Source organism: Kogia breviceps, chromosome 7 (assembly GCF_026419965.1).
Source record: "Kogia breviceps isolate mKogBre1 chromosome 7, mKogBre1 haplotype 1, whole genome shotgun sequence".
NCBI classification, from domain to species: domain Eukaryota; kingdom Metazoa; phylum Chordata; class Mammalia; order Artiodactyla; family Physeteridae; genus Kogia; species Kogia breviceps.
In genome coordinates this window covers 1327985-1400073 of record NC_081316.1, presented here as the reverse complement: position 1 = coordinate 1400073, position 72089 = coordinate 1327985, and positions in this window count along the sequence as shown.

Sequence of the window (72089 nt, the reverse complement as noted above, 5' to 3'; positions counted from 1 at the left end):
AGGTAGTATTGTCAGGATACTCTACTGTACAGTGACCCTTTTTCTCACCTTTTCATACCATACTCTTTGGAAGGAAATCCACAGGAGCAGCTCACATTTGAGAAGTGAGGATTTATGCTCCATGCCATTGAGGGCAAAGTATCTATGTACATTATTTGGATTTCTTTGGCATAGAAGATTTTTCTATTCTCCCCTACTTGTTTATCCAATCATTTCTTTAGAACTATGGACTCATGGATACTTATTTTACATTTTGTGTTAGAATGCAATACTATCTGCTTATCTTGTTCTTCAATTTTTCCCAGTTTTGGACGCTGGGATTTCTTTCATTGTCTTCTGGGTCCCTTTAGCATATCCCTATCATTGTAAAGCTTTTATTTTTTAACACTTTTCTACTTTCTAGCACTGTAAGATGCTGCAGATTATCTTGTACATTTCATGTCTCAGTCCTAGAATGAGCCGTTTATCTAAGGACTCCTGGACTCTCTTATTGGAGAATAGTATTAGAAACCAATATCTCAATGCTAGGTCATTTTCTACACGGGAAAATGAAAAAATAACACAGGTTCCTACATACCTTTTACAAAGCCTCCCCTAATAGTAACACATTAGAAAACTATAGAATGTTATTATATCCAGAAAATTATACTGTGAGTACTTTTTATTTTAATTAAATAAAAAATTAATTCTACTTGGAGTATTTAATATTCTGTTTAAATTCCCTTGATCTAGTATAAGCTGGAATGTGAACAGGTATAGAACCATCTTCTGGAACCCAGAGCAGATAAAGCTTGGTCACCCAGATGAGTACCCCAGTTGCTAGAATGCTCTGAGGAACTAAGGATGCTATCTGAGCTCCCATTCTCTATGGAGGTTGATAGGAGTTATCCTCTCCACTTTTTTCTTTATATCTGCTTCATTTCTTTCTCTCTCTTCTCTTTTTCTCTCTCTCTCTCTACATAAATACATATGTATTATATATGTATATAAAATAATCTACATAAGTATATGTATTTTTTCCACCTGGATGGTTGATTGAATTAATATATTTCATTATATTTCCTTGTTTTTCACCAAAATTCCTTGATTCTGATGATATTGCTTATCCTCATACTGCTCTCTGATCAATTTTCTTCACTGTGAACATCAAGGAAGAGTTGGAGATTTTAAGGACCTTCCTTTCCAGGATGTCCTTAGGATTCTTTTATTAATTTCCCTACTATTTGCCTAGAAACTTTTGAAATCTTCATATTAACACTTTATAAGAAAAAAAGTAAATAAAAAAATTAAAACCCACAAAACTGTGTCTCTATGTGCCCTGCCTGTGCCTATGCCAGCCCTATATTGTAGCTGTTACTTTACTCAGTTCTAATTTTCTACTTCAGGAACACTCTTCCTCCTCAGGTAAATAGCAAGGTTGTGATGACATCTTTCAGTTCCTTCCTCCATACAGATCCTTGGCTTGATCTTGAGATGATGAGACTAAGTTAATTAAACAGTAATCACCCAGACAATAAAAACTGCACATGAAACTTGATGTACAACCTTTTACAATATCAAAGGGACAGTAACTTTCATCAGCTTTAAAACACTTACTTAAGTGGGTTGCATGCTATTTCCAAACCAATCAAATCCTCCACTCAAAGTATTTAGTGAATAAAATTCAATATTAAAATTACAAAGATGATAATAGCACAATTAATACTGGTGTTTTCACTTTCCAAATTTATTCAAGGCTATGGAATAAAAAATATTATTGTGTACATTTAGATGCATTTTTTTAACATCTTTATTGGAGTATAATTGCTTAACAATGGTGTGTTAGTTTCTGCTTTATAAAAAAGTGAATCAGTTATACATATACATATGTTCCCATATCTCTTCCCTCTTGCATCTCCCTCCCTACCACCCTCCCTATCTCCCACCCTATCTCACCCCTCTAGGTGGTCACAAAGCACAGACCTGATCTCCTGGTGCTATGCGGCTGCTTCCCACTAGCTATCTATTTTACATTTGGTAGTGTATATATGTCCATGCCACTCTCTCACTTTGTCACAGCTTACCATTCCCCCTCCCCATATCCTCAAGTCCATTCTCTAGTAGGTCTGTGGCTTTATTTCCATCTTATGCCTAGGTTCTTCACAACCTTTTTGTTTGTTTGTTTGTTTTTAGTTTCCATATACATGTGTTAGCATATGGTATCTGTTTTTCTCCTTCTGACATACTTCACTCTGTATGACAGACTCTAGGTCCATCCACCTCACTACAAATAACTCAATTTCATTTCTTTTTATGGCTGAGTAATATTCCATTGTATATATGTGCCACATCTTCTGTATCCATTCATCTGCCGATGAACACTTCGGTTGCTTCCATGTCCTGGCGATTGTAAATAGAGCTGCAATGAATATTTTGGTACATGACACTTTTTGAATTATGGTTTTCTCAGGGTATATGCCCAGTAGTGGGATTGCTGGGTCGTATGGTAATTCTATTTTTAGTTTTTTAAGGAATCTCCATACTGTTCTCCATAGTGGCTGTATCAATTTACATTCCCACCAACAGTACAAGAGTGTTCAATTTTCTCCACACCCTCTCCAGCATTTATTGTTTTTTGATGATGGCCATCCTGACCGGTGTGAGGTGTTATCTCATGGTAGTTTTGATTTGCATTTCTCTAATGACTAATGATGTTGAGCATTCTTACATGTGTTTGTTGGCAATCTGTATATCTTCTTTGGAGAAATGTCTATTTAGTTCTTCTGCCCATTTTTGGATTGGGTTGTTTGTTTTTATGACATTGAGCTGCATGAGCTGCTTTTAAGTTTTGGAGATTAATCCTTTGTCAGTTGCTTCATTTGCAAATATTTTCTCCCATTCTGAGGGTTGTCTTTTCATCTTGTTTACAGTCTCCTTTGCTGTGCAAAAGCTTTTAAGTTTCATTAGGTCCCATTTGTTTATTTTTGTTTTTATTTCCATTTCTTTAGGAGGTAGGTCAGAAAGGATCTTGCTGTGATTTATGTCACAGAGTGTTCTGCCTATGTTTTCCTCTAAGAGTTTGATAGTGTCTGGCCTTACATTTATGTCTTTAACCCATTTTGAGTTTATTTTTGTGTATGGTGTTAGGGAGTGTTCTAATTTCATACTTCTACATGTAGCTGTCCAGTTTTCCCAGCACCACTTACTGAAGAGGCTGTCTTTTTTCCACTGTATATTCTTGCCTCCTTTATCAAAGATAAGGTGACAATATGTGTGTGGGTTTATCTCTGGCCTTTCTATCCTGTTCCATTGATCTATATTTCTGTTTTTGTGCCAGTACCAAACTGTCTTGATGACTGTAGCTTTGTAGTATAGTCTGAAGTCAGGGAGCCTGATTCCTCCAGCTCCATTATTCGTTCTCAAGATTGCTTTGGCCATTCGGGGTCTTTTGTGTTTCCATACAAATTGTGATATTTTTGGTTTTAGTTCTGTAAAAAATACCAGTGGTAGTTTGATAGGGATTACATTGAATCTGTAGATTGCTTTGGGTATTAGAGTCATTTTCACAATGTTGATTCTTCCAATCCAAGAACATGGTATATCTCTCCATCTATTTGTATCATCTTTAATTTCTTTCATCAGTGTCTTGTAATTTTCTGCTTACAAGTCTTTTGTCTCCTTAGGTAGGTTTATTCCTAGATATTTTATACTTTTTCTTGCAATGGTGAATGGGAGGGTTTTCTTAATTTCATTTTCAGATTTTTCATCATTACTGTATAGGAATGCCAGAGATTTCTGTGCATTAATTTTGTATCCTGCTACTTTACCAAATTCATTGATTAGCTCTAGTAGTTTTCTGTTAGCATCTTTAGGGCTCTCTATGTATAATATCATGTCATCTGCAAACAGTGACAGCTTTACTTCTTCTTTTCTGATTTGAATTCCTTTTATTTCTTTTTCTTCTCTGATTGCTGTGGCTAAACTACCAAACTATGTTGAATAATAGGTGAGAGAGAGTGGGCAGCCATTTCTTGTTCCTGATCTTAGTGGAAATGGTTTCAGTTTTTCACCATTGAGGACGATGTTGGCTGTGGGTTTGTCATATATGGCCTTTATTATGTTGAGGAAGTTCCCTCTATGCCTACTTTCTTCAGGGTTCTAATCATAAAAGGGTGTTGAATTTTGTCAAAAGCTTTCTCTGCATCTATTGAGATGATCATATGGTTGTTGGTCAAAAAGGGTGTATGCGTTTTTTCCTGAATATATTCATTTTGTTTTTATGGTGTATCACGTTGATTGATTTGCATATATTGAAGAACCCTTGCATTCCTGGAATAAACCCCACTTGATCATGGTGTATGATCCTTTTAATGTGCTGTTGGATTCTGTTTGCTAGTATATTGTCGAGGATTTTTGCATCTATGTTCATCAGTGATATTGGCCTGCAGTTTTCTTTCTTTGTGACGTCTTTGTCTGGTTTTGGTATCAGGGTGATGGTGGCCTCATAGAATGAGTTTGGGAGTGTTCCTCCCTCTGCTATATTTTGGAAGAGTTTGAGAAGGATAGTTGTTAGCTCTTCTCTAAATGTTTGATAGAATTCGCCCGTGAAGCCATCTGGTCCTGGGCTTTTGTTTGTTGGAAGATTTTTAATCACAGTTTCAATTTCAGTGCCTGTGATTGGTCTGTTCATATTTTCTATTTATTCCTGGTTCAGTCTCGGCAGGTTGTGCATTTCTAAGAACTTGTCCATTTCTTCCAGGTTGTCCATTTTATTGGCATACAGTTGCTTGTAGTAATCTCTCATGATCCTTTGTATTTCTGCAGTGTCAGTTGTTACTTCTCCTTTTTCATTTCTAATTCTATTGATTTGAGTCTTCTCCCTTTTTTTCTTGATGAGGCTGGCTAATGGTTTATCAATTTTTTTATCTTCTCAAAGAACCAGCTTTTAGTTTTATTGATCTTTTCTATTGTTTCCTTCACTTCTTTTTCATTTATTTCTGATCTAATCTTTATGATTTCTTTCCTTCTGCTAACTTTGGGGGTTTTTTGTTCTTCTTTCTCTAATAGCTTTAGGTGCAAGGTTAGGTTGTTTATTTGAGATGTTTCCTGTTTCTTAAGGTATGATTGTATTGCTATATACTTCCCTCTTAGAACTGCTTTTGCTGCATCCCATAGGTTTTGGGTCATCATGTTTTCATTGTCATTTGTTTCTAGGTATTTTTTGATTTCCTCTTTGATTTCTTCAGTGATCTCTTGGTTATTAAGTAGTGTACTCTTTAGCCTCCATGTGTTTGTACTTTTGACAGATATTTTCCTGTAATTGATATCTAGTCTCATAGCATTGTGGTTGGAATAGATACTTGATACGATTTCAATTTTCTTAAATTTACCACGGCTTGGTTTGTGACCCAAGATATGATCTATCCTGGAATATGTTCCATGAGTACTTGAAAAGAATGTGTATTCTGTTGTTTTTGCATGGAATGTCCTATAAGTATCAATTAAGTCCATCTTGTTTAATGTATCATTTAAAGCTTGTGTTTCCTTATTTATTTTCATTTTGGATGATCTCTCCATTGGTGAAAGGGGGTGGTGATAAAGTCCCGAACTATGATTGTGTTACTGTTGATTTCCCCTTTTATGGCTGTTAGTATTTGCCTTATGTATTGAGGTGCTCCTATGTTGGGTGCATAATTATTTACAATTGTTATATCTTCTTCTTGGATCGATCCTTTGATCATTACGTAGTGTCCTTCTTTGTCTCTTGTAATTGTGTTTATTTTAAAGTCTATTTTGTCTGATATGAGAATTGCTACTCCAGCTTTCTTCTGATTTCCATTTGCATGGAATATCTTTTTCCGTCCCCTCACTTTCAGTCTGTATGTGTCCCTAGGTCTGAAGTGGGTCTCTTGTAGACAGCATATATATGGGTCTTGTTTTTGTATCCATTCAGCCAGTCTGTGTCTTTTGGTGGGAGCATTTAATCCATTTACATTTAAGGTAATTATCAATATGTATGTTCCTATTACCATTTACTTAATTATTTCGGGTTGCTCTTGTAGGTCTTTTCCTTCTCTTGTGTTTCTTGCCTAGAGAAGTTCCTTTAGCATTTGTTGTAAAGCTGGTTTGGTGGTGCTCAACTCTCTCAGCTTTTGCTTGTCTGTAAAGGTTTTAATTTCTCCATCAAATCTGAATGAGATCCTTGCTGGGTAGAGTAATCTTGGTTGTAAGTTTTTTTCCTTCATCACTTTAAATATGTCCTGCCACTCCCTTCTGGCTTGTAGAGTTTCTGCTAAAAGATCAGATGTTAACCTTATGGGGATTCCCTTGTGTGTTATTTGTTGTTTTTCCCTTGCTGCTTTTAATATGTTTTCTTTGTATTTAATTTTTGACAGTTTGATTATTATGTGTCTTGGCGTGTTTATCCTTGGGTTTATCCTGTATGGGACTCTGTGCTTCCTGGACTTGATTGACTATTTCCTTTCCTATATTAGGGAAGTTTTCAACTATAATCTCTTCAAATATTTTCTCAGTCCCTTTCTTTTTCTCTTCTTCTTCTGGGACCCCTATAATTCGAATGTTGGTGCGTTTAATGTTGTCCCAGAGGTCTCTGAGACTGTCCTCAGTTCTTTTCATTCTTTTTTCTTTATTCTTCTCTGCAGTAGTTATTTCCACTATTTTATCTTCCAGGTCACTTATCCGTCTTTCTGCCTCAGTTATTCTGCTATTGATCCCTTCTAGAGTATTTTTAATTTCAATTATTGTGTTGTTCTTCATTGCTTGTTTCCTGTTTAGTTCTTCTAGGTCTTTGTTAAATGTTTCTTGCATTTTCTCTATTCTATTTCCAAGATTTTGGAACATCTTTACTATCATTATTCTGAATTCTTTTTCAGGTAGACTGCCTATTTCCTCTTCATTTGTTAGGTCTGGTGGGTTTTTACCTTGCTCCTTCATCTGCTGTGTGTTTTTCTATCTTCTCATTTTGCTTACCTTACTGTGTTTGTGGTCTCCTTTTCACAGGCTGCAGGTTTATGTTCCCGTTGTTTTTGGGGTCTGTCCCAGTGGCTAAGGTTGGTTCAGTGGGTTGTGTAGGCTTCCTGGTGGAGGGGACTAGTGCCTGTGTTCTGGTGGATGAGGCTGGATTTTGTCTGTCTGGTGGGCAGGTCCACGTCTGGTGGTGTGTTTTGGGGTGTCTGTGGCCTTATTATGATTTTAGTCAGCCTCTCTGCTAATGGATGGGGTTGTGTTCCTGTCTTGTAATTGTTTGGCATAGGGTGTCCAGCACTGTAGCCTCCTGTCGTTGACTGAAGCTGAGTCTTGGTGTTGAAATGGAGATCTCTGGGAGATTTTCACCATTTGATATTATGTGGAGCTGGGAGGTCTCCTGTGGACCAGTGTCCTGAGGTTGGTTCTCCCACCTCAGAGGCACAGCACTGACTCCTGGCTGGAGCACCAAGAGCCTGTCACACACACGGCACAGAATAAAAGGGAGAGAAAATGAAAGAAAAGAAAAGAAAGAAAGAAAGAAAAGAAAAGAAAGAAAGGAGGGAAGGAGGGAGGGAGGCAGGAAGGGAGGAAAGAAAGAAAGAAAGAAAGAAAGAAAGAAAGAAAGAAAGAAAGAAAGAAAGAAAGAAAGAAAGAAAGAAAGAAAGAAAGAAAGAAAGAAAGAAGATAAATCAAATAAAGTAAGATAAAATTTAAAAATTCATTAAAATAAAAAATAATTATTATGAAAAAATTTTTAAAAGTTAAAAAAAAAAGAAAAAAAAAAGGACAGCCAGCACCCTAGGACAAATGGTGAAAGCAAAGCTATACAGACAAAATCACACAGAGAAGCATACACATACACACTCACAAAAAGAGGAAAAGGTGAAAAAAATAATATATCTTGCTCCCAAAGTCCACCTCCTCAATTTGGGATGATTCGTTGTCTATTCAGCTGTTCCACAGATGCAGGGTACATCAGGTTGATTGTGGAGTTTTAATCCGCTGCTTCTGAGGCTGATGGGAGATATTTCCCTTTCTCTTCTTTGTTTGCTCAGCTCCCGGGGTTCAGCTTCGGATTTGGCCCCGCCTCTGAGTGTAGGTCGCCTGAAGGAGTCTGTTCTTCGCTCAGATGGGACAGGGTTAAAGGAGCAGCTGCTTTGGGGGCTCTGGCTCACTCAGGCCGGGGGGAGGGAAGTGTACGGATGCAGGGCGAGCCGGCGGCGGCAGAGGCCAGCATGACGTTGCACCATCCTGAGGCGCGCCATGCGTTCTCCCGGGGAAGTTGTCCCTGGATTACGTGACCCTGGCGGTGGTGGGCTGCACAGGCTCCCGGTAGGGGAGGTGTGGATACTGACCTGTGCTCGCACACAGGCTTCCTGGTGGTGGCAGCAGCGGCCTTAGTGTCTCATGTCCGTCTCTGGGGTCCACGCTGATAGCCGCAGCTCGTGCCCGTCTCTGGAGCTCCTTTAAGCAGTGATCTTAGTCCCCTCTCCTCACGCACCAGGAAGCAAAGAGGGAAGAAAAAGTGTCTTGCCTTTTTGGCAGCTCCAGACTTCTACCAGACTTCCTCCTGGCTAGCTGTGGTGCACTAGCCCCCTTCAGGCTGTGTTCACGCCACCAACCCCAGTCCTCTCCCTGGGATCCGACCTCCGAAGCCCAAGCCTCAGCTCCCAGGCCCCTCCCGCCCCGGCGGCTGAGCAGTCAAGCCTCTCGGGCTGGTGAGTGCTGGTCGGCACCGATCCTCTGCGGGAATCTCTCCGCTTTTCCCTCCACACCACTCCCTGCTCCGCCACCCGCAGTCTTCGCCCGCGAAGGGACTTCTAGTGTGTGGAAACCCTTCCTCCTTCACGGCTCCCTCCCACTGGTGCAGGTCCCGTCCCTATTCTTTTGTCTTTGTTATTTCTTTTTTCTTTTGCCCTACCCAGGTACGTGGGGAGTTTCTTGCCTTTTGGGAGGTCTGAGGTCTTCTGCCAGCGTTCAGTAGGTGTTCTGTAGGAGCAGTTCCACATGTAGATGTATTTCTGATGTATCTGTGGGGAGGAAGGTGATCTCGGGGTCTTACTCTTCCGCCATCTTCTCCTGGTCCTCTCGTATATTTGTGGTAGACATGGAGATGCAGCACCCAGATACCCCTGCATGGAAGGACTTGCTGTCCAGATGAGGTGCCATCTACTGCTAGCCTTCAGCTTTCAGCTCCTTCAGGGTCTGCCTCTACTAAGAGAGATGCCAGATGCATCTTTCCTTAAGACAGTATGGCACTTCACAGATTTGAAATCAGCTCTTTACCCCTGCTAAAGTAGCTGAGTTAAAAATAGGTAATGATGGAGTTAGAAAAGATAATAGAACTCCCATATTTCCATTTTAATTAGATTTTAACTTAGTCATTCCTTGTCTTCCTTATCCACAACATTTAGAATTTGAAGAGCAGCCCCGCTAAATAAATGAAGAACAGAATCAAATGAGAAAGCCAAAGCCTTATGTTCCCATCCCTGGCTGTGATATGTCATCATGCATTACAGTCATAATTTATGAGTAAATATTAAATTAAATGTAGAGAATGGAATCATGATGGTTTATTAATGATTTACAATATTTATTAGATAGACTCAAAAGCTTCTAAAAAAGGTATTTTACGTTAAAATCTGTTTTTTTTTTTTTTTTGCTAAGAAGACCAAACTGAATCAACTATAGAAGGAAAACACTAATAATTGCATACCCTTTTTATTTGTGATATGATCAGTTCTGCAGGCATACTTAAACAGAGATAAGGAATGATAAATAATGACAAAATAAGCAATCCACTAAAGAGAGAGATTTAACTGTGATCTAAATCTCATGATAAATAAAATGGTGTATCTGAGGATGAATTTGTGATTGAAAAAAAACAAACAAACCCACAGTTACTTGGTTTCTCTTTTTAAAGGTTACTGCAATAGATTTCTACCAGTTAGCTTTATACTTATATCACCTCCAGTCTATCCCTAAAGGTAGGCAAAACAAACAGCATCCATTTCTTAATATCACCCATCTGGTCATCTGAAATAGAGTTACTAAAAAACCTGCAAAGGGTGGGAAATTTTTATGAATCAGTTAAAACAACACCACTGACTAGAGCCCTGACTTTCATACCACAAGAGACCAATTCTCTGTCCTTTGCTTTTGCTCTTGCATTTGTATATGTGAAATTCTATGTTCATCTTCTATGGAATTCTCAGCAGAATGGAAATCGGAAGGCTTAAGTTTTAGCCTCTTAACACTCTGGCATTTTTACTAGGGCAGTCTTTTCTCCTCTTGTTCTTCCTTGTCAAATTACTTTGTCTCTAATTGTCTGATTCTACCTATGTAAAATGTAAACAATTCATCTAGCCATTAATTATAATTTCTCCAAAAGAACAAACAAACACTTCGAAGCACATGGAAGAGCAGGCGGAAGATAATGGGTTATTTTCCCTTCTAGAAAGTGTACATTTCAAAAACTGTTTGGAAGAAGGTTTGGAAATTGTCTGTCTCCAGCCATGACTATGACGTATTAAATTTCAATCAGAAGAATAAGGGTAACAAAGTAAAAGCACAGTAATAGGAAACTTCAAATTCTCCTCCTAAGTGCTACCTTCTGCTTCTCTATTTCTACATTTTATCTCTTCCTATAAAAACAGAAGTTGCTCTTAACATGTAACTTCAGGTTTATCCATTGAAACCAAAAGCATTCCATGTCTCTTCAAAACACTGAATCTGCAATTTAGATAGTGTGCCACCAATTGATAGGACAATCTGCAGTTCCATGGTTGAAACGAGAAAGCACCAATTTGGCCAAATAGCTGAAGAGAATGTTATATAAACCTTAAAATATTTATAATTATAAATTGCCTGTGAATCAAAACACAGGGAATGTTTTTACACTCATTAGAGTAGTTCTCTGACTTTGAGAGGGATTCGGTAGTTCCCCCATTTCCCCAATACCACATGGACTTAATTTTTTCAATTCATGGAGTATGTTCCTCTCTCACGGGGAGGAAGTCACACCATCCTTGTTCACAGGGGCCTGATGTGTGAAGTTCTGTCTGGACAAGCCTGGCAGCCACAATCTCTCCATGTAGGCAAATCTTCATGGAAAGCAGATACTAGAGAAACTATTTCTTAGTCAGAAATATGAATATATTAATGAGAACTAGATGGTCATAGTGGGAGCCCTATCACAAAAAGGATAAACATAAGCCAGTCTTTTAAGTGACATAGAGAAAGGATGATAACCTCTGACTACTCAGAGGTTATAAAAAATAAAACAAAAATTAATCTAGAGCTTTTGAAGTGATCCGAGTCAGGCATATGTCCTACTGTGGCTTCTGTCTTCATAATTGTGATCATTTAAAAATAGTATGAAAGCAAAAGACACAATGAGTTAATTCATGCAAAGCTTGAACAATGTCTGGACTATAGTAAACCCTTAATAAGTGTTATCTATAATTCTATAACTCTCCTTAGGCTAGAGCAACATGTATAGACAATAAACACTACAACAATCTTCAGGTTTCAATTCATGAAAAAGTGAGCTCTTGCCCTCTATAATTTGCACGTATTCAACATTTTATAGAACATGAAAAGAATAACTACAGGTACCCTCTATACAATGCCCCATGATAACTTCGACAGTATCTATGACTTAGGAAGGAAAGCAAGATTAAGCAAAGCTCAGTCAAAATAACATGCAGGGCTTCCCTGGTGGTGCAGTGGTTGCGAGTCCGCCTGCCGATGCAGGGGTCGCGGGTTCGTGCCCCGGTCCGGGAGGATCCCACGTGCCGCGGAGCGGCTGGGCCCGTGAGCCGTGGCCGCTGGGCCTGTGCGTCTGGAGCCTGTGCTCCGCGGTGGGAGAGGCCGCAGCGGTGAGAGGCCCGCGTACCGCAAAAAATAAAATAAAATAAATAACATGCAGTGAAACATTATTGGAAAATACTGATTCCAGCAGCAGAAGTCAGACACTGATAGCTACAGTATTCATTCTGACAGCACAATGTGTTTGCTAAGGAGATGAGCACGTAATAAACCCCTTTCCTTAATGCATACAAATTCCATTCTGAGCTAAATGTGCTCTTATATATCCTGCTTTATTCACAAATATAAAGAGGAGTTCTTGTTTAGTCACTGAATGTCTTTTTTTTTGCTTCTTTATAAAACGATTTCATTCCATATTGTCAATAGAAAAGTTATACACAAATGCCTTCAAAGAAACCTGAGTGACTTTAAAAAACAATTCTTTCCTTTAGGAAAAAAAAAAATATTTAAAGTGAAGTGAACATATATTGAAACTTAGCATGCAACTGATGCGAGACAGAGTGAAGGACCCCTGCTTTGCTCAGGGAAGAGAATAGAGACTCCAGAGATAGTCGTAGAAGCCACAGCAGATGGCCCTGTTAAACCAGAGAAGGCCAACTGAGGTTGTATCTGGAGCACTCGGTTAACCCTGGAAGACAGAGAGAAAAAAGAAAAGTAGGCGGCCCTGCGTTTAGTAGCTGTTCAGATTGCAAAGCCATGAGAAGTGTGTCCCTGGGAATGAGAAGCTTTTCATTTGGACTGTGCCTCTTATTTTATGCATTGTGATCAACAGCCAAGGATTCTTAGCTATGCTGGGTGTTATTTTTAGATTTCAAAGGAGCACAAATGAAGCCTGGTTCCCTGTTGCTGTGTTTTTATTTAGTTCACATTTACTCCCTAGGACACATGTCTTTTTAGCAACCCTAATACTAGGGCTCCTCCAGATCAACTGTACAGGAAAAGAGGCAGAGAAGTCACCAAAGAGTTTTAAGATTCTTCTTAGAGTTGGGTTGAATTGATCTTGGGAAAAAAACACTGTTTCCAAGTATCAACTGCTTCTTTAAGCTACCTAGGTGGCTCTACTTGCTTTCTAAAAGTAATTGTATATGAGGAAAAGGAAAGAATCCAACAGTATATTTGGAAATTACTTTGAGTATGCCCTACATGCAGTTATGGAGAGATGCACAGTCTGATATTATTTTGTGGGAGAGAAGGTACTATTTTGCAGATGTTGCTAAATAGTTGAAGTTAAGGCCCTGCTCAGGTACAATTTCAGAGAAATCAAGACACTTTTTAAACTTCCCTCATCTAATTCTTTGGCAGTAACTAAAATTCTCATACACTTAGTCCCACGACTTAAGGCATTAATGGCCACTACTAAAATTCAAATGTCATTTGAGAAGGATATTTCAAATTGATTAGCTGATCACTCAGAGGGAAGGGGGGGGATGGTATTTATTCACCTTTGTTTATCAGACAGCATGTTAGGTACTTGCAAGTTATCTTTGATTCTAAGGACTTATATATAAAGTAGATAGTATTATTTCCATTTTAATTATGAAGAAACTGAGGCTCAGTGAGTTTAAGTACTGTGCTTAAATCGCACTGCTAGTAGATTAATCTAAACATTAGTCATTGTTAAGTCCAAACACATCTTTTCACTACATTGCCTCCCAGCAGCGTACTTGGGAAAAACAATTGGGGCCACTATGTTTTAATGGTAGTGGGGCTGCAGGTGTCAAGAAACGCTGAAAGGCTATGTTATGGGGAAAGCTTTCAGCAGTCTTTAATTAGTGAGGAAACCTTTAGTAGCCGTCATGGAGGCAGTAGCAGAAGACTGTGCAGTGGAGACATGTTTGTGCATGTGTGGGCTTGGGGTGTGGGGCGGGCTACGATTTCACAAACTTGTTTATCTCCCCAACGTTGATACTCCTGAATCAGTTTGGGGAATAGCAATGTAGTTAAGACTTTACACTCTTCCAACCGAGAGTAATTAACCCGTCAGCCCAAGCTCCTAAGTCTGGCTGGAGGATGTAGCCACAGAAAATTTGTTCTCAATATATGTAAAAAGATCTTGGTTCTCAATTCATAGTTACAGGAAAGAACCCAATCCTTCTAAACAAATTCCCTATAAACCAGATGATCTAGGGCAAATGTCTTTACCTTTTGGCTTGTGTTTCCTCCTCTAACAAAGCAAGTTGATTATGTTTAAAACAGTCCTTGAAAGACTAAAAGCTTAAGATACGTGATCCTTGCCACATAGAAAACACATATATAGTTGAAATTATTTTGATTGGAGAAGGGGTTTAGGTAGAGTGATAGAGCCACTTCCATAAATACCAAGGATTCTATGGACCATATGTGACAAGTCACTGGATATCTAATGTCACTTTCAGTTCTAGAAAATGTACTAAACAAACACAGAATTCCTTACCAAAGTCTAGTAATGCCTCAGTGTTCTCCAAAACAGAAATGAGCTTATTTAGTCCAGCCCAACATGTTCTTTCGTAATTACGATAGTTTATAAGTGATCACATATTCTCTGACTTAAGATTAAAAATTGGTCTGAACACATGAGGGAATAAAGCAAATGAGACACTCTCCAGAGAGTAATCAGCTCTAGCATACTGGTGGTTGACAGTAATGGGGGACTGAGCTTTGTGATTTTTTTCCAGATGTTTCTATGAAGCCTCATTTTTAAATACTGATAACTCACCAATTTTTCAAATTGTATCTGGAGCAAACAAAACCCGTCTGGAACCAAGATGTAATCCTAGAGTTTCCAGTTTGTGGCTGTTACAGGTCAAGCTTGTTTCAAACAATGAAGTATGGTACAAAATAGGAGAAATTAGCATTACTGTTTTCAGTGGTAGTGATACATAATTCCCACTTCAGCACTGGATGGCAGGTAGAACTGACCTTTATCTCATTGCAAATAAGTATGAATTCCATAAAGTATTCAGATGGGGATTGGGGTGGATGTCTTCTTTTGTGATTTAAGTTTTAATGGGGTCCCTAGAGACCTGTACTCCTTTCACCTGGTGATGGATGTTCCATGCTAAGTCACCTGCACACCACAGCAGCTGCTGCTGAAGGAAGTGTCATGGGAAAACATGTTCTCTCTCCTCCTCTGTTTCCTTCCCTCGTTGCTAGTTCTGCAAATCCATTCTGTGCTGTGCCAAGTAAATGCCATCTGCCTCCTACACAAAAGGCAACAGTTTCCAACAGAAGTAAGCAGGTTTACAACTCTGTAGGCATTTGTGGAAGTGAAACTGCAGTTAGAGGGAAAGAACCCACAGCTTACATCTTGACATACCTTTTAAATTGATGCTTTGTTGTATCCTTGCCTTCTTAAAACCATTTCTTTCTAAGCAAATGGGAACTTTAGGATCATCATCTCTCCATGAGAGTGAAAATGAGGTCTTAACATGAAACTGGTCATAAGCACTTATATTGACTCTAAATGACCAGGGCAAGACAAGTGGGCTCCTAAAACAACAATCTTCTTCAAATTTTAGGTTCTTAATTACTTTCTTAGATGTTAAAAAAAAAAAAAAAAAGGGTATTTGTGTAATAGGAGTTAACTTCTTACAGAAACGTGCAAGGAATGATTCCAAACTTCTGCGAGTGATTCGTAAGTGAGCTGAAGCTGTCATGGAGTTTGAAAAACAGATGGTGGCAAAGGTAAAATCTATCAGTTTGTGATCTTTGCAAACTATTTAATCTCAGTGAGCCTCATCTATAAAATGAGTGGTTTTGCCAATGAGATGATACAATTCATATCACAGGGTGGTTCTTTCATAGGGTAGTTTTGCAGATTAGATGATATAACACATGTACAGGTCTAGGTACATAATAAACATTCAATTCTCTATATTTTACCACTTCACCCAAGTGCCATTGATTTGGTTTGTCATCCCAAATTGAACAGTGTATTTTCCATACTTTGCTCATCTATAAAATGATGACTTTGATGATATATACTTTTCTTATGTAATGGGGTACCTTTAAGAAACTAATAAGATCTCAGATGTGAAAGCATTATGAAAGCTGTAAAACAATCTACAAATGTAGGGTGTAATTATTACTTCACAGAGTCAAATAAATGTTTGAGAGTTGGCTAAGTAGAAGATAGTGATGGAGGTGTTAAGCAGAGGCCACATCATGAGGGTTTGATAAAAAATTATAAGGTTGGTGGATAGTATCAATTTCCTGATTGTGATGGCATGCTATAATTATACAGTAAGTTGCTATTGCGGATAACTGAATGTGTTATTTCTTATAACTGTATGTGAATCTATAATGATCTTAAATTTTTTTAAATGGACATAAAAACTATATCCTTTATACTAAGGTAAATGGATAGCCATGGCTGGGTTTTATACAGGTGACTGAAAAGATCAGATTGTTGTTTTAGAAAGATTCTTTTGGAGGCCAAATAAAGGGGAGGAAAAGAAAAACAAAGAATGGGGGGGTTATACAGGAAGAAAACTAGAATTTCCAAGGAGGATTTTCAAGTGTTTTAAGTAAGTTGTTAACATGAAAAGGGGAAATGATAGTGAGAGTGGAGGGAAAAATTGTTGTCTGTTGTTTGAGACACATGTAGGGTGAGGAATACAAAAGAATTTGTAGTTTACTAGACTTGATTATAAGGCGGAGGGAGTGGTCAAGAAAAACATTCACATTTCTACTTTGAACAGTTAGATGATGGTGTTTCCATGTACTCAAGTGGATAACACTGAAGAACAAGAAGGTAGAGAGGAGAAGTAAGGGGTACTGGATTAGGGAGTATTGGGTTTAAATATTTGGGACATAAAAAAAGATGTTCAGTAAGCAGCTGGATATATATTTACAAATTCCAGGAGAGAGGTTTGGGGTAGTTTCATATCACATACATAGTGAACAAAGCCTTGGGAGTAGAGGACTCCCCAAGAAGTGCATGCAGAGTAATAAAGGAAAGAAATCTAGGAAAGAATGATGAATTTGTGCTCCCTTATTTGGGACAAGTGATGAATGAACTTGTCCTAATAGACATTATAATGTCTTGGTCACTACATATACTTAATGATTCCAGAGAGGCCATAGATACCAAAAGAGTGTACTATATACACTTGTACAAAGTCTCCACCAATAAAATAAATTGTTATACGGTGTGGTTGGAACAATTAAATAGGATACACTTAATGTAGCTTAGCGACTTGTGATAACCCCTCCTCTGATATTTTCCATTCACTGATTTTCATTATGGGTTCTTAATGGAAAAATATTTCAAACCAAATGTGAGATGTTAACAGATATAAGTACATTTGGAAGTCTGTGGAAAAGATTACAGGAGGGGAAAGTCCTCTGAGAGGATTAGAAATGAAGGAATCTGGTGTGATGATTCTGATAGAACCTCTACAGCAGTGCGTCTCAATTTTTTTCATCTCAGGACTACTGTAGACTCAAAAATTATTGAAGACACTAAAGACCCTCAGTTTCTGAGGTTTACAGTCAGCAGTATGCTGGAGCCAGCTCGTGCTGAGCACAAAGAGTCATTCATTCTTTGTGTGCCTTTCTTGTCAAATTTGCATTCAGTTATGTTACTTGGTAGCTTGAAATCAGCCATGGTGGAAATATTCACATAATGGAATTGAACTGAAAATGTTAAAAATTGGGACTTTTTTGAGAGCCAGTTTACAAATCTATCACTGGTTGTATTTCTCCATATTTAATATAGAAATTAAACAGAAACATAAAACACACAAAAATATGGTGTACTCATGACAGAAAGAAAACTGTAAGCAATTTCTTAGTATTATTATGGAAACAGTTTTAACCATGTAGACCCTGGGACGGTTTGGAGGACTCCCTGTGGTCCCCAGTTTACACATTTGGAACCACTGTTCAATACCATGGTAGCTGGAATCTGATTCTATCCCAACCATTCCATCTGAAGCCTGTACACAAAGAACAAAAAGTATGTAAATAGAAGTAAAAATATATCATTATTTCTTGAAACTTAATACCCAATAGAGTTAGCCTGTGGGATTTCCTCATTTCAATGTAACAACACAGAGTCATCTCACTCGAATATAACAACACGGAGTCATCTCGCTTCATATTTAATGAAAGATTGCTTCCTTCTTACACCTCAAGTTAGACAACATGCATCATAAATGAGTTTTAATCTTCAGTGATCTTCCTGTTGAAACAGCAAAGACTAATGGTTATAGTAATGGCTTTTCTCAGATCAGTAAAGACCAGCTGAGATGATAGCAGTGGTTAGACTGAAGAATGCTTTAGTGGCAGAAAAAATGATAGAATTTTGGGCAACAGGGATCAGAGAAAAATAACAGCTGGGATTGTTGATACATGGACTATTGAAATAAAATCATGAGGGATGCCAACAAATGCTTAGATGCACATGGTTTTGTAAACTGCTAAAGTTTTTCTATAATAAGTAGATCGGGACTGAACACTAGTGAAATTAACTCAATAGGAGACTTCATTGGTGTTGATGAACATGGTTTGCCTATGGATAGCTAGGTTTTATCTAGTGAAATGCCTTCCGGCTAGTCACAACAGGACTGTGTTAGTTTTTCTATAGTAAGTAGATCGGGACTGAACACTATGGAGAGCTAGGTTTTATCTAGTGAAATGCCTTCCGGCTATTCACAACAGGACTGCGTTAGTTTTTCTATAATAAGTAGATCGGGACTGAACACTATGGATAGCTAGGTTGTATCTAGTGAAATGCCTTCCGGCTATTCACAACAGGACTGCGTTAGTTTTCTATTGCTATGTAGCAAATTACCACAAACTTATCATCTTAAAACACCACACGTCCCTCACCTCACAGCCTAGCCGGGTCCTCTACTCAGGTTCTGATACACTACATTCTCACCCAGAGCATCAACTGAAGAAGAATCTGCTCCCAATATTGTTGGCAGAATTTCCTTCTGCCTGCAGGACTGAAGGCCTGGATTCTTGCTGGTTGTCAGCTGGAAGCCACCCTCAGCTCCTAGACATTTCCTAGAAGACACCTCATCTCTCAGAGACTATTTGCAGTTCCTAGAAGCTACCTGTAGTTACTTGCCTCGTGGGCCTCCTCTACATGACTGCTTATTTCATCAAGCCAGAAATGAAAATCTCTAGAGCAGATCCACTAGCAAGATGGAATCTTATATAACATAAAAATCACAAGAATGGCATTCCATCGCTTTTGCCAGATAATGTAACATAACTACGAAAGTGGTATCCTTTGACATATTCTATTGGTTAGAAGCAACCCCCAGGGCTTTCCTACAAACAAGGGGAGAGGATTTACCAAAAATGTGAATACCAGAAGTGGGGATTATTGGGGGTGGAGAGGTATGTGAATATCTATCTATTCACCACAATAATACTCAGTAAAATTGATAATATTTGTACAGATACCAGAGAAAATGAAAGAAAACGTGGGACTTTTATATGGGATTTGCAAAAAGAATGTTACATCAATTATGACAAGAAAATAATCATGAAGTATTTGGAAATATTAAAAATATTTTTTATAAAACTTGCAAATAAAATATTTAAATAAGAAATTGGGAGCATGCTTCTGTTCACATAAAATTTTTATGTAAGGTTTTATATTTGAAATGTTCACAGGAATTTCCTAATCAAGATTTTTAATGATGATCTCTTTGAAATTCTTGAAAGTTACCATCAAGGAGAAACTCTGCTCAAACAGAAAGGTGATAAAATATTTAACACCCTTTTCATAACCACTGAAAAATTTAGATCGTTAGAAATTACTTTTAAAGACTCTTAACAGCTCTGCCTTTTCTTTCATGACACATATAATGTCGAAAGTTCTTGTGATAATGCAAATTGATTTAAAATTCAGTGGAAATTTTTATATCAAATATATCAAACCAGTTCCAATTTGCAGAACATGTATATTATTAGAAAGCCACCCTGAAGCTGGCTTCCGTTCCATCAAACACAGAATGGAAAGATGTATCTGATGTATGAGAAGACACCCATTTGGGTCATCCTCTGCACTTTACTCACCAGGAGCCTCTGCCTAAGCTCCTTTGGGCTGACTGCCTACACTCTTTGAGTATCTGAAATGGAACTGATCCAATATCTCCACGGATCCCTTTTTCCACCAAGGTGTGTTCTATATTCACCGTTGAAAAACAGCCTATAACAGATTAAACTCTTCCCTAGTTATCTTCAGCTTACAATATTTGAGCTGCATGTGCTGATTTTTCCTTCATGAAAAGACCTCAGGGAATGCCACTAGACCTTATGTTGTTTGGCCTGCACTCTGAGAGTTTCTAATGAAGACCATTAGCCTCATATGACCAGGTTAGTGGCTAAAGCCAGCCTAAGACAAGTTGGCCCCAAAACTGGAAGAATCTGTATCTTGGAGCATAATTCACATTTGTGACCCACCAATGGACAGCTCTAGTCTAGTGTAGTTCCAATGCCATTTAAACAAGCAAACCAACAGTCTAGATCAAAATATAGTATCTTTGGACAAGCAATGCATACACTGGCAAAACTTTGAACAATACAGAAAAGAAATTCAAAAGAAACATCAACTGACATGACCACCACATCTTGGAGATAACCCCTAGAATAGTTTAGTGAATATATCTGTTGGTCCTTCACTCTGTGTATAAGTAGAAATGGGCAGGTATATAGATAAAAATATATGGAGAGAGAGTAAATATTTACATTGATGGAATCACGCCAAACATGCTATTGCAAAGGTGCTTTCCATACACAAGTATGTTGTAGGTAGTTTTTCCATTTCTTCAAATGGGTATTTCAATCCTCAAATCAATAAGATTAGATAATTTATACATGTATGGTACTTTGATTACTAAGCTCTCAACTGAAGGATACTTCTCTATTTTATCTTCTTAGGGTAAAAATCCTCTGAGATTGTGCAGAAATTGAATATGCTATTGTACGTTTTAACAAATACTGTTAGAGTGCTCGCCAGAGGAGTTGTATTTACACTTTTACCAAGAGAGCGTGCAAGTTCCTGTTTTTCCTTACCTTCTCAAATACCAGATTTGGTTAATCATTGTAATCTTTGTTAATCAGGCATGTTTTCTTCTAAGCCCTACTGAAGTATTAATATTATGATCATTACTTTAAATAGTTTATCATTTCTTTCAAAATTATTTATGAGATCATTTATTTTTCCCCATAATTTGAAATATTATTATGGCAGAGATCGGTAAATATTCTCCAAAAGTTATGGTCTTCAGTTCATCCTGGGCACATAACACAGCTGGACTACATTTCCTATTCTCCCTTGCAGTTGGGTGAAATAATGTGACTTAGTTCTAGCCAATGGCATGCAAGCTGAGGTGAAGTATACCATTTCTGGGCTAGAGTTTTTTAATAGCTATATTCACTTGCCAGGGTTGCCATAATCAATTACCACAAACGTGGTGGCTTAAAACAAGAGAAATTTATTCACTCACAGTTCTGGTGGCTAGACATCTGATATCAAGGCATTGGCAGAGGCCATGCTTCCTCTGAAGCCTATAGGGAAGAATCTTTCTGTGCCTCTTCCTAGCTTCTGGAGGCTCACAGCAGTCCTTGGCATTGCGTAGCTTGCAGCTGTGTCACTCCAATCTCTGCCTCGCTTTGCAGAAGGCATTCTTCTCAGTGTGTCCCTTTTGTCCTCTCCTCTCCTTAGAAGAACACCAGTCATTGGATTTAGGGCTCACTCTAAAGCCAGAGCAATTTCATCTTAAAATTCTTAACTAATCTAATTACATCTGCGAAGACCTTTTCCAAATAAGGTCACATTTTGAAGCTCCAGGTGGACATGAATTTGAGGGCACACTATTCAGCCCACCATAAAAGCCACATCCCCTTTCAAAGACAGTGTAGTTGGTAACAACTCCCTGGGCTAAATCTCAAACTTTATCATGCATCAGAATCATCTGGAGAGTTTGCAAAAACAAACAATGCTGACCCCCACCACCCTGCTTCTGATTCAATAAGTTTGAAAGGGGACCCGATATTTGCATTTCTAATAAAGTCCACTGGTGCTGCTGATACTGTTATTGTGGTACCAGATTTGAGAACTAGTGGTCCAAAATAAAAGGAAGTAACAATATCGAAGGGCATGGAGGAAGGCCCTCTGTTGATGAAATATTCTTTTTTGGACTTTTACAATAGAAAGAAATAAACATCTTTCAGCCCATACTATTCTAACCAACATAAACCAGTTTTTTTAATATAATACTAAATTTTTACACATGTTGGGTATATTTCTGAGCTACCAATTCTACTTCATTAAACTGTCTCTTTGTGCATAATTACAACATGATCTAAATTACTGTAGCATCACAAAATGTTTTAATTCTGATAGAGGGAATAATCTCCCATTAGTTTTGTTTCTCTAAGATTTCCTATTATTCTTTTATACTTATGCATACAGATATCATTCGAATGCTTTTATCAGGTCCAAAATGTATAAAAAATATCCATTAGGTTTTCAAATGGGATTGCAATACAATTAAATGGCAATTTGGGGAACATTTATCACTCTACAGTACGGAATTTTCTAGGAATAAACATATATCTACATTTAGTTGGCATTCTCATATATTCATCAGTAGAAATCTAACATTTTCTTTATACTGAATTTCTTAAGTTTGTGCCTGGTGATTTTAAGTATTTGTTTCTTTTGTGAATGGAGCTCTCTTTAGGCATTTTTTTTCTTCTAACTGATTTCGGCTGGTAAAAAATTATTGATATCTGTATGATATTTTCTTTTACAAGCAATCTTCAGATGATTTTTATATCATCTCAGGCTTTCAGTTGATTCTGACATCCAAACATATGACCTTATCAGTAAATAATGATAATTTTGTTTCATTTTTGCCAAAATTTATACCCTTTATTCTTATCCTTTTGCCTAGTACGTTTAGGATGATGTCAAATAATTGTGGTGATTATTGATTAAACTTCCTAGCCTCTGCAAGGTTGAGATGACAGTAAAGCATTAATTTTCCCCTTAGCCATGAATTTTCTAGGGCCATGGAGTCCTAGTATGAAGTCCGATCCTTAATAAATCCAGATCGAACAGTAGCTTTCAAACTGAGGTATATATATCCAAGGGTTCATATGATGATTAATGGATTATAGGAAGAAAACTCATAATTGAATTTTGCTGTATATATTTTATGTTACATTTTAAACTTTTGTTTTGAATGCTTTATAACAACAATAATAGTTAGCACTTATTGGGTCTTCATTATGCAATAAATATGATTCCAGGTGATTTACCTATATTCTCATACCAAGTGTTCAAGCAAGGCATATTTTTATCACCATTTTAAAAGGAAGGACACCCGGGCATAGAAAGTTCATTTAATTTTCCCAAGAGAGAATACAGGTTTTAAACCTCTCTAGAGATTCCACTCTTAACTTCTGCATCATTTGTCTCTTTGTATGAAAACACAGTACACAAAAAGTAAACCCTTATAATAAATACATTTATATATATTGGATGCACACTCAAAATCTGTTTCAGTGTTTGACATTTCTTCCAGATCTCTGACCCCACAGTCATTCACTGGTCACTGTCACATGCATCAGAGCACAGCTGCTCCTATTTCAGGTTACAAGGTGGTAAGGATCATCTTCGACATCACGGGGTTTTGACCCTTTTACTTACTTATCTGTCTGGTAAACTTGTGTTGCCAGTGCCTTCCCTCTCCAGAATCTTAATCTAAAAATGATCCATGTATACTTAAATTTCCCACCTATTACTTACAGTAATAATAACAAAATAGTAATAAAATATTTAACACACCATATGTAAACATCCTCTCTTTTACTATGCCATTGGTGCTATTAACTTCCCATCTCTGATGCTAATCTCATCCTCTTTCCAGTATGTTCTATATGAATTACTTTACACAAATACTACTTTTGAGTATTATATACTTTACAATCATTCTCTACTATTCTAAGGTCCAAATAATCAAAGACCTTTTTGTTTTGTTTTGTTTTTCTTTCCAAACTTCTTCAGTCAAGGCTGGGTTTTTCAATCACATATTGAAGCCCAGTTTAAATACACACACACATACACATACACACACAAACACAACATTAATATCTAGTTCTCAAAGTTATTGCCAGAATTAAAAAGAGAAAGCATTTAATGTACCTACTCTAATCCCTGGAACATAGAATGTATTCAATAAATGTTGGCTCCTATCTATACTAATATAGATCCTCCTTGTTATAAATATTAGGATACTGGCGTAAGGTCCATGTACAATGTTTAGCACAGCCTTTGGTACATATGAAAAAACAATATATCACCTATTATTATCATCATCACCACCATTACATATGCACAGTAGCTGACGCTTAAAGGAAAATATTTAAATACTTCTTTCTTGCTCTCCAACTCCTTTCTTCCTCTAACTTAGAGCCCCACTCACCTCAAGTACATAAGTAACTCATGCACTAATTCTAGATCATTTTGAGACATAGCAGCAAAACCTAAAGCAAATCTCAAAGGAAGCATTTGAGAAGCCTATATTTGAAAGGAGAAAGGAAATAATAACATTATGCTGGGACTCAAAGTTAGTCTTTGTTTTCTCTCTTTGAGTTTCTGGGAATGTGTTTTCCTAATTCAGATGAACTTCCATCTTTCTATAACTTTAGAAAACTACTGAATACCCATTAGATCCCTGCCTTTTATACAACAACACAATATAACACACCTCTCATTGAATATGTGGAAATATTTTATTTTTAACCTGCACACACCAATTTGCTTCCGCAAGCCACTGTGAATCAGCTTTAGGAAACACCAGGTGCCTACTTAGCCACTATTTATTGTCACGGAGCTGCACTGAGCCACCTTGAGAGTGTTCATTGCAAATTATCATAATGAAAGGCATAATGAAAGGCATGTTTAGCAGGGGGCTGATTAAGTGGGTTCTATTACATTTTTGTGACTTACATTTCTCATTCCTTTCTCTTCTGAAAAGTAATCTTTTCTTTAACCATTTGTTTATGATACATAATTTGTATCTACCAGTCTTGTAATACTGGAAGAGAGTAGAGCCAACTTTAGTCACTGCAATTCTTTCACTCTGTTATAGTTTTGATATACACTAGATATAAAATTATTCAAATATGTCACTGGGGAAAGGGAGGTGGTACTGACTCCTTGAAAAAATGGAGTAGTCTTAAAAATTGTGCCCTAATACTCCTGATCAAAATATACTAGAATATATAGAATATACTAGGTCCCAGGAAAGTAAGAAGTAAGTGCTTCATTATGACTTTAAGGAGAGTATCAGTGAGTTACTGCTGCATAACAAGCAAGCCAAAAATAAATAAATAAATAAAACCAAAAAAACACAACTCAGTGCTATAGGATAACAGGCATTTAATTGATTTAGAGTGAGCTCAGCTGGGCAGCTCTAAGTTGGTTGTTTCTGTGTCTACTTCATGTTTTCATCCTCCTTGATAAACAGGCTCCCTGGGGCATGTTCTTCTCATAGTATGGGCAGGGGCAAAAGAGGGCAAGTAAAAAATTGTGTTGCCTATTAGTGCATGGGCATGGAATGCACACTATCACCTTCCACTGGGCAAAGCAGCTCACCTCACTGAGCCCAGACTAAAGGGAGAAAGGATTGCACTCAGCTCCTAAAACGAGGGACAAAAAGTAACATGGTAAAGGGTACGGATACAAGAAAAGGTGAAAAAAGAATAGAATCCAATAATTCAACCCACCTCAGAGAGCAACTGCCAACCACTTAAGGAATCTCTTAGTTTTACCCTGTACTATTTTCTTAAGACTCTGTTCTGCATTCTTAGATGAAGTTCAAATTGTCTGTGTGGCAAATTATGGAGTATAACCAGATGTCTGATCACCTATTTCAGATTTACTTCTTATTATTTGACAAACCAATTGTTGATGTGTTCTTCATCTGTGTACTTAGATTGGTCTGTACTATCCCAATCTAATATTTATATGAATAAAGGTGATAAGAACTAATTATGGGTGGGAGGGAGACACAAGAGGGAGGAGATATGGGGATATATGTATACATATAGCTGATTCACTTTGTTAAAAGGCAGAAACTAACACATCATTGTAAAGCAATTATACTCCAATAAAGATGTTAAAAAAGAAGTAATTATGGATAAAATGCATTGAGATCTTAGTATTTATCAGAAACTTTGCTAAACCTCCTATACCTGATTTCATTTTATTCTTTGAACAAACCTATGAGGTAGGTATTATTAATATCCCCATTTTACACACAAAGAAGCAAAGGTAAAGAGATTAAGGAAGTTTCCCAAACTCCCACAATTAGAAAATGGTAATTTTCTAATTTCTAAAAGCTCAGATTCATTATGATGGTCCATTAGTTTCTCCTTTATCAAAACTCAAGCACCTCAGGAAAAGGGCTCTACAAGCCCAAAAGATGTCCAACATCCTAATCCTCCTATAGAACGTCTGAATATATTAACTTACATGGTATAAAAGATTTACAGATGTGATTAAAGGATCTTGAGATAGAGATTATTATGGATCATCATCTGGGTGGTCCACAATATAATCACAAGGGTCCTTCTAAGAGGGTAAGGGGAAGATAAGAGTTAGGAATAGCAGATGTGAGGATGGAAGCAAGAGATTCCTTCCTCTAAGTGATGTGAGGAAGGGGCCATGAGCCAAGGAATGCAAGCAGTCTCTAGAAACTGAAAAAGGTAAGGAAAAGAACTATCCTCTGAAGTTTCTAGAAGAAATGGAGCCCTGCAACTCTTTGAGTTTAGTCCTCTGACATCTAGTGCCATAAGACAATACATTTGTGTAGTGTAAGGCCACTACATTTGTTGTAATTTGCTACAACAGCAGCAAAAACTAATAGAAACATGATGATAGTGGAGATGCTGTCTATTTTATTCACTGTTGTATTATCAGTGGCACAATCTCTCCAAATCTGTTGAATGAAATGAAAAAATGAAAGATTAGTGATGACCTAGAGAACAGAATCACGAGGTTCCCAGTTAGAAAGGAAACCTAAAATGGTATTTATGAGAATTTAGCATGTGCCAATTTTTTGAGAGGAAATCTCTTCATATTCAAAGTTGTCAGAAATCTTCTATTAAGTTTCATTACGGTTTATAACTCTATTTTAAAAAGATTAATTTTTGCACACACACACACACACACACACACATACACACACACATCTAAAATCTCTATTTCTTACAGAGCTTTGCAATAGTTTTTCAATAAGTGGGTCCAGAATGGGGTAAATTATGTGATAGGAGTTTTAATTTTAACATTTAGATTGCTCAATTTAGAATGAAGGAGAAAACGTGTTTGCATAAAAAAGAAAACAATGCGTTGCTTTGAGGAGTTCTGGCCAAGTAAATCAACACTCAGGTTGCATTAAAAAAACAAAAAAGATTCAGAGAAAGAAAATATGGTATGGGTTCTTGGACCTTTTTTGTTTTTCATCTTTTTGAACTTTTAAAAAATCTTTTACAGGTTAACACTGGAAACAGGTACAAAGAAAATACCTGTCACACTGAGATGACAGGCAAATCAGTGATTGCAAATAAATCTTAGAAAAAGCAAAATCTCACTCACTATTAACTTTGTTATTTATGTTAAAAATCTACTTATGTTCACGTTCTAGGTTATATCTTTTTTTACACACTCTTCCAAAAGTTGTTTCTATGTTACTCACAATAGATACAAAATTCTGTGCCAAATCCAAGACTTTATGTGAATAATTTAATCTCCTCTCCTCCCATCCCTTCCCCTCTTCTCTTTCTGTCTCTGTCTTTGTCTCTCCCTCTCTCTTTCACACACACACACACACACACGCACGCACGCACGCACGCACGCACTAAGGAACTGAGGTTGAGACAGTTACATAACTTGTTCAAGGATATGCAATAATATAAATGGTAACTATGCCTTTATATTTTGACTTTGTGTCATTTCCTTGAAGAACAAATGACTGGAGTTAGCACTGTTCCCGTCTCTATTTTGTACAAATTGGAAAGATAGCATTAAGAATCATCTATGTAACTAAAAAACAACAAAAAAAATCATACCATTATTATTTCAATTTGCATGAAATAATCTTTTAAAGGACTATCAGTTGGTCTCTAAAGGTCATGTATAGAGAGTTCACCACAGATTCAGTCATGATATAAATATAACAAACCCTGTTTTCCAATCTGGCATATAAAAAAGCAAAATGGAATGAAATTTAAATTTGAGAAACTCCTGTATTTCACTTATTGTCAGCCAAATTAGATTTTAAACCCCATGACCATAAAGATTATGTCACATCTGTTTTTATCTCCCTCCCACATTTTGAAATAAACAATCATGCAACTTCAATGCTACATTCTGCTTTGTACTTATATTACAAGCTTTCAAAACTATTAATGTCTTCATTACCATCTTTAATGATCATGTAATCTATTACATAATTGTACCATATTAAACTCTTCCCTTATTATAAGACCACAGAATATTTTCCAACTCATTACTAATAATAAACATTGCATATATTCAGATCATTTTTATTTGTAGTTGATTGTTCTGTCTTGTATTATTTGGAGATAGAGGACTGCCCGCTAAATTTGCTATCCAGGGCCAAAGGATACGAAATTTTGATGGCCCCTTACTATATTGCCAAATGGCTTTCTCTTTTAATTGTTCTAATTGATACAGTCATTAGCAATAAATTAATATTGAATTTTTCAGCACATTTTACAGCTGGGGTATTAATCTTTGATAGATGAAAAACAGTGCCTCCTATTGCATATATGTGCCACATCTTCTTTATCCATTCATCTGTTGATGGACACTTAGGTTGCTTCCATGTCCTGGCCATTGTAAATAGAGCTGCAATGAACATTGTGGTACATGACTCTTTTTGAATTATGGTTTTCTCAGGGTATATGCCCAGGATGGGAATAAAGACGCAGACCTACTAGAGAATGGACTTGAGGACACGGAGATGGGGAAGGGTAAGCTGGGACAAAGTGAGAGAGTGGCATGGACATATATACACTACCAAATGTAAAACTGATAGCTAGTGGGAAGCAGCCACATAGCACAGGGAGATCAGCTAGGTGCTTTGTGACCACATAGAGGGCTGGGATAGGGTGGGAGGGAGGGAGTAACAAGAGGGAAAAGATATGGAGACATATGTATATGTGTAGCTGATTCACTTTGTTATAAAGCAGAAACTAACACACCATTGTAAAGTAATTATACTCCAATAAAGATGTTAAAAAAAAAAACCAAAAACCAGTGCCTCCTAATTTATTTGATTGTTGTAAGGATGACTGTTTTCTTAAGTAATATTTATAGTCCATTTTTTATGATAAATTCAATACACATTGATGAGATAAAAACTTGAAGATATAGAGAATTATAGCAAAGATAATTAAATCTCCCATAATTCTATTACTCAAGAGTTACTGCTGTTAATATTTTGGAACATATCTTTCCATTTAACTCACCAAATATTATGTATACCTATACCTATATCTATAGCTGTATTTACACCTATCTATATCTATTTAAATGTAGAATTTTAAAATACCTTGGAATTGCAGTTTACATATTTACATAAATATTGGAAACTACTCATGTAGTTTCTCTAAAACTTTTCTCCTATGAAATGCATACAGCCACTTGGAATTTCTGTGAGAGTGTGCAGAGTATTTTAACAGACTTTCTTTCCTGAATAACACATCTGTGAGGGCTAGGTAACTGTAAACGGTTTAACAATACTGTTAGAATATTCACCATAGATGCACACTCTCTCTCTCAAACACAGATATAGATATAAACAGCTATTAGAAAGACAAGAATATACTCTAAGTTGCAGGGTTTTAATTTTTACATTATTCAAGTATTCTCTGAATGGGTAAAATATAATATAATATGATATGAAGATGGCATAGCATAACATATATGTTTATGCCTTGAGTATTTCTGGAAGGACAGTTAATAGTGGAATATCTCTAGGAAATGGGGCTAGGCAGGGAAGATAAGGAAAACAACGTTTACATATTATTTTCATAGCACTCAGTGGAATGCCTGCTATATTACTTTTCCTTTGAGCCTCAAATTGGTTTTATCATACTACTTGGTCCATCACACTATTATAATTGGCTCATAATCGCCTACATTATTTATCCATTTGTTTTAAAACATAGTGAATACAGAGCCCCTGACACTTAGTAAAAGAACAGACTGTCACTCAACGACGACATCTAATTATGTGCTTTTCCCTAACTGAATACCATTTCCAACCTCAACATGCTGAACCCAGGCCACCATTCTTTCGAATTTTATATTCTATATTCCATTGATTTTATAATAGTAAAATTGCTTGTGTTTGCTTGTTTCTGAATTCTTTGAATTGATAGAAGGGGTATCATACTAAGAGTAGTTTTAAAATTTTTTTCACAGTATTATGTTACATAAGATTTAACCATGCTGTTGCATATTTTCATCGCACTATAATATTCTGTGTTTTGCTAAAATACTCTTTATTTGCCCATCCTTCTAACGAGCATTTTAATGACTTTGATTTTGGTTCTTGCAAATGATGCTGCTATGAATATTCACAGCTATGTCTCCTGAGAAACATGGCCAAGAGTTTCTCTCTGGTGTATGCTGAAAATGTAATCACTACTTGCACAAATGTACATGCCCAGTATCAATGTGTAAGAGATACTGTTAATCCATATTTGAGCCAACACTTGGTAATGTAAAAATCCTTAATCTGTGCCAACTATATCAATGTTAAATAGAATCTTTTGATCGCTCTGAATTATCCTGACTTTGAAGAAGCATGAATAAGCATGGACAGATACTATTTAAACAACAACAAAATAAGCACATGAAAAACATAAGATAAAAAACTAATAAATGTGGGCTTCCCTGGTGGCGCAGTGTGAGAGTCCGCCTGCCGATGCAGGGGACACGGGTTCGTGCCCCGGTCTGGGAAGATCCCACATGCTCATGCTATAGAGCGGCTGGGCCCATGAGCCGTGGCCGCTGAGCCTGCGCGTCCGGAGCCTGTGCTCCGCAACGGGAGAGGCCACAACAGTGAGAGGCCCGCGTACTGCAACAAAACAAAACAAAAACTAATAAAGTTGACCACAGCAAAACTTAGGTTTAATTTAAGGCTTAGGTTGATGAAAAAAAATGCTACCATATAAAAGTGAGAACACAAATCATAAATGGATAAAATACCTGTGAAACCTAATAAAAACCAACTTAATGTAAGTCTTAGGAATCAATTACAAAAAGATAAACAACCTAATAGAAAACATGAACATAATATATGAGTAGACACTTTACAAAAGAAACACAAATGTCCAATAAACTATGAAGATAAGAAATTTATTTTAGAATGATCAAAAATTATAAATATCAATTCACATGCAAAAAAGACAATAAAAATGGGAAGAAAAAGATATAAAATATAGGCAGCTTTAAGGAGGATGGTCTCAAGCTTCCAGTCACTGCTCCAAAAAGATTCTGCCTTAAAAAATGGACATATACTGAGGAAGGATAAATGTGCAGTTCCTAAGCCCAACACTTCTCCCAGACTAACTCTCTTCCCTCCTCATGTTTCTTATCCTCCTCCATTTGAATTTTTGAAATATGCAGGTCATTCCTAACAACTTAGGACCTATTAATCGAAATAAATACACCTAATTGGCTTGATTTCAATGAGCAAAGTTTGCTAAGCTTTGCATCTAAGACTCCTGGCATCTGGCATTGGTGAAAGGAGAAGAAAGACTGAATTACCATTTTTTCCAGAGCTCTATGGATAAGCAGCCCTGCACTCTGAGTAAGCAAGAGCTTATGAACATGTTATTTTGAGGCAGGTGAAGAGGCCACAATCAGGAGAAAACCAAAGGACAAAGAAAGAACTGGATACTGGCCTTGCTCTTTTTTTTTTTTTTTTTTTTTTTTTTTTTTTTTTTTTTTGTGATATGCGGACCTCTCACTGTTGTGGCCTCTCCCGTTGCGGAGCACAGGCTCCGGACGCGCAGGCTCAGCGGCCATGGCTCACGGGCTTAGTTGCTCCGCGGCATGTGGGATCTTCCCGGACCGGGGCACGAACCCGTGTCCCCTGCATCGGCAGGCGGATTCTCAACCACTGCGCCACCAGGGAAGCCCTGGCCTTGCTCTTTGATCATTAATGTTACTGCCCTTTTTCTCCCTTTTAAATAATGGTTTTTTTAAAAATAGTATTTGACAGTGTACCATATCCCTTGAGACTGTATTTATATCATTTTGTCACCGACACTTTCTGTTCTGCTTAAGAAAGGTAAATGTTACCCAGGGGAGAATTCTTTTAAATGGAGGTTTTTCTATTTGAGGAAGAATCCTATTATTGAAGTTCTAAAAGCCAGAAGGATACCATTTAACTGGTGAATTTCAGAGTAATTCACTTCTTTTATTTTTTGCACTGCAGTTTCCCCCAGTATGAATAACTTCAGGTGAAATTTACTTACTAACTTTAAAGTGATATTTTTCTGAAACACTGAAGGAACCACGTGTCATTTATTAAATATAATGAAATATATATGTCAAATATCTACTTACCTTAATTAAATGTTTTCTATAGTTTTTTTTCATCTTTGTGTGTATTTATTTGTATGATATGTATGTGCATGTGTATGTATATAGCTGTGTGGACGGATGGGTATATGTGTATTTATGTATTTGTATACACACACAAACATACATAATGAGCTGTCCTGCTTGCAAGGGCAGACTTCCGTCTCCCTGAGAACCATGGACTTCACTGAATGATCAGAAATCTATATTTCCTTTGAACATTTCTCAGAACTGTATAAAACTGCATGACTATAACATAATACTCCAGAAAATGCTTTCTTTTGTGGTGAGAACTTTCCTCATGTTTTGTGAAGGTTATTCTACCCTGATTTTTAGGATTAGATAGCCTTAGTCAAAGTGCATTAAGCAAAAAGTTAGCAAATTTAAAAGTTATTTATAATTGCAACCCTACCTCAGAATCTAGTCCCCTTACTCTGCTCTGTTTTTTCCAGGGCAATTATCACTTTCTAATTATAGAATATATATAGAGAAATATATACAGTATATAATTTACTTAATTACCTATACACACTATTTATTTTTAATTTCCATTCACTGGAGATTGTAGGCTCATAAAAAGGCAGGGTTTTTCTTTGCCTTGTTTGTTTACTGATTATCTCAAATCCTAGTTCAGGGCTCAATAAATATTGGTTGAATTCCTGACATCATCCTTCTCTCTGTTTGAAGAAGTAGATGGACAGAAGACTCCAGACTGGGTTTAAAACTGCCTGTTACATTCCATGTACGTGATTTGGGGCAAATTATATAATCTCTCTGACATTTAGTTTCTGCATGTATAAAATAACGATAATATTGCCTACCCAGAATATCTGACCCATAGAAAGCACTCAGTAAGTGATGGTTATTAACAGTCCTTAGCTGACAATCATGTTCATCTGGTAGTTAACTAAGGCTGAGGTATTAACTCAAATCAAGAACATCTGCTCTTTCCCCTTCTTGGAACCCTCTTGCCCCATGTGTCTGTAAGGTCAAGTTACTTATCTCATCAGTTTTCCAATGAGCACCCATATGTAAAACAAAACATTCTCTCTCCTCACACATCCTAACTTCTTTCTCTACTTCATTTTCTTTTTAGCACTTCCTATCATATAACAAAAATCATGTCACTCTTTTTATGTGTAATATGTACTCACCCCATCCCCTACTAGAATGTGTATTCTTTGAGACTAAAAAGTTTTATGGAGTTTACTGCCATATCCTCAGCTCCAGGAAACTAGCTGATGCTCAACAAAATTGCAACAAATAAGCCATGACTATTTTTACAGACAAGGAAATGTAGGCACAGGAAGTTAAATAATTTCCTCAGTAGCACACACAGCTAACAAGTGGACGATAACAGGATTCAAATAAAGCGGTTTGTTTCTTGTCTCTGTTAATCTGGGCTTCTTATAGCTATAGAATCCCTCTTCTAACCTGAGGGACCCAGCACATTTTCTTTTTTTTTCCCTAACCTCATATCAGCGTTATAGAGAACACAGTTTAGGAAACACTATCCTATATCACACTGATTATTTTTCATGTATATTTGTCTTGAGAATTGGTTGCTGCAAACTATCATTGATATAAAGAATTGTACCCTATTCTTCTGTGGCTGAGGCTGTTAACTTCAAAATATTTACCTCCTATCATAATTAGAACTTGGCAGATTTTAGCTGGGAAATAAGAACACAGAATAAAGACTGTATTTCCCAGCCTCTAGTGAAACTACGTGTGCATGTTTAACCAAGCTTTGGTCAATGAGATATAATTGAAAACAGTCTGTGGAGCAGCTTCTATTGTGTCTTACAAAGGAGGTGACTTGCGCCTTGCCTTCCTGATGGTTGCAATTCAGACACAATGGTTGCAGCTGGGTATAACTTGTGAGTAGGGTCCATGCACCACAGAGCAAAGCTAGAAGAAACCTTAGGTCTTAAAACATGATACTCAATAACAGTCCTAGACCACTTATCTGGACTTTTCTGTGAGAGAAACATGTCTCTTGTTTAAGGCATTTATATTTAAGGTTTTCAGTACTTTGTAGCCTAAATGACTCCCAACTAATATAATTTCTAATAGATATGTTTGAATACTGATAGCTAGAAAAATACCTCTTTCCACAGTAACTATGTGTGTAAAGAATGGAATGCTTTAATAACAGCTGTTTGCTGGAAGCAATCATTGCTAATAATCTTTTAAACTCAGAGTCTGACAGTCAAATATCTGTGTCAAGGAAGTAAACTACAAATTCAGTAAGTTATCTTTATTTTCCTCCCCATAGAGTTCTTAAACTGAAAAATCAACACTACTATCCTTACATTTTTGGTTATTTGAGATCTTCATACAATTTTCTTTTAACATGTAAGCTACCCATGAAGGATGTTAGGATTATAGAAGTGACATAGACTATGTCTTCATGAAACCAAGGAAACTAATTGTGAATATCAGAAAGGCCCCATTTTTCAAATATTATATATGAGATTTTGTTTCAAAATTTTGATGTTGGATTCAATAATTATTTAAACTTATAACACATTAATGCACTTAATCATTATTGTTTTGAGCTTTGCATACACACACACACACACACACACACACACACACAAGTATTTATTTCCATCCCATGAAGTGGAGTATTGCTTTGGGTATGCCCTCTTACATTTCTTTAAAATGGCTATGCATTTCCACCTATGTTGATATCATGTTGCTGCAAGGCACTTTTTACTGAGCTTATCATCAAAGAAAAAATTGTATTCATATATCTACTCAGAAAATTAGGATCACTTACTAATTCCCATGTAAATTTAGTTATGTTGTACCTTAGAAAATTTCTATAATCCTAAGGAATGTGTTTTATAGGGGCAGCTTAATAAAGTGAAGTATGCCTTCTATTACTTATTTATTTGTTTGTTTATTGCCTTCTCACACTGACTCATCACACTTATCAACACTATGATGAATAAAAGAGGTTAGAGAAGACATCCTTGCTTTGTTCCAGATCTTAAGGAAAAAGCATTCAATCTTCACTGTTAGGCAAATGTTAGTTGTAGATTTTTTAGACTTCTTTACCAAGTTGGGGAAGTTTCTTTTCTATTTTTATTTATTTCTATTTTTCGGAGAGTTTTTTAACATAAATGGATGTTGAATTTTGTCAAATGGTTATTCTGTATCAATTGATATGAACATATGATTTTTCTTCTTTAGCCTGTTAATACAGTGAATAAATTTAATTGATTTTCAAACCTTGCATTCTTGAAAAAAACCCCACTTGGTTATGGTATATAGTTCATTTTATCTATTGCTAAATTCTATTTTTTTATTACTTTGTTAAGAATTTTTTCTATATTCATGAGAAGCACTGCTCTGTAGATTCTGTTTTGTTTTGTACTGTCTTTCTTTGTATTATCCTATTTCAGAGTAATATTAGCATGATAAAATGGATCGGAAAGCGTTTCTTGAAATTGTCTGGAAAGATTGTGAAGAATTGGTGTTAATTCTTCTTTAAATATTTGGTAGACTTCTCCAGCAAAACCATTTAGACTTGAAGTTTTCTTTCATGGGAGTTTTTAAATTATGAATTCAAGTTCCTTAACAGTCATAGGGCCATTCAAATTATCTATTTCACACAAGGTAAGATGTGGTACCTTGTGTTTTTCAAGTAATTGATCCATTTCATCTAGGTTATCAAATCCATATGTGTATAGAGTTGTTTGTAGTATTCCATTATTGTCCTTTTGATATCTGAAGGATCTATAGTGATTCCTTGCAATTCATTCCTGATATTTATTTATTATTTAAATTTATTTCCTTAGTTACTTATTTATTGATTTTATTGAAGTATAGCTGATTTACAATGTTGTATTAATTTCTGCTGTACAGCAAAGTGATTCAGTTATACATATATATTCTTTGTCATATTATTTTCCATTATGGTTTATTACAGGATATTGAATATAGTTCCCTGTGCTATACAGTAGGATCTTGTTGTTTACATTCCTGAGATTTATAATTTATTTCATTTCTCTCTTTTTTTGTCAGTCTTGCAAGAAGTTTGTATATTTTATTCATCTTTACAAAGCACAAAGATCTTTATTTACCAGTATGTTTATTCTTTCAGGACTTGCTATTTCATATTGCCTGCTATTCAAACAGTGAAAACAGTTTTCTCCTATATTTACTCCAGGTTTATAACTGTTTATGACTAAAAAGATAGTCCTGTTTCACTCATTACATTATGGCCAGATGCACAGTCCTGAGCAAAAGATTTTCACACTGAAAAATTTCAACTTCATAACATTTTTTCTTCTTTTTAAAAATTTTAGTATTCTATATATAAATAATTTGTTCACTCCAAGATTGGGGAGTTATTATCCTTTGTTTTCTTCTAGATATTTGATATTTAGAAATTTTATTTTCAAATGAATACTTGTATATGCTGTAAGATAAGCTTTAAGATTTATTCATTTTTTTCCCAAATATTTACCTAGTTATACCCGTGCCATTTGTTAAAAGACTTCAGTTTTCCCATTGAATATCCTTGACACTTTTACTGAAGTTTAATGGGCTCTCACACTTATGGTCAACTGATTTTTGCTAAGGTTTCCAAGACAATTCAATGGGGAATAAATAGTCTTTCAACAAATGGTTTTCGGACAACTGGATATGCACATGCAATAGAATGAAGTTAGGACCCTATTTCACATCATGTATAAAATTTAACTCAAAATGGGCCAAAGCCATAAATATAAGAGCTAAAACTATAAAACTTGCAGAAAAAAATATAGATGTATATCTTCACTTCCTTGGCTTAGGCAAGTGTTTCTTAGATATGACAACAAAAGTACAAGTAACAAAAGAAAAATTAGATAAACGAAGCATCATCAAAATTAAAAACTTGTGTTTCAAAGGACATCATCAAGAAAGTGAAAAGATAACCTACAGAATAAGAGGAAATATTTTCAAATCATACACTTGATAAGGGGCTTATAATATGTAAAACAGTATTACCACTCAATAATGAAAAGACAAATACAATTCAAAATAGAAAAAGAATAAGAATAGACAGTTTCTGCCAAAAAATATTTACAAATGGCCAATAAGAACATGAAAAGATTCTGCTCAATGTATTTAGCCATCAGGGAAATGCACATGAAAACCGCATTACCATTTCATAACTACTAGAACAGCTATAATAAAAAACACAGAAAATAAGAAATGTTGGTGAAGATGTGTAGAAATTGAAAGCCTCATACACTACTATTGGGAAAGTGAAATAGTGCAGCCACTTTGGAAAACAATCTGCAGTTTCTCAAATAATGAAACATAGAGTACCATAGTACATAGTAATTCCATTACTAAGTATATACTCAAGAGAAATGAAAGCATATTGCCACAAAATGATTTATACACAAATGTCCATAGCTGCATTATTACAACAGCCAAAAATTGGAATCCCCCAAATGTCCATTAACTGATGAGTGGATAAATATAGCATGACATATCCACTCAATGGAATATCAGTCAACAATCAAAAGAAATGAAGTATTGTTCCACGCCACACTATGTATGAACCTTGAAAGCACTATTCTAAGTGAAAGAAGCCAGTCACAAAGGATCACATACTGTATGACTCCATCTATATGACATGTACAGAACAGACAAACCTATAGAGACAGGAAGTAAATTAGTCATTGTTTAAGGTGGGAGGTTTTAAAGACTGGGGGTGATAGCTAAAGTGAGTAAAACTTCTTTTGGGGATAATGAAAATGTTCTAAAACTAACTGTGGTAATGAACGCAGAGCTGTGCGAATATACTAAAAGTTTTTCGACTGTACAATTTAAATGGGTGAATTGTACACTGCATTATTTTACTAGGGTGCTGTAAGAAATACAGGGGCTTAAAACCTGACTTTATTCTCTTACAGCCATGGAGGCCAAAGATCTAAAATGAATTTCACTTGGCTAATTTAAAAGGGTAGACAAGATTTGTTTTTTCTGGTGGCTCTAGGACAATCCATTCCTTACGTTTTAAAGGCTACCTGTATCTTTCAGCTTGAGGAGTCTCTCTCCTTCAGAGTCCTTCACTCCAATCTCTGCCTTCCCTCCTCATGTGAGCTTCTCTCTGACTCGACTCTACTGCCTCCCTCTTTGAGGGACCCTTGTGATTGCACTGCGCTCACTCAGATAACCCATCTCAAAATCCTTTAATTAGCTTAGAGGCATTTCTTTTGCCATAGAAAGTAGCGTATCTACAGGTTCTGGGGATTAGGATGCGAACATCTTTGGGGTCTGTTTTTCAGCCTAGCACATATTATATGTGAATTATATCTCAATAAAACTGTTATTTTTTAAAACAAGAAAACTTAATTGACTGTACCTATGAGCGTCTCTTTCTTGACTGTTGTGCTCCACTAATATAATTGTCTTTCCTTGACCCAAATACCATACTATCTAGATTATTGCACTCTGTATATAGAACACACTTAGTCATAACATATTTTCCTTTTCTACATATTTCTAGAGTTGACTGACTAAAATTTTGTCATAGATTTTTATATTTTTGTTCATAAGAGATATTTCTTGAATCACATTTGTTAGGTTTGAATATTAGGATTTTATTGATCACATAAAATGGTTTGGAAATAGTCCTCTCCCCCTTTATTTTCTAAAAGTTTACATAAATTTAGTATTATCTCTGATTCAAAATAATTGCATGCTTTCATATTTCATCCATAAGCAAAATTATAAACACTGAAACAGCATCTCACATGAGAGGAATACGGATTTAAATAAGCAACCAAGCATGATCCCCCACACACAAAAAAATACATACACACACACACACACATACACACACTCAAGTTTAATCATCCTATAGCAAAGACGTGTTCTTGAAGAAGACTAAAACAGAGCACTCCACACTCTGACCATACTGGCTGCAGGAAAAATAAAATTTTTAATATCATGAATCTGGAGGATTTTGAAAGACCCCTTTCTTAAAATGCTGACAATTTCTTTTAATTGAACAACATATCAAATAATATAAAAACATTTGCTGAACTGCAAGTGAAAACACTTCATATAAGCAAAAAAGGCTGAATGTTCACCCAAAGCAGGTCTTGCCATACCAGTGCTTAATACCTCCATGATGGAAAGTCAGGACCCATGAAATCCCATACAGATTAGTGAATGGCTGTAATTTTTATGAAGTTTTTATATTAAGCTAAACTTTATCTCTTATAACAGTGCTTTTTATCATGGTATTTACTTATGTTGCATTGGTATTTTTTACCCTCTTGAACATCCTAAGCTCACTTGTTTCCCAAAGCCTTTGCACACATTATTTTCTTTTCCTGAAACTTCTGTCTCTCTAGTCTCATCTTAACTCCTAAGTATTTAAGTCCTAGGTCAGTGAATTTTCCTGATTTTTGTGGGCCAATTCCCTTTCCATATACTCTAATAGTAAAATATAACTTGTCTTTATTGTCCATATTAAGGTGAAAATTTCATATTTTTATTAAATTTTTTCTATTTGACCTATTAAAAATATAAGCCTCATTAGATAAATAGATACATTTTAAAAAGAAACATGTCTGCAACTGTGCCTGCTTTTTCTCTCCAGTGTGTACTCATTTCTATCAGGCACTTAATATGTAATTAGCCGTTCAATAAATATTTGTTCAATGAATATATGAAATAAATAAAATGAGCTTAATCTTTATTCAGAATGTTAGGTCTTAAACATTTTCATATGACCTTTGTGTTTTCTCAAACTTCTCTTTGCCAGTGAAACAGTACTAGTTCCTTCAAACCTTACTTATACAGTATGTTTTCAAGTCTCGACCTTATTCTAGCATTTATTGAAGGATATGATATGAAGCCCAGTTATTTTAATGTAGCATTTTGACTACACTTCTCAATTTGATATATTCCACCCATGTGATTACCAGGCCCTTAATGTCTTCCCACAAATCATTGAAAAGTGAATTGAGGTCATGCCATACTGCCATTAGGCATATAACAATTTAATCTGTATTTATTTTATGAGAAGTCTTTTAACTGATTACATATATACAGCTAACTATATGTGATACACATGACATCTATCAAACACTTTGTTGCAACTCTATAGCTTTTTCCCAGTGGACCAGTTTGATGACACTACAAGACAGGAAAAAAAAAAACTATTGGAATCAGTTTTAACTGACTTGTCTAGTGAACTCATTCAGAGTTCTAGAGATATGTTTCACTTTTTATTTAACAAGTTGATCTTTAAAAATTGCTTTGTTAACCAGATTCATCAAACCATGGTCAGAAAAACCCACGATTTCTATCTCTTAAGGAGTCAGGAGATCTTAACATATATACTATTCTATTCTTATTCTATCACCTGATGATTTAAAAATTATTAAATGACTAAACTCAGCCTTAAGTCTCTTTCATGGTTCATTATGAGTAACACAGCACTCTTGATGCTAAATTACGTTATTTATAACCAACCTTTTTATATAACATTGTCTTAAAATTCTTTCTTTCAGTATCTGTCTACCTTTCAAAGTTGGAAAGTAATTCTCTTTAAAGATAATCTGGAAGCATAATAAAAAAAAAAAAGAGAGGAATTCTGCTCCAAGATAAATGACAACTACACCTTGGTTCATACCTGTTTTAGATTACTTAGATGATGAAATTTGGAACTGATGAGCTGAAGAGACTTAGATATTCGGGGCTTAAGTTGATGCAATGATTCATTGAGAGTTTTGGGGGGTCTTGGAACAAGGTAAATGTATTTTGCAAGTGGGATGGATATGAATCCTTGGGGCCCAAATGTTGGAATGTTAGGCACAGTAATAACCACCCTCCCCAAAGACGTCCACACCCTAATTCCTGGAGCATGTAAATAGGTATATGGCAGAGGGAAATTCAGATTGCAAATCAGTTGACCTTGGAATGGGATACTGTCTCAGATTATCCAAGTGGGCTCAATGCAATCACAAGGGTCCTTACAAATAGAAGAGGGAGGCAAAAGATAGAGAACAGAGAGACTGCAGTGTGAGAAAGATTTGGCCAGATGTTGTTGGCTTTGAAAGTGGAGGGGTTGGACCTTAAATCAAGGAATGGAAGCAGTCTCTAGAAGCTGGAAAAGGCAAGGAACAGATTCTCCCCTACAGCCTTCAGAAGGAACTCAGCACTGACAACATGACGACTTCAGTCCAGTGACACCAATTTTGAGCTTCTGATCCCCAGAAGTGTACAATAATAAATCTGTGTGGTTTTAGAACATCAAGTCTCTGGTAATTTTTAATAGCAGCAACAGAAACTAATATATCCATTATTTTCCAATATTTAATATCTATTCTTTATTAACTTTTTCCCTTTAAATTCACCCTTGATTTCTTTTCCTTCTGATACTTAGGGGCTTAGAAGCCTGTTAATACTATTTTATACAGATGCCATAGTATTAGAAAATTTTTAATTTCCCAGCCCTTCCTGTTGTCTTAGAACAGGTAATAAGAAATAACAAGATGAAAAAGAAGAACAATATGTAGAAGAGTTGAAGGAGAAATGAGAAAAGCATAATTTATTTTTTTTAGGTTCAAAGTTTCTTTTCTATCAAGCATCTGTTTAAAGATGTGTATATATAATAAGTCTCATTTATAATAAGTGGATGGGCTATTCCACATAAGTGAGAACTATTATATTTTAAATTGTAATAAATTGTATCTGATGCAACATATTAATATCAGGGAAAATATACAGGGGGAGGGGGAACTCATATTTTCTACTCAATTTTTCTGCAAAACCTAAAACAGCACTAAAAATAAAATTAATTTAAAATAAAGACGCAAAAATTTTACTCATACAGTAGTTTTCCATGAATCTAGTTTTCATCTATCACCCTCGAGCACATGTGTCTTACCAAGGCCTCCTATATACCAGCCACCTCCCTCCCCCATCCAAGTAGCATGATGTCATCAGCGTAATGAACCAGTATGATATTCTGTAGAATGCCCGGCTGTTCCAGGTGTCTTTAAATAAATAATATTATATCTGGGCAAGAATATTAATAGAGACCTGGGATTAGATGGTAAACTTATATTTTATCTTTTCCAATTAAGTACAGTTTTGAATCTTTTTTTCTGATAGGGATAGATAAGAATACATTTATCAGATTAACAGCTACATACCATTTACCTGAGGCTATATTAATCTGGCCTATCAAAAATACCACAACTGGCAGACAGCTGCAATTGGAACTACTCCTTGGTTAGGTTTGTATTGTCCTCTGATATCCTTCAGTATCTGTCTTGGTTGCAAAGCCCCAGGCTGGTGAACGAAGTGGAAATAAAATGTGGACCGACACGCATGCATCCTTTAGTTCTTTACGGATGGTACTAATTTTTGTCACTTTTCCCAGGGAAGAGAGCAGTTTCATAGTTTTCCTTTGGCCTTTTCCACTATGACAGCTCTTACCCCTTAGGCTAAAAAACCAGTGTAAGGGTTCTGTCAACTACGAAGTACGTCTACTCCAATTCTATATTCAGAGAATATGGAAACTGCCATTTAAGACATTGTGAACTGTCCCTAGACCAGAAATCCCTCTTATTTTACTTCTAACAGGGGACATATAATGATTCTTCAGGCCCCTGATTACCAATGTCTACTCAGACTCAATACCAATAGTCCCCAAAATGTTTGACTATTCCCCTTTCCATGGTATACACATAATCATCGACCTCTTCAGGGTTTCGAAAGTATCTTAAGATTGAAAACTGAGCAAGGGATTGTGATATTTTGTTGGGACAGCTCTCAAGCTCCTGACCATACATATTCGTTAACTTTGATTGTATTAACTGAGCAGTACTCTTGATGCCTGCCTCTCTTGTGTTTTGCCCCCAGGAATCTTGTTTTATAAGCCATCTCCATAACTCTCTCAAGGTTGGCCCACTCCACCTTAGATGGAATTCTGACCTTGGCACTCATTCAAAAACTACATCCATTTGGTTTCTAAGAGCTAAACGCCAAGAAGCCACAGGCTTACATTCTTTCAGAGTCCTATCATATCCATATTGGGAGCATTAAAGCAGATGCCTCCACCCTGTATGTGTTGCATTCTTGCTTCCAATTAAACTCCTAAGTAGCCTAAGCTACCTCATTCTCTCTTACCCAGACTGTTCTCTCTTCTTAAAAGGTCTTGCATTCTACCAATCACTCTAGTCTCTTCCATTTTATTTGGCACATTATATCTAGGATGGTCTTCTAGAAACCCAAATCAATGTTGCTTCTCTGTTTAAAATCTTCAAAGCCTTTTCAATGTTCTTAAGATAAAGAAGAAACACTTAATATGACCTCAGAAGTCTGTGTGGTTGGGTCATATATCCTTCGAGCCTCATCTCTTACCACTTGTCACTTTCCTCTCTGGCCTTCAGCAAAACTAGCTTATTTTTATTCCTTCTCAGTTCCTCCAGTTTCCACATTTTTGAAAATGCTGCTTCCACTGCATATAATATTCTCTATCCTTTATCTGCTCTCATAGTCAAATTCTACCCATCTGTCAGATCTCATTTCAAATATCCACAATCCAATTATTCCCTGAGATCTCATACTATGACAAACCCTCTTGTTGCATATTCTCAAAGAATTCTTATTTTATCTGCCCAATTTTTTGGAGTGGCGGGGGCAATTATATTGTTAAATGTGTCTACCTTATTATACTTTAAGATCCAGGATGGTAAACACTATATCAGTCACCTTAAACACACTTACTCAGAGTAAGTAACACAGTAAATAGTTGATAAAACATCTGTTGATTGAAAGGTATTCTTCTGGTTATTAAACAACTGTCTCTCTGTCTCTTCTACCACCATCCTCCCCATCCCATCCCTCCCAGTGGTGTGTGTGTGTATATAGGGGGAGAGAGAGACAGAAATGGAGAAACAGAGAGAGAAAGAAGGGGGAGAGGTGATTAGAAAGTGATTTTCATCATATTCAAGACTCATTTATTCTAAAGTTCTGAGTCCGTCATTTGATTATCAATGATTTCATTTGACATTTTCCATATTTCAGTTAACACATTATAAGAAAAATTATTAATATCTTTTCCTTGTTTGGGCAATCCCAGAATACTTAATTACTTTCACATATTTGGACTTTACTCTCAGAGTGAAATCTTGTGAAATCAGAAGTTATAAATAGTGCCCCCCCTTCAAACTGGCCTTTATCTAGCGCCCCAATACACTCTTCTCAACACTGAAGATCTATCTTGCAGTTATTGAAAATATCTCTAAAAAATATCACTGTGATAAAACAATTCAGTGCTACAAAGATACATTATACCATGAATAGCAGCTCCCTAATTTGTATTAATGAGGTTCTGAAATAATTCCTTTGTTGAAGATAATGTATCAGCAAATTACAAGATCACTTGTTATTTATTTTTTTAGGCATGGGATTTCTCATTAGATGTGGCAATCTGCAGATACCCAAAGTTAAAACTGATTTTGATAGACTCTCCAAGTTTTTAACCCTAGTAAGGCTGTTCTTCTTGTAAATGAACTATGTCAAGCTAGGTTTCTAGACAGCTCAAATTACAACCAAATTTGAGGGGTGGGGCACAACAGGAGAAAAAGAAGTGAAATTATGGGGCCACTTGCAGTACATGCACAACTTGTAGAATAGGAGGGGCCTTCAGTTAGTCTCTAGCCAGAACTTCGTACCTGCTGGTCTGTTCACAGGTAAAACACACTCTCAGGTTAACTGCTTATAGCTTGGTTACTCCCTTCTTTCCCATTTACTCTTACGGGAGAGTTTAAGACAGATAATACAAGAAATGTTCAAATTTAGAATATAGTTTGGGTTAGGAAGCATAGGTCTAATTTAACTCTCAGTCTCCATTAAAAATTACATTAATTGGGCTTCCCTGGTGGCGCAGTGGTTGAGAATCCGCCTGCCGATGCAGGAGACACGGGTTCGTGCCCTGGTCCGGGAAGATCCCACATGCCGCGGAGCGGCTGGGCCCGTGAGCCATGGCCGCTGAGCCTGCGCGTCCGGAGCCTGTGCTCCGCAACGGGAGAGGCCACAGCAGTGAGAGGCCCGCGTATCGAAAAAAAAAAAAAAAAAAAAAAAAAAAATTACATTAATTTACTCCTTCAACTTTCCTTGTATAGAAGTTTCCGAGTTCTTGGCATCACAAGCCAAAGCTTTACATGTGTTTCCTGAACAGTTGTTTTATCAAAATATATTTTTAAAAAATATGCCCTCTGAGTATGTAGCTAATTGGTAAAAACAGTCTAACGTACTTTCCTTCCCTGATATATACACATATGAAAATAAGTGTTTCTGCTATTGCATCTGCTACTGTGTCTCTATTATTACCACTTTTATCACTACTATTACTTTTTATTACCACAACTGTTATTGCTGCTACTACTGTGTGCCTCCACCTTCTGATTATTTTATAATGAATAATTATGTTATTCCTATCTCTAAAACAATCCCTTAAGAAACATTAATTTTAGGTATTACTGATGAGAATATTGAAGTTCAGAGTTACTAAGTTTGTTGACCAAAGTTACTCAACTAACAAGTGCTAGAGTGGGGATTAGAACTCATTATTCAAATCCCTAAACCTGAATTATCTTAAATATTATTCTATACTGTTTGCATGACTTTGATATGCACATAGTATCCAGCATAGATTTAAGTTCATTTAGAAACAAAAATGAGACAATCACTCCATAGCACTATTTTATTCTTAATGGAGACAGACAAGTTGTTTCCTTCAACTCCTGTGATTTAAATTGTTCCATTCCAAGACTGGTATTATGAAATTGTGGGTAAGAAAAAGGGCCTTTATTTCATTTCTCTGCTACATTCTCAGAGAGGCAACTCTATACGTGCTTGACCTTTTCAAGGTTCTGCAGTTTGATTGGATGGCTGTCTCTGTTATCACCTTTTACAACCTCTGCTTCATGTGAGAAATCAGAGTGGATTCGGGAGTCAATCAAATATGGAATATTGAAAAGGTTACAGCAGTGCTGCCGACTACAAGGTATCCTGGACCACAGCGGTTATTAACATCCCAGTGACTCATTCCAATGACAAAGATTGTAATGAGAACAGATGAGGCCCAGGAGTGAATTTTATCCTTCTGACGATGATCAGATGGGAAATGGTTGAAGCTGGAGGTCTGCCTCAGCCATTCTTCGTTACTGCACTGCCTGTTTACAGTCCTGTGAATCGACCTCAGTGTCATGAATGGGGGTCATGTTGACATAAATTGGGGCCAGGGGTGCATCTTCCTGCGCATTGCTCTGGGCCCCTCTTTACTATTGTAATTGCCTTTCGCTGTGCTTTTTCTCCCTTGTCCTATTTCTACATGGCATTTAAAAATGAAATTGGCTTTTGAAATATTGGCTCCTTTATTTTTCATTAGGACACAGACTCCCTAAAAGAGTCAACCAGAAATGCCATGAAGTGGTTGGTAGAAGACTGTCTTAAAGTTTTATTAAATACATAATCAACTTAACTATTGAAAGTAATATATGGTATTAAATTCAAATGGCAGGGCTAGTGCCTAAACTGCTATAGGAAGTCTAACTTTATTACAGATAAATTTATTTATTTATTTTGGACAAAGCCTATCACTAAGGTTATTTTTATATTATATATATATATATTTGTGTGTGTGTGTGTGTGTGTGTGTGTGTGTGCAGTACGCAGGCCTCTCACTGTTGTGGCCTCTCCCGTTGCGGAGCACAGGCTCCGGACACACAGGCTCAGCCGCTCCGCGGCACGTGGGATCTTCCCAGACCGGGGCACGAACCTGTGTCCCCTGCACTGGCAGGTGAACTCTCAACCACTGCGCCACCAGGGAAGCCCTATATATTTTCTAATAAACTTTGTTAAAGGAGTTTTCTGTTTGTTTTTATTTTTTAGAGGCTTTTGTATTTTCAAATACTTTGGAAAACGCCAGGGGACCAGCCTTTCGTGAACAATTTGAATCATATTAGCATTGTTATATCTTTGTTAAATGGAGGTGGGAAAACATATTCTTTTTAGACATAACTAAAACTTGAACGCAATATATTAGAGCCCCCTTGATGTGGATATTTAGATGCCTGATTACAAGGAGAAGAACCAAAGACTTCACAATGTTCAGGAAAACAACAGGACTTAGAAATAAGCAACTGTGCACAGGAGTGTTTTTCCTCCATGTAATAAAACAACTTACTGCATCCCTAGGAAAGAAAATTTGTTTTTCTGATTAAATTCTTGGTGCAATAAATCTTGCATCTGTCATCTATTCACAGCAGCTTTGGAAAAAAAAAACAAAACCCAAAAAAAAACAAGGTACTTTCTCTGCTTCCCTTACAGCTTTAATTAAAGGTCAGTTCAGATTTTCACAAGCAACTCGTTGTGATAGTTTCTAATCTTGGTGGATATATGAATGCCCCACTGCTGTGCCATAAAACCTGCTGTGTGGGGCCTGGATCTGCAGTGTTGTCATCTCCTCCACATTGTTGGTAACCTCCTTTTCAATCCAGGGCATCCCAGTGCATGGAAGGTACACAGAATTGTGCAAGACAGAGGAAGAGTTAAGCCATCTGCCTGTTAGAGCTGCTTCCATAAAACAAGAAAGAAAAATAACTGACCATTAAATAGGAATATCTTACATTAGAAGTCCTAATAAGAAAAGAAAAAAAGTTTTATGCTTATCTCTACTAATACTATTAATCCCAGTTAACTCACTCAACTCTTTACAACAAATTCAGTCATAGGATTGACTCAATCATCCCTCCTTCAGCTGGGTTGTGTTGTGTTTCCCCCTGAAACACGTCCCTCTCTACTCTGGACATTTTAATTTAATTCGACCCTACAGAAGTTTATCCACCATATTTAGCAGGCCTACTGAATCATATATACGCACAGCAAGCGTCTTGAGCAGTCTGACACAGCTACGTAAACTACCACACCCAGTCCTGGAACACAAAGAGGCCACCCCATACAATGAACAGTCAGGGTTATTCACAAAATGTCCAAAAGTTCAGAATCACTGGCCCTGGTGTGGTGTTAATAATTCTCCTGCTCACCAGCTTTTCTACTTTCGTTTCTACCCATTGAGGCAAAACGTTTTCCTGACTTGACCTGTTTTTCCTATTCTCTGTGATTCGGATAATCCATCATTACTATATTCACAGTTTGATTTGCTTTTAAGTGACTGAAAACAGCTCAAATTGAAGAAGAAAAGGAGAATGGTGTTATTAGCTTCTTTATTGAGCTCTGAAAAATGTCACCAGGGCTTCCCTGGTGGCGCAGCGGTTGAGAATCTGCCTGCGGATGCAGGGGACACGGGTTCGTGCCCCGGTCCGGGAAGATCCCACGTGCCGCGGAGCGGCTGGGCCCGTGAGCCGTGGCCGCTGAGCCTGCGCGTCCGGAGCCTGTGCTCCGCAACGGGAGAGGCCGCAACAGTGAGAGGCCCGCGTACCGCAAAAAAAAAAAAAAGTCACCAGAATTTTTTTCCCTGTCTCCATCTGTCATCAGTTTTTCTGTTTTCATTTTATTCTCCAGTAAGAGCCTTCTTCTCCCCTTACTGGGGAAAATATGGCTATCAGCTACTCAAGAATCATATCTCGCAATCTTAGTAAACCCAGGAGAAAGAGTATCTTTTAAAAATCATTCTGACCAAAGGAACAAGAAGTTATCATACTTGCTTTTAGCTTGGGTCACAGACCCACTCCAGAAGTTATTACTGGGGTCAGCATGGTGGATATCTGTAACTTCTCGGTCCGCGTTATAGATTTTATCCAGAGATGGGGGTACAACAACACCCTAACTGGGAAAGGAAGATGTGGTAAGCCGAATAATGTCCTCGCCCTCTACAGAGATGACCTTGTTCTCATCTCCAGAATCTGTGAATGTTACCCTACACGAGAAAGAGGAATCTGGAGATGTGATTAAATTAAGGGGCTTGTAAGGGAAAGATTATCCAGATCATCTGGATGGGTCCAATGCAATCAAAGGATCTCTATAAAAGGGAAGCAGGAAAGTCAGATTCATAGACGGAAACAGGATAATGGAAGCAGTAGTCAGAGTGACACCGTTGCTGGAAGGGGTCTGCAAGCCAAGGAAGGTATCGGGCCTCTAGAACTGAAAAGGCAAGGAATGAATTTTCCCCTAGAGCCTTAGAATGAACTCAGTCCAGTCAAGACTTTGATTTTAGCCCATTGAGACTTATTTTGAACTTCTAGTCTTTCGCACTGCAAGGTAGCATTTGTTTTAAGCTATTAGATGTGTTGTAATTGGTTACAACAGCAATAAAAACCTAAATACATTGGGCAGAAATAAACATACGTTCACTAAATCGGGGGAGCATCTCTTAATGCTTTCACAGTCTGAGGAAGTGATTCTAACTTTAAATTGCCCTTAATTCTAGATAAATTATAAACCCTTTAAGAGTTGAAGCTATATCTTGATTACGTTTGCATCTCTCACAGCAACTCAGCCCATGGTCACACATATACAAATGCTCACTAAATATATATTGAATTGAATTTATTTGACATCAGGTAATCACATCTACAGTGAAAATGACAGTAATACTTCTTGGGTTGGTTTTCAGCATTATGGTGAATAGGAGTCAAACACAGAGCTTGAAAGGTATGTCTGAAAAAGAGAGAAACAGGCAGGGAGTGAGGCAAACAAAGGATAGGTATTAGAAAAGACTATGCCCTGAAAGAACAGCAGGGCAGAGTTCAAGACAGAGTCTGGTACTAGGGCCATGTAAGCATTCTTGGGTGGGACTCTTCAAAGATAAGAATGAGACATTGAATTAAATTTAGATAGACAGCAAAGGAAGTGCACACAAGTTGGCAGTAGAATGCAAGGAAGGCAGTATGACGGTGGTTCTCAGTTTCGGTGCTTATTTCAGAGCACATATTCAGATCATAGAGAATCACCTACAGACATTATGCTCTAGAAGGGCCTCCAGAAACTGCATTTTAACAAGTATCTCAGCAGCTTATAATCCAGGTGGTCACCGGATGATTTTTAAGGAACAGCGCCATGAGGCAGTGGCAGAGGCAGGGAGAGGAAGTCCAGGCAAGGGGGTATATGCTCCCGACGCAGAAACAGCGAAGAGGCAGTGATCCAGATAAGAACTCCAAGCTAACGGGGCAACTGCAGATGTAAAAACTAGGCTATGACGATGAGGCCTTGACCTTCTGCCCAGCCCCCAAATTTGAGATTCTCTTTCCACCAGAATAGGACCCACCTACAGAACATAAGCTTCTAATCAAGAATTCATGACATTAAAAACTTCATGACAGTATAGTCCATGGATCAGTTGCATACGTATCATTTGGAAGTTTATTAGAAATGCAGAACCTCAGGCCACAGCACAGTTATCCTAAAGATAATTTATATTTTAACCAGCTCTCCAAGTGATCCATATACACATAAAGATTTAAGAAACACTGATTAGCAGGGTCACAAGCTAACTTCATTATTCAGGCAGCATAGTTTATCAACCAGTTTCCTGACTCTGGAAGGGTGGGTGAATGAGATCTATAACAAAAAAGGTAATTGACAACGCATGCTAACTATTTATTAGGATTGTGAATACTGAATATTAAGCAGAACGGAATACACAATTCAGGAAAGCAGACTAGTTTCAGAATCCTGCTCCCTATGCCTCAGTCATTTTTAGAATGTATCAGAATGAACGGGTTGGAGGTCAAAACATCTACAAAGAGCCTTTTCCTTTCATTAATGCCATAGCATGGCTAATTGCTTTAGGACAACCAGCTCTTCTCCCTAACTTCCTTGCAAATAGTAATCTTGTACTTCTCAGAGGAACTCATATTCCCCTCTTGTCTGTAAAAGTTTGATTAACTTAAAATTTCCAAAAACTAGATTTTGCCTTCACCCACCAAATGGGAAATGTTAAAAAGACCTCCAGGGATGTCATTTGGCCTGGAAGTCATAAAGAATATATGGACTCTAGAAAGCTAGATATCAAAACTCCTGCTGTACACTGGAAAGAAAAGATTTCTGTGATCTATCTGTGTTTCTATGCGCCTGGGTCAAACCACAGTCCTTTGAAAGAATCTGAGATATCGCCTTGCTCCATCTGACTATCATGCCTTCAAAAGGACAATAAAAATTCATTAGCTACCGTGAACTGACTTTATTTCTGCCTTTTCTGGGTATGTTTGGACCCATGGGAAGGAACAGCTACCATGATGAAACACCCCAAACCATAACAACTTCTTAGTTTAACTATTTTTATAAAACCTCTAAGTGATTCATAGCTTCCAGTTAAGTTATGGAAAATGTCCTTAAAAGTCTTGATAATGGGATAAAGGTAAATGTTAACTGAAATATTGCTACAACAAAGATGTTTCCTTTTGACTCATACAGTGAGCACTGGGATGGGAAAACTGAGAAGGGGATCAACATATGAAGATAAAGAAAATACAGTTCTTGGCCTCAAGATAATAACAATGTAGAACAGAAAAAAAAAACCACCTAAATATTTAAAAACAACAGAAGGCAGAATCAGAATGAACTTAATACTAAAGGGAATATACTTCTAAAGAATTACTCTGGTAAAATAATGAAGGCAAAGATTAGTTTCTAAAGGATAGCATATAAGGCTTCACGAACATAGATCTTATAAACCAATTTAATTTTTAACAGGTAGAAAATGGGGAGACAAACGACATGAATGTCCCTGACTATTTGGAAAATGTATGGAGAAGCTGTGTATATAGGAGCTAAGTATAATGAGAGGCTAAATGGAGAATTATATGATGTATTATTAGTAATGAGATGTCATCATTATATTTATTCACTGAAATTAATGTCTGGATTAAAACAAATAAAATACTTAAGAAGAAAAGATTTATAAATTTGAAAAGATAGCAATTGAAATAATTCAAAATGAAAGAGTGAGAAAAAAAATGAAAAAAATAGAGCATCAGTGAAGTGGGAGACAATTCATGCATCTATGCACCCAAATATATGGGCCACTGGAGTCCTCAAAGTGGGCTGGGAATAAAAAATACATATATTTGAAGTAACACTGGCCAAAAGTGTTCCAAGAAGTTCCAATAAACCTCAAAAACATTAAACATGAAGAAAAATACAAGGTACATCAAAATAAAATGGCTATAACTGAATAATAAAGAAAAACATCTTAAAAGGGATCAAAGAAAAGTGATTCGTTATATACAGATATAGCAAACATTAGAATATTAGCAGATTTCTCATTGGAAACATGCAAGTGAGAAGGCAGGAGCAAACTCTTTAGAGTACTTAATGAAAACAGAATATCAATTTAAAATATCAATTTATATCAATTTGTCCAATAAGTATATATTTCAAAAAAGAAGGTGCAATAAAAACCTTTTGGACATAGAAGAGTTGAAAGAATTCATCATCAGCACTTACGTGACAAGAAATGTTAGCAGAAGTCCTTCAGTCAGAAGGTAAATGTTACCAGATGGAAACCAGGATCTAAGCAAAGAAATGAAGACCAACAGAAATGGTTACTTATTGGATAAATGTGCAAGCAAACCTTTAAAAAGATCATTGACTAAATAAAAATTATAAAATGTAGTGCAGGATTTATAACACATGTGAAAGTTAAGTGTATTGACAATGATAGCACAAAGGACATAGGGAAGATATAAAAGTGTAAACTTTATGATTCTTATTTTATATACAAACTGGCTTAATAACACTTGATGTTAAAGATGTATACTATAAATCTTAAAGAAATCAGTAACATAAAGAAAAAACTAAAAATTTATAGTTAAAGCCAACAAGAGAGATAATACAAAATGATTAAAAAAATAATTTTAAAGAGGCAGAAAAATATGACTAGGAACAAACTGATGGGAAAAAGAGAAGACAAAAGGAAGACAAAATGCATTTTTATTCTTATCAATAATATTAATAAAAAATATAAATGATCAAAATACCTAATTAAAAGACAGAGATTGTTAGATTAGATAAAAAGAAGGACCCAACTCTATGAGGCCTTCAAGAAATTCACTTGACTTTGAAGATGAAAGTAGGTTAAAGCTAGAAGGATGCATAAACAAATAATCTCTGCTAAAACTAATCAAAATAAACTGAGAAGCTGAGTGGCAATATTAATATCAGACAAAGAAGATTTCAGGATAAGCAATATTACCAGAGAGAAAGATCAATTAGTATTCATGAATCAATAAAAAATCAGAAAAACAATCTAAAAAATCCTGAAATTTTTGAAAACTAAGTAAAACACTCCTATAGAACCTGTAAGCCAATGCAATAATTGAAAGGATATGAGAAAATATTTTTGAACTTAGTGAAAATAAAAATGCAGCATATGAAAATGTGTTGGATGTAGCAAGACAATTGTTTAGAGGGAAAATTATAGCAATAAATGCCTATAGTAGGTAAGTAAATGTCTCAAGCCAATGATTTTCTCTTTCAGTTTTAGAATCTCAAAAGAAAAAACAGAAATGAAAAGAATTGACTTATTATAAAGGCAGTGTGGTATTGGCAAAAGAACAGGCAAACAGATTATTGAAATGACAGAGAGCCCAGGAACAGACCCCACATAAATACAGTCAGCTTATCTTTGACAAAGGAGCAAAGTCAACACAATGAAAAAAGAAGTATTTTCAACAAATAGTGTTGGAACAATGGGACACCTACATGCAAAAAAAAAAAAAAAAAAGATCTAGACACAGACTTTTCACCTAAAAATTAACTCAAAATGGACCATAGACCTAAATGTAAAATATAAAACTATAGAACACTTAGAAGATAACATAGGACCAAATCTAAATGACCTTGGGTATTGTGAAGACTTTTTTAGATACAACACCAGAGGCACAATCCATGAAAGAAAGAATTGATAAGATGGCCTTCGATAAGTTTAAATTTTCTTTGTGAAAGATACTATCGAGAGAATGAGAAGACAAGCCATAGACTGGGTGCACACATTTACGAAAGACACATCTGATAAAGGACTATCATCCAAAATATACAAAGAACTCTCAAAACTCAACAATTAGAAAACAAAAATCCAATTAAAAAATGGGCCAAAGCCTTTGACAGATACCTTGCCCAAGGAGATATAAAGATGGCAAATAATCATGCAAAAAGATGTTCAACACGGTATGTCACTAGGGAACTGCAAATTCCAAAAACTACAATAACAACAAACAGGTACCACTACACACCTATTAGAATGGCCACAATCGGAGAACACTGACAACATCAAAGGCTGGCAAGGATAGGGATACAAAGGGCATCCTAATTAGAAAGGAAGAAGTCAAACACTTTATTTACAGATAACATTTTCATTTCTGTAAAAAATTCAATGTAGTCTACAAAAAATCTACTAGAGCTTATAAGTTATGAGTTTTCAGGATACAAATCAGCATACAAAAATTAATACAATTTACAATAATATCAAATAATATGAAATGTTAGGTATAAATCTGACAAAGATTTGCAAACCCTGTTCTCTGAATACTATAAAAATTGCTAAGCAAACTTGAAGTAGTGCTAAATTATTGGGAAGATACACCTTGTCCATGGTCCAAAGACTCAGTATTGTTAAAATATCAATCCTCTTCAAATTGATCAGTAAATTCAATAAATTTCCAGTCAAAATCCCAGGAGGATTTTTTTTGTAGCTATTAGTCAATCAATTCTCAAACTCTTATTGGATGCAAATGACCTAGAATAGACAAAACATTTTTGAAAGAATAAGAACAAAGCTGGAAGACTTATACTACCTGTCTTCAAGGTTTATTATGAAATTGCAATAACTAAGACAAGGTGGTTTTGCTTTCATAAGAGACCAACAGATCAATGAAATAAAATGCAGAGTTCAGAAATACACATGTACATACATGGTCCGTTAATTTTTGACAAGGTCTGAAGTCAATTCAGTGGAAAAAGCACAATGGTTCAGCTAAATAATGCTGTAACAACTGGGTATCAATATGCAAAATAAAGTGCCACAAACAAAAATTAGCTCAAAATATAAATTAAAAAAATCAAAACTATAGAACTTCTAGAAAAAGAGATAGGCGAAAATCTATGTGACCTTGAATTCAGCAAAGAAGTTCTACCCACAACTCCAAAAGCACAAATTATAAAAGGGAAAAAATGATAAGTTGGACTTTATCAAAACTAAGATCTTCAGCAATTAGAAAGACATCATAAGAGAAAGAAATGACAAGTCACAGAGAGAACATATTTGATCATTTATCTCATAAAAGTCATATCCAGAATATGAACCCTCACAACTCAAAAATAAGAAAACATACAACCCAATTTAAAAGGCGGCAAACAATTTGAACACACCCTTTCTAAAAAAGATACATGGATGACAAATAACAGAAAATGTATCTCAACTTTATTACTCATTAGGGAAATACAAATTAAAATGACAATGAGACTGTCTAAAATTAAGAATTTTAAAAATGGTTAATAACAACAAATGTTGTATAGCAACAGGAACTCTCACACAGTGCTAGTGGGACTGTACAAGTATTTTGGAAACCTGTATGGGTATTTCTTAAAGTTAAATGTTCACCTACCACAGGACCCTGGCATTATAGTTCCAGATATCTACCCAAGAGAAATAAAAGCATATGTACATAGGAAGACTTATATGTGAATGTTCACAGGCAGAAAGTAGAGAGAAACATCTTAGAGGCTGAACTGTGTCCCTCAAATATTCATATGTAGAAGTCCTAACCTCCGAAATGTGACTCTTCTGTCAATAGGGTTCTCAAAGACACAAAATCTAAGTGAGGACACTGGGGTAGGTCTTGATCCGGTATTACTGGTGCCCTTATAAGAAGAGGAGATTTGAACACAGACTGGCACAGAGGAGAGACCATGTGAAGACACATAGAAAATGGCCATACGCAAAAGCCCAGGAGAGAAACCTGGAAAGAAATCAAACCCGGTGATAACTGGCTCTCTGACTTCTAGCCACAAGATCTGTGAGAAAATAAATTTCCATTGTTTAACACACCCAGTCTGTGGTACTTTGTTTATGGCTACCCTAACAAACTAGTACAAACGCATTAACAGGTAAATGGATAAACACATTTTGACACGTCTATGCATTGGAACACTACTCATCAATAAAATGGAATAAGCCGTTGATACATGTAACACCATAGATAGATGCATCTATAAATAATTTTCTTGAGGGAAAGAAGCCAAAAACCTCTCCAAAAAGAAAAAAAATTACTTGCTTATTATTCTATTTATATAAAATTCTAGAAAATACAAACTGGCTCACAGTGACAATAAACTGATACCATGGGAATCGGGAAGGCAAAGAGAGACACGGTGAAGGAATAACAAAGAAGCACAAGTTTTATAGATGTATGTATATGTCAAAGCATCAAAACTGCACATTTTTAACATTTGTAGTATTATTACATACAGTTCTTTTAAATAAAAATAACAATGTTGCATGGTAAGTGGTACATTCAATATATTTTTTAAAGTCACTTGTTTTCAGAGTGTTACATTAAAAGCAACAGCATTGTTCCATGCACTGTTTATAAAGAGAGAGGTTATTTCCAATCTCAGAGATCATTTTGCTATAATTGATCCAGTATTTCTATCTACCTACATGTTGGTATTTCTTTTCCACAGATATGTCCAACTTGATCTTTGGGGAAAAACAAAACCAAAAACACTATTATCAGCTTGCACATGTTTAACTAGAAAACCCTTGTCTGTTTTAAGATCAAGTAGAAAAGTCTGTTAAGTTTGAGAAAGATAGGTGACCTCATTTTCTGCTCCTGTTCATTTTTTTCCACCAAGCCCTAAATGGTATAAGAGGCAATGCATTTTAATACGGTGAGAAGATGGTTACAGAATAGGAGAAAATGGAGAGAACTATTCCTGAATTGTCAGAACTAGTTAGACAGAAAAATTTTTTTTTAAATGAAAGTTAGAAAAATGAATCCAGCTTTATCCCTCCAGAGAGCTCATTTTCCTTTGCAATAATTATATGAACGCCTTGAAATTAGCTGATTTAGATGAATCTTTTTCTAGAAGTATATTACAAAGAGCTGTACCACCCTGCTCACCAGCTTTCTTATCCATATATACTGAGTTTCCACCTTGTGTTTCAAAGGTGGAAGTGGATTTTGATATGGCCACACGAGTCAAAAGAAAGTACCAAATTGAGATGCAAACAACTATATAAATGATATTTTAAGTGTAGAGTAAAATTCATACATTTAAACTACTTGGAAAACCTGCAATTTATGTTTGACCAAATCAGAAGATCCTTATTTTTAGATAATCCAGATTGTTGGACTATGTCCATTTAATAAAATCTTTGTATTATAAAATCTTTGTGCTCTGGGTGAAATTCTGGTTAGTTACCAGAATGGTTATATGAAGGAATTGAGATTAAAAGAAAAAAGTCTTTCAATATCTGTCCCTATCTAACTTTCCACTGTTATTTCTCTGTTTCCACTTTCTACACACAGCATCAGAGGTCCTAAAAAAGTCATGTTTTGTTATCTCAGAAAATGCTCTTCTGTCTCTCCAGCATGCCCCTCTCATTAATCCTTTTCTAGTTAATATTGTCTCATCTTTCAAATTAAACTTTAAATATTACCTTTTTGAGGGAATCCTAAATCTCTCACACCATCCTACCTGGACAGGATTAATCACTCATCCATATATACTCCCATGAATGTATTAAGGAATTTAAATCCAATACATATCATTTAATGAGAGGCTATTTTATATCAGGAATGTTATTGTTTTCTCTATACATATATATTTTCTTTACAAGCTTTCAGTCTTGTGTATGTGTGTGTATATATATATATACCTATATACACACACAAGACTGAAAGCTTGTAAAGACTGAGGAGCGTACCATTCTTTTCTGCACTCAGGACACTTAACACAGGGCCTGGGATTTAGTATCAAGAAATGCTTACTGAATTAATCCATTTATATGACCTTTGAAATACTGCCATTCTGGAGTATGTACATCATTCTACACAGACAGCTTATAAGTCTAATCACCAGGCTTCCCTGTAACATTCCTCAGTTACAATAATTAGTTTTCTTTGTAACAGGTTATCACATGCAATTTCTAAAAGAATGAATATTCTTCAAGGGGAGAAAAGATGAATAACTTACATTTCCTGTACAGCATAACAAATTTGACATCTACTTATGGATAGTTTCACAAGTCTTCCATTACCTTTTAGGAAGCACTCAGCTTACAAAGTATCTTTACAGCATACTGGCTTAGAATACAAAGTTGGAGTCAGAGAAAGATGTACTCCAATTCTAGTTCCATGGCTTTGTGTTATGTCTTTGTTGTGGAAACATTTTTGTGAGTTATTTAGCTGTCTCAACGTTAAGTTCACTTGTTAGGAAAAAAAAGATATTACATTGTTTATTAATATAAGCATTACATTGTGTATATGAAATACTAGTAGGGAAGCTGCATGTAGTAAGTACTCAAATACCTTAAAAGAAGAGATGTATTCACCACCACCCCCTGCCCAGCACAAATAGTATTCATGAGATCTAATAAAATAAAAAAAATCCATGCATGTTATTTTTCTCAAGAAATTTATCATCTAGCTAAAGAACTAAAACTTGCCCATAGGAAACCATTAAATAAAAATATGGCACAGGATTTAATTATAAAATACATTGCCTGATTCAGAACACAGTATTATAGTAGTTCAGAGAAAGGGAAGAAAATTGTGAATTATAGAAATCCTCTTGTCTTTCTATGGGAGGCAGTGAAAAGGAATGTTAGGTGAGCGTTGACATACTCCATAGATGTGGTACGGAGATGGAAACATAGGTTGGATCTATTGAAATACAATCTCAAAATAAAATAACTGGGCTTCCCTGGTGGCGCAGTGGTTGAGAGTCCGCCTGCCGATGCAGGGGACACGGGTTCGTGCCCCGGTCCGGGAAGATCCCACGTGCCGCGGAGCGGCTGGGCCCGTGAGCCGTGGCCGCTGAGCCTGCGCGTCCGGAGCCTGTGCCCCGCAACGGGAGAGGCCACAGCAGTGAGAGGCCCACGTACCGCAAATAAATAAAATTAAATAACTAATAATATCCCTTCCTTTTTTTTCTTTGAGATATTGTGATTTTAAGCATATTAGACTAACCACATTTGGGTAGTGCCTTTGGTGTGCTGGCTGAAGTCCTAGCAATCGATGTAGGTAAATATCACTGCAACCAACTTCAAAAGTATTTACTAGCTAGAGTCTCAGAGAGTCATTTATTATGTTTTGATTTTGGGTCACTGATTTTGTTCTGATAGTCTTCCTAAAGGAAACTCAAAACGCTATTTACTATAAAAGAAGAGGAATAGATCACAATTATTTTCATACTTCCTCAAACTGTGATTCATTGATCCAAAAGGAATTGAGGTTCATGACGCACAAAGAGTGCCGGCCTGTTTATTCTTAGATATTCAGTAAAATACTCAAAGTACACGGAATTTTCTGCAGGTATGTCTAATAGCTATGGAGCTCACGGCTGTGCCAAAGAAGATCATACTGGGATGAAGGAAAGAGCGCTGATGCAACTTACCACTGACATTACATATGAATTTAATTTTACTGATATCCACCAAATATCAAGAAAAACACTGACATGTAGAGGAGCAGAGAACAGAACGATAAAATATTATTCCAGGACAATGCCCTCTAGATGGGACCCGACCTTGGCCAGGAGGGCTGGAGGATGAAGATAGGGGCAACAAGCCCTGGGTCCTGGGATTCCCGGGCTCACCGCGCCCCACAAGTGGTAAAGAAGCAGTTAATCCAGTGGACCCGAGGACAAATGTGAATTGGGGCAATAAAAGGGCCTCTCCAAGGACTCAAAGCTATTTATTTACTTCCAGGGTGTTGGAGCCCCAAGAATGGCTGAAGTGGAATCCTCCCAAGTCTGCGAGTATGAAGACTCAAAGTCAGAATTACCTGATAAAAGCTGTAAGTAGATATACTTTTGTGACCCACGCTTCACAGTGCCACGCGCGGACCGCCACCCTGGGTGGTCAGGACGCACCCTCACAATTAAGGGTTTTAGCATCTTTCAAGTTTCCTTACGGAAATGCCTAAGGACACTGAAGTTCTGTCGTTCTACTTGGAAAACCGAAAAAGAATTAGTGCCTACCTGCCACCTCCAGAGTTAACTTCTAAATTTCTCTTCAGAGAAATCAAAAGGGACTTCTCCACTGCATATGAGATAAATTAAGTCTGATGGTAGGCTATAGGACTTCGGCATTTTTTCAAGGATAAACAGTGAACCCTGCAGTTAAGGAACATATACACTTGATCCTTGAACAAATCAGGGGTTAGGGGTAGTGACCCTCTGAGCAGTCAAAAATCTGAGTATAACTTAGAGCCAGCACCCTGAATCCACAGTTCCTCCCAATCCACAGATTCAACCAACCGCAGATCATATAGTTCTGTAATATCTACTACTGAAAAAAATCCACGTACAAGTGGAGCCATGCAGTTCAAACCCATGTTGCTCAAGACTCAACTGTAGTTTGAAAGTAACAAATGCCAATGTGGGGTCGGGGGGAATGTGTGTGAGGCAGTTGTAAACATTTCCTGAGAACGTCTGTGTGCCAGGAACTGTGTAGTAGATTATTCTGTCAAATTAATCTCTACAACTATCCCAATCCCTGTCAGGAATGCTCTTCTCCTAGTTACTGGCACATCTTGCTGTAGTACTTTTTTCATGTAATTACAGAAATGTCACCTTTCAGTGAAGTCTTCCCGTGTTACCTTATCTAAAATTGGAACTTCCCAGTTCTTCTTACACTACTTCTGCAGTTAATTTTTCTCCTTATCACTACCTAACATACTCTGTATTTCATCCATCTTGTTAACTAAATATTTTATGCTTCTGGATGCAGGGATTTTGACTCTCTGTGTACCCCTGTATCCTCAAGCTTACAGCCATGCCTCATACATGATAAAAGCTACATAAGTGTTTGCTGGAAAAATGGATTAATATCTGAATGACTCACTGAAGGAATGACAGCTAATTATCCTCTTTTTTCCAGATGAGGAAATCACGGCTAATAAAAATTCAGTAATTTACCCAAAGTCACAGAGTAAACTGAAATTTGAATATAGATTCATCTGGCTCCAGTGTTCCTGCTCTTCTCACTATGATACTCTTTTATTTATTTAAAGTCATTTGATCATGCACTTATATAGAAAGCCAGAGGTTAAAAAATAGGAGATAAACAGGTGACTAAGACACTACTTCCTACACTCAGCTTGCACTCTAGTGAACGAGACAGGATAATGACAAGGAAACATCAATAAAGAGACAAGCATATTCTGGGGCTTCCCTGGTGGCGCAGTGGTTGAGAATCCGCCTGCCGATGCAGGAGACACGGGTTCGTGCCCTGGTCCGGGAAGATCCCACATGCCGCGGAGCAACTAAGCCCGTGAGCCGTGGCCGCTGGGCCTGTGCGTCCGGAGCCTGTGCTCCGCAACGGGAGAGGCCACAACAGTGAGAGGCCCGCATACCGCAAAAAAAAAAAAATAAAAATAAAAATAAAAAAAAAAAAAAAAAAAAAAAAAAAAAAAAAAAAGAGACAAGCATATTCTGGCCTGTTAAATGCTTACTGAAGTAAGTGGAGAAACTCTTCCTCTAGATTTAGGTGGTTACGGAAAGCTCCTTACAATAAGTGATGTTTAAACTGACAAATGAAGAATAGGTAAGAGAAAGGAAAAACCAGAAATGTTAAAGAGAAAATAAAGAAGATGAAGAACAGGAATAAGATTGACTGATGAGGTTCATAGACTCTTCCATGACCATAACCCCATTAGTAGTTCAGTGGAGCGCAGAGACAGAGTTTGGTTTAAAGGGGTAGAAGAAGAAAAAACAATGTCTACTAATTAGGCTATGAGATAAGCAGAAGCCAGGTTATGAACATTTTGCTAGAAGGAACTCATCTAATAGGACGAATGTTTAAGAAGAAATGTTGCCAAATCCTTTGCTTTACCGTTGCCTCAGTAATTATTCAAACCTCCCACATTTCGAGAAGTTGACCCACCCAAATATGTTTAACTCTCAACCCCCTTCATGCTTAATTATCCAGCTTGAGACTCAGTTATTCCATTTCAGAGAATGGACTCCTTGTCAGTGATCTCTGTTAAGGAATCTACATCCTACACAAATTAATGATTTGCTGAGGTGTATTAGTTATATGTTGCTGCATCACAAAATTGCCACAAAACTTGTAGCTTAAAACAGCACACATTTATTACCTCCTAGGGGTTTGGTGTCCAGAAATGATTTATCTGAGCCCTCAACTTAGGGTCTACAGTCAAGCTGCCGGCCATGACTGTGATTTCATCTGAGCCTCCACTTGGGAAGAATCTGCTTATAACTCACTTGGTTGTGGGCAGAATTCATTTCCTTACAGGTTGCTGTATGGAGGGTTTCAGTTTCTGACTGTCTCTAGGCCGACCTAACCCCTCAGCTCCTGGTCATGTGGTCGTTTCCACAGAGCAGCCCACAACATGGAAGCTTGTTTTTTCAAAGCCGGCAAGGGAGAGGAGGTTTCCTTGTAGGAAGACCATGACAACTGTATGTACTGTAATCACACACATGCAGTCATGTGTATCCCACCACATTTGCTGTATGCTGTTGCTTAGAAGCAGGTCACGGGTCTCACACACACTCAACGAGAGGAAAATGCAGGAGGTATGACTACAAGGAGATGGGAGTCCTGGGGCCACCAAAGAGTTCGTCTGCCAGATGAGGTTGCCCCATCAAACATCCATGTGGGGATTGCTAACTATTCCCCTTCACTGAAACGGGCACAGGAAAGGCTCTATCTGCCTTAATCGGCTTCGGCTGCTATAACAAATTACCACAGACTGTGTGCCTTAAGCAACCTCTATTTCTCACAGCTCTGGAGGCTAGAAAGTCTAAGATCAAGGCACTGGCTGGCAGATCCGGTGTCTAGTGAGGGCACTCTTCCTGGTTTGCAGATGGCCATCTTCTCATTGCACCCTTACATCCTGGAGAGAAGAGAGATGAGGCAAGCTCTCTCACATCTCTTCTTATAAGGGCACTAATCCCATTCGTTGGGGCTCCACTCACATGACCTAATTATCTCCCAAAGGCCCCATTTAATATCATCACATTGGGGTTTAGGATTTCAATACGACAGTTTGGGGCAGGGGGAACACAAGCATGCAGTCCATACGCCATCATATAGCATTCGTGCTGTTTCAGAAATTCAGTAGTAAATTTCTGGGCAAAACTTCTTCACAACGTCTTATCCCCACATACAGCTGAGCCTAATAGGTTTGAACAATCTCTAGAGATGAGGTTAGTCCCCTTTCACAGTTGATTAGGATCACCCATGCTCAGCAGGTGCTGTCATTGCAACACTGGTTAATAAATGGGACCAGCCCTCATGCTTTTTACGGCTCCTCCATTTGAAGCTTTTCTTCCTTGATAATTATAATTTCTTTAGCTGGAAGAGAGCTTGGCAGATCTGGAGACCAACTGTTCTGTGTAGCTATATAAAAAACTGCCCAGGAGAGGAGGTCAGAGGGAGAGCAGGCAGCCAGATTTCCCCAATTTATGTGAAAACTTTAATCCACGCAGACCTCATAGGCAATTGTTTTGTAAAATGACATCCAAACAGTTGTAACTGCCAACAGCTATTTTAGTTTTGACATCAATTTCTGAAAACGTCACCTGTGAAAAGTTCAACATTTAGCATTTCCTATTGTTTTCTTTTCTACTTTGAGTATAGATCTAGTTCATGTGAAAAGTGCCATTTGGGTAAGAGAACAAATACTAATGACCCCCAGATGAGATAAAGGGACACAGAGGATCTAGGGGGCAAGAAAGTAGACACTGGAGTCAGAAGGCCTGTGCACTGCTTCAGGCAAACTGTGATTCCCAGAAAGGCAATTAACCTCTCTAGACCACTATTTCTGATGTGTAACATGAGAGAAATAGATGCTCCTACCTAGTTCTTTGACAGTTTATGAGGAGAAATAAGGCAGTAATTAAAAGTAAAAGAACAGATTTTTACTACATTCCCTAGATCTAATTATTTATTATTGTCTTGGAGGAAAAAAAGAGACTACAAAAAAAACCAGAAAGAAAATAAAAGGATTAAATGTTTCCAGAATTGATTCTAATCCTAAAGCTTGACATTATGTGCTCATTTCTTCAATTGGATATAGTAAGAAATTTGGAAGTACATTGGTTTAATTCAGCAAATCTCAAACTACTTGTATTGTCCATAAGAACCACCTGGCTATTTGCTTAGAAGGAGGGTACGAGATTCCATTTCCAGAGTTCTCAATTAGGAACTCATGAGTGGGTCTCAGGAATCTTCATTTTTAGCTAACTGAAGACTGACCCAGCTTTTCCCTAGACCTAATTTTGCAATAATACCCTTATCTAAAATTACAATAATTCTGGTCATTACCTCCTTGATTTCTTCCCCAGCCAAGGTACTCTCCAAAAGGGCCTTTACACAGGCTCTTCAATCTACCTTGAACACTCTCCCGACTCTCCCCTCTTTCTCTTGGCTCCCTTAGATCATCTTCCAGTTTTCACTTTAATGTCACTTCCTCCAATGAAGTCATTCCTACTGCCACAGACTAGTTTAATTAGGTCCCTCTGATGCATTTTGTAACACTATGCACTTCTCCTTCATAGCAATTACCATAATTATAGTTCATTAAATCTGAATAATTATTTATGTACTGTCTCTTCACCAGGGTATAAGATTCCTGAGGCTATAGATTGTGCCCGTTTGAGAAATGGCTTGAACATAGTAGGTGCATCATAAATATTTGTTGAAGGAAGGAAGGAAGGGAGGAAGGGAGGGAGGGACGGAGTCGGGGGGAGACAGCATAACCAGCCAACCAATCCTCTCTTTAGGAGTTTGAATAGGAGAAGCCCAGAGAGAAACAAAAAGGCCAAGCTATTTAACCTAATATGCTGGGATCAAGCCTACACAAATATATCACAGAACAAACCTTGATTGCAAAGACTGAAAACACATTCACTGCCCTCAAAGTTTCAGCTCAAACCATTTTTGCAAACTGAATAGATTCTATCATGATTCTTCCATGTAATTACTTAGGCTTTATCATATTGCAAGGACAAAACTACATTCAGACTTAAATTGTTTTATCATTAATAATAATGATAGTTATTATTATTTAGGGGTCACAAAGCACAGAAAAAAGTCTGAGTCGTGGCATAATTTCTTTGGGAACCATTACTTCATAAATTGGAATGGCAAACAAGTCCCAGAGAAAAACGGATAAAATGCTCAGGATTGATCCAGTTAAAATCCATTTCCAGTGACTGGACATTTGCAGCTATGTACAGTAGAAGATTTCTCACCTAACGAGATTAGAACCAAGAGTTGGTAAGTTAGAAAAATCAGTTGAAGCCAAGAATCATAAAACATGATATATATGTACCTTAATCTTTTTTAGCCTAAGACATAAAAAGATGTATATTCAGTATGGAATCTGTTGATGTAGAGCCAAGGCTGCTTCCTTGAATGAATGTGCCAGTGATTTGTACAGCCTTTATCGCCAAAACCCTTACACCATTAATGTATTGTATACAATTTCCAGTACGGGTCCCCTTAACGTGAAGTTCATGTTTTAAAACACGTGTAAACAAATCCCAGTACAAAATGTTTCTAGACATTTATGACTTTTGTTCCTCAATCTTTCATACTCTCTTCTTCCACATCTATTCCGACAGTCATTTTGTTTTAGTGGCTTACTTTCATGAAGTCAAATCTTTTAACTTAGTTTGCATAGAAACCACAGCTCTTTTTCTTTCTGTATTCATATTTCATCAGAATAAGTACTATATTGATTACAATAATGAGAGCAACACATTTGGCGACAGACACAAGGGACTTTTACTACACAAACAACTCAAATGATGAACCCAAAATGGTCCAGCTCGATTTAAAGGAGGACTTCTACACTCTGACTCCACTGGGAAAGGAAAAATGTTTATTGATCTGGTGAATTAAATAGAGGTCAGCTAAGAAAGTGTCTATTTTGTGTAACATAAACTTCTACTACAGTGACTGCTAGAATGTTAGTGATGAGAATACTCCTAAATGAAAGATACTTTTTTCATCTTTGCCAAGCCACAGTGTCTTTAAATAAAAATCCAGACTCTATGTCGTATCACAGATTTTTGTTTGGATCAAAACCCAGTAACCTAATATTTATCAATTCAAAAGTAACAGTATTGAGACAAATAGAGGCACCCTTGAGAGACATGGTCATTTTTGGTAGTTAGGTAGTGGGGTTTTGAATTAGACACAGATTTATAGCTCTGATCTGCCACTTACTAAGAAAATTAACATATATATTTAAACAGATGATATTCATACTACAATGAACAAAAGCTAGCCAACCTAAAGTAGCATGCTTGTTAGGGAAACTTGGGTAGTTTTCTTAATTCTTTTAAGCCTCACTCGGTGCATTCATAATTGAAACGAATGACAGAATTATATGTAAAGAGTTTTGTAATGGCTGGTTGATTGTTAAGGGAATAAGTTAACCTTATTCTCATGTAAGTCCTTCATTTGAACTAAGAAACAAAGATTTGCGTTGAAAAATGTGATTACATTTTGGCCTTTAAGCCAAACAGACAAATAAAGACAATCCAGTCAGTGTATAAGTCAAAATGATACGAATGTTCTGGAATCAGAAAGTGGTGATGGTTGCACAACACAGTTAATCACTAAACACTTTGAAACAGCTAAAATGGTAAGTTTTACGGTATATTTGTAGGAGGAGTTCATCCAGAGGACATGACAGCTGCTTGACCTGAGAGCTGGACCCAGGCAATCAGAGGTCCCTCACCCCCTCCCCTGTCCTTGGAATGTGCATTCCAGTAGCCTCCCCCACACTAGAAGCTGCTCAAGGACACAGCCTTGAGATAGTACTGTGTTGTTTAGACCACCTGGATGGTATATGGGACTGAGCCCATTTAAGGCCTCCATATAAACTTTTAAAGTCCTGGCAGGCAAATTTGGGTCTACTTGTCTTGCAGCCGTCCAAAACAAGCCTCATATATGTTAGTTCCCTTGCCTCTGAAAACTGCCACCTACCAATCTGGAGCATCTGCCTCTTTCTTCGGTCTCTGCTTGCCCTCCATGTACAACTGACCAGTTTGTGAAGCAACAGTATTTACCACACAAATATGATATGAGAAGATGATAATGATATGGGGGGAATATTTACTGTGTTTATATAATGAGCTTAAGTCTAAAATGATTATAATTGAGCTGTCTGGTAGAAAGAGAGCTCAATGTCAAATATAAATTTTAGAAAAATAAAGGCAATTATAGTTTTGGGTATCTAAGTATGGGAATCTGTGAAAATACTAAATAAGCTATATATATCAGAATTAAATAACACGATGTGTGTGAAGCGTGTCCAGTAATTTCAACGTAAGCTTCTTTGTCATTAACATCTTTGCTGTACAACAAATTGCTGTAAGGCAATTTTGGTGTAAAAGATAAAGTTACTGGTTGACCATTTGGTTTCATCTAGTTGACATGTGGCTTTATGAAGCTGACAGATGACCATCTGCCCAAGAGTTGTTTTCTTATTTTGAAACACACTACAATGGAGGAGAAAGATGCTAAGGGCCTCAAAGGTAGAGTTAATCTCACAGTTCCCACAGAATTCAGGAATGTCTATCAAAGTGCATGTGATAACATGCCAATAACAAACAACTGTGTAGACGCTTTCACAATGCAATACAAAGCTCAGTTACAAATGTATGCCTCCTAGTATTTAGACACTGATACCTCTCTTAATGAAGGAAAACATTTTACCAAAAATAAATAAATAAATAAAGGTGTGAGACCAAAGAAGATGAATCAACAAGCCAAAAAGTGTATAACAGGACTTCCCTGGTGGCCCAGTGGTTGAGAGTCTGCCTGCCGATGCAGGGGACGTGGGTTTGTGCCCCAGTCTGGGAAGATCCCACATGCCGTGGAGCAGCTAGGCCCATGAGCCATGGTCACTGAGCCTGTGCTCCGCAACAGGAGAGGCCATAAAAGTGAGAGGCCCGTGTACTGCAAAAAAAAAAAAGAAAGTGTATAATATTATAAATGAAGAAGTTCAAATAAGAGTCCTTAGGTATAACTCACAAAATAAAATCAGTTATTTGTACAGTATTGCCATGATTCTACACACATTTTAAATGTATTCGAATATTTTATATTTTGGAATAAAGTTTTTTAATTTTGTTATTAATTTTTCATATTTCATTATGTACTTTTTACTGTCCCTCTTTTACTTTTTGTTATTTTATCTTTTTTTTTTTTGCGGTACACGGGCCTCTCACTGTTGTGGCTTCTCCCGTCTCAGAGCACAGGCTCCGGATGTGCAGGCTCAGTGGCCATGGCTCACGGGCCCAGACGCTCTGCGGCATGTGGGATCTTCCTGGACTGGAGCATGAACCCGTGTCCCCTGCATCGGCAGGCGGATTCTCAACCACTGCACCACCAGGGAAGCCCTATCTTCCTTCTTTTTTTTTTCCTCCATTTTATGCTGAACCGTGAGGATGACAGGCTCTTGGTGCTCCAGCCAGGCGTCAGGACTGTGCCTCTGAGGTGGGAAAGCCAAGTTCAGGACACTGGTCCACAAGAGACCTCCCAGCTCCACATAATATCAAATGGTGAAAATCTCCCAGAGATCTCCATTTCAACACCAAGACCCAGCTCCACTCAACGACCAGCAAGCTACAGTGCAGGACACCCTATGGCAAACAATTAGCAAGACAGGAACACAACCCCATCCATTAGCAGAGAGGCTGACTAAAATCATAATAAGGCCACAGACACCCCAAAACACACCAACAGACGTGGACCTGCCCACCAGAAAGACAAAATCCAGCCTCATCCACCAGAACACAGGCACTAGTCCCCTCCACCAGGAAGCCTACACAACCCACTGAACCAACCTTAGCCACTGGGGACTGATAGCAAAAAAAACCGGGAACTACGAACCTGCAGACTGCAAAAAGGAGAACTCAAACACAGTGTTAATCAAAATGACAGGACAGAGAAACTCACAGCAGATGAAGGAGCAAGGCAAAAAACCACCAGACTTAACCAATGAAGAGGAAATAGGCAGTCTACCTGAAAAACAATTCAGAATAATGATAGTAAAGATGATCCAAAATCTTGAAAATATAATGGAGAAACTACAAGAAATGTTTCACAAGGATGTAGAATAACTAAAGAGCAAACAGTGATGAACAACACAGTAAATGAAACTAAAATTCTCTAGAACGAATCAATAGTAGAATAACTGTGGCAGAAGAACGGATAAGTGACCTGGAAGATAAAATAGTGGAAATAACTACTGCAGAGCAGGATAAAGAAAAAAGAATGAAAAGAATTGAGGACAGTCTCAGAGACCTCTGGGACAACATTAAACCCACCAACATTAGAATTATAAGGGTCCCAGAAGAAGAAGAGAAAAAGAAAGGGACTGAGAAAATATTTGATGAGATTATAGCAGAAAACTTCCCTAATAGGGGAAAGGAAATAGTTAATCAAGTCCAGGAAGCACAGAGGGCCCATACAGGATAAATCCAAGGAGAAACACGCCAAGACACATAATAATCAAACGATCAAAAATTAAATACAAAAAAAAGTATTAAAAGCAGCAAGGGAAAAATAACACAAGGGAATCCCCATAAGGTTAACAGCTGATCTTTCAGCAGAAACTCTGCAAGCCAGAAGGGAGTGGCAGGACATATTTAAAGTGATGAAGGAGAAAAACCTACAACCAAGATTACTCTACCCAGCAAGGATCTCATTCAGACTTGAGGGAGAAATTAAAACCTTTACAGACACGCAAAAGCTAAGAGAATTCATCACCACGAAACTAGCTTTACAACAAATGCTAAAGAAACTTCTCTAGGCAGGAAACACAAGAGAAGGAAAAGACCTACAAGAACAAACCTGAAACAATTAAGAAAATGATAATAGGAACATACATATTGACAATTACCCTAAAGGTAAATGGATAAATGCTCCAACCAAAAGACAGAGATTGGCTGAATGGATACAAAAATAAGACCCATATATATGCTGTCTACAAGAGACCCACTTCAGACCTAGAAACACATATGCACTGAAAGTGAGGGGATGGAAAAAGATATTCCATGCAAATGGAAATCAAAAGAAAGCTGGAGTAGCAATTCTCATATCAGACAAAATAGACTTTAAAACAAAGACTATTACAAGAGACAAAGAAGGACACTACATAATGATCAACGGATTAATCCAAGAAGAAGATATAACAATTGTAAATATTTATGCACCCAACATAGGAGGACCTCAATACATAAGGAAATACTAACAGCCATAAAAGGGGAAATCGAGAATAACAAAATCATAGTAGGGGACTTTAACACCTCACTTTCACTAATGGACAGATCATCCAAAATGAAAAATAAGGAAACACAAGCTTTGAATGATACATTAACAAAATGGACTTGATTGATATTTATATGACATTCCATCCCAAAACAACAGAATGCACATTCTTTGCAAGTGCTCATGGAACATTATCCAGGATAGATCATATCTTGGGTCACAAATCTAGGCTTGGTAAATTTAAGAAAATTGAAATCGTATCAAGTATCTTTTCCAACCCCAACAATATGAGACTAGATATCAATTACAGGAAAAAAAATCTGTAAAAAATACAAACACATGGAAGCTAAACAACACTACTTAATAACCAAGAGAACACTGAAGAAATCAAAGAGGAAATCAAAAAATACCTAGAAACAAATGACAACGAAAACACAATGACCCAAAACCTATGAGATGCAGCAAAAGCAGTTCTAAGAGGGAAGTTTACAGCAATACAATCCTACCTCAAGAAACAAGAAACATCTCAAATACACAACTTAACCTTACAACTAAAGCAATTACAGAAAGAAGAACCAAAAAACCCGAAACTTAGTAGAAGGAAAGAAATCATAAACATCAGATCAGAAATAAATGAAAAAGAAATGAAGCAAACAATAGCAAAGGTCAATAAAACTAAAAGCTGGTTCTTTAAGAAGATAAACAAAATTGATAAACCATTAGCCAGATTTATCAAGAAAATAAGGGAGAAGACTCAAATCAATAGAATTAGAGAAGAAAAAGGAGAAGTAACAGCTGACACTGAAGAAATACAAAAGATCATGAGAGATTACTACAAGCAACTCTATGCCAATAAAATGGACAACCTGGAAGAAATGGACAAATTCTAACAAAGGCACAACCTTCGGAGACTAAACCAGAAAGAAATACAAAATATGAACTGACCAATCACAAGCACTGAAATTGAAACTGTGACTTAAAATCTCCCAACAAACAAAAGCCCAGGACCAGATCGCTTCACAAGTGAATTCTATCAAACATTTACAGAAGAGTTAGCACCCATCCTTGTCAAACTCTTCCAAAATATAGCAGAGGGAGGAACACTCCCAAAGTCATTCTACGAGGCCACCATCACCCTGATACCAAAACCAGACAAAGATGTCACAAAGAAAGAAAACT